Source organism: Nothoprocta perdicaria, unplaced genomic scaffold, assembly GCF_003342845.1.
Source record: "Nothoprocta perdicaria isolate Ctin4 unplaced genomic scaffold, notPer1 scaffold_17, whole genome shotgun sequence".
Taxonomy (NCBI): domain Eukaryota; kingdom Metazoa; phylum Chordata; class Aves; order Tinamiformes; family Tinamidae; genus Nothoprocta; species Nothoprocta perdicaria.
Genome location: NW_020454871.1, coordinates 3,138,928 through 3,211,016, shown reverse-complemented (window position 1 = coordinate 3,211,016; position 72,089 = coordinate 3,138,928).

Here is a 72,089-nt window from a genome sequence, read left to right as displayed (position 1 = left end):
TAGGACTCAAAAGGCTACACTCAAAACTCAGGTAAGATGCAAAAAGTCATATTTTAAGTGAAATTTATATAAATATTATATGATCAAACTTATGTTAAATATGTGTCATACGATATTCACTATGCATTTCATCCCCCCAAGTGTTCTTAAGTGATAGGTCACCTATAGTTCTTAAGTGATAGGTCATCTATATCCTATAATATGTAAACATTTATAGCACACAAAAAAGGAACTCTTTTTGGTGGGTTTTATAAGTTTATCCCTCTTCTTAATTCAAAATAACTGGCAGCAGATAGGAAAAATACAGCTATTATTTGTGTCAGAGCTAATGGAAGAAGTAGAAAAATAATAATCCTAAAATTGCTATAGACTTAACATGAAAGGAACCCCAAAGAGAGGAATAAAATCATAAATAACCTTAGATATGTGGATTTAGCGCAAGATTTAATCAGAGAAAAATAAAACCACAGTTGGCGTATGGCTTATTCATTAAATCTCATTAAAAGCCAGATGTTGACTAACAGAAAAGCAGCCCTGAGAGCACTGAGGCCAGGGCCGAGCSCCTTCCTCCTCTCCACCACCAGCTTCTCTTGGGCTGTGACAGCAACTACGTTTTAGATGTGAAATTGGATGCTTACAAATCTATTTCTATCAAATCATAATTGATATAGTAAGCACCAATCAGATGTAGAACCCCAATTAGGTATAAAGTAACTGTCTTGATCCAGAATAGCCTCCTAGTGTCCTCCCTGCTGCTAGACAAGCTGGTGAGCAGGGAATGAAGCGTGGGCCTGAAGACCATGGCACAACAGAACCCAAGGGGCTACCAGGCAGCGTCGTTCCACGCACTACGCCCTTCCAATCAGATATTTGTATTTTGTTCTTTTTGAGCGTTATCTGAGCATAAATGAATCAATCGCAGATGGACATGATGAGCTATTACAGTCCATAGAGTTAATTGTCTGYAAATGAAGCTATAGTAGACCCAAAATAAGTCTCCATGCTAAGCTGCTAAGGCCTTCTCTGTCAATAACCTGCACCTGCATTAATATGAAATCTCTAATTATACCTCAGAACAAACTGTAATGACTACAAATTACAGCACTAATTGTATTATACAGCAAAGTGATTTGATTCATTGCTTACAAGGCATACGTAATAAGCTCAAGTTTATTTCTATATTCCATCTTTAGAATCTATTTTTCTGAACTATAACTTGGTAGGGTTTCTTTTTCTTTTACTCAACATCACACTGTTTTACCTGTCACAAATTATTTAATGCATACTTTTTTGTAAAAACCTTGAGCATCTTTTTAAGTTACTGAGGTAAGCCTGGTAGAACCTGTAAAACATCACGAGTTATCGCTGCCCTGGGAAGGTAAAYGAAGGCAGCCAATCTCCCCATGGCAAAGAACTCTCTATAGGTATCTGGTGATGAGCAAGGGCAAGAAACCAAATAAACCAGCTTGAGTTCCCATTTCTATTRAGTGACAGGTTTGAGGGACACCTCATTGTCTCAGCTTACTGAAAACACAGAGCTTTCAGGTTTGGGAGAAAGGCARCTAGGTTTTCTCTCTTAATTTTGGAAGAATTCTTTCTTTTCCCATGACATGCTTATCTTAAAAATGTATTATAGCTGCTGGTCATGTTCTTATGCAAATAAAAGGAGTTTTGCATAAAACCCACTTCCTATTTAGAGATATGGTTTTGTTAATTATGATTTAATTGATCTCTTGGACAGACGTTTCTCATGCATCTAGAGTTTAGGAGAAAAAATCCTTGTCTAGTGAATTTGATTATAGCTGTTGAATAGCAGGAGACAGAGATATTCACCTATCATAGGTCTTTTCTCATTTTAATAAAAAAGTACATAAGGAGGAAATATTATTTAAAACTATTTTTGCAGCTCTTCCCAAGAAGCAGTTTTCCTCCCATTCAGTAAACCAAARGAGTAATGTGCAATCACACACACGAGAAAGAGTAAAGATAACAGTCTGTGATGAGAAATTAAGTGTTTTCAAGTCATGAAAATGAGCATTATTATAAAAGCTGGCATTATAAGGAAGCATGCAAGTTTTAGAGATCATTTCCTCTCATTTAATACATTTTCAAACCCATTTATCTTAGGGTATGTTTTTATCATGCATAGAGAAATCAGATCCTACAATGATTACGCATAAAAATTTGTACCGAGTAATTGATATCACTTTGTTCAAAATTTTTAGTTTATTCTTCTCAACACAGTCATGTTTCCAAACACCAAACATAAAGTTTTAAAGTATGCGATGACTTTAAATATGAACATAATTAAGCATCTTTGTGATGTAGAAGAGTACGTCCCAATACAGTAAATCAGTGATTTAGACCCCTTTTAAAAACAACCTTGTTGGTACTGAAAATTTTTAAATGCAAATTTGCTTTACAGTTTATTAAAATTATTGATTATATAAAATTGCAGGGAAACTGGAATGTGTTCTCATCAGGAAAACCATGTCTTAAAAGACTGTAAAGCAGAGCCAGATCCCTAATGCTTATATATATTCTATATATATAACTGCTGATAAATGACAAGTACAGTCCAATTACTGATTTAGTGGTGCAAGCTGGAACACGTTAGTGGCATTGAAATAGGTGAAACAAACAACAACGATAAAGAGAATGAAAGGGGAAAAATGCAAGTCTTGAAATAAAATTGTTAAAAAGAACAGAAAAAACCTTCAAGTTGGCCCTTCTTTCAGCAACTCTGCTTAGTAGCAATTGGCATGGGAATGATTCTCCCACATGAAAGCTGCTTCCTTCATGAAATAGAGATGATGATCTCTCTGTACATAATTCAAATAATTGACTGTCTGTGCCTATTTTTGTTGATACATGTCAACCTTGCAAAACTAGCAGTGCTATTACTTAGCTGAAGCAATTTTACAGTGTCAAAAAGGACTATCCAAAGCAATAAGTGTATGCAATACTTGCTTTTATGCTTAAGTTACCAAAAGGTACTTTGCTTTCTTTAAAAGCAGTGCATGCAATCTACAAATCCAAAAGGAAATCCATGCACGAGTTAAGCTGCTGAGACACTGTAACATATGACTCTAGGGGTTACTACTTTCTGGCTTTAATTTTGGAACTATGTCAATAGRAACCTGTTGAATCACAGCATACAGACATCTTCTAAACTGAAACRGCTTCTAAGCTGAAATCTAGCTAAAGAAACCACAATGGAGAGTTTTCTCAGAGCTGCCAAGAAGGCAGCATAACCAACCACATGCAGAAATACTAAAATATTTAATTTACATTTAACACAAGTCTGATTCACAGCCCTGCATCCCTGCTATACTGTGATCTTATTTTCTTGTAAATATACATGACTCACAAAAAATAAGGATGTATTTTGGTATGAAAGCCCTAATATTTATTGTTTTTYCAAGTGAAGTCAGTGATGGATAAAATACACTCATTAACTCAATGAGATGTTGTCTATGTTGGATTTTCACACCCAGTGAAGAATATACTGTAACTATATCCTTTACTGCTTCTTGATTTCCCTTTTTCATATTAAATTCTCGAAATCTCAGATAACGTTATAGCTCCTTTTAATTCATTTTGTTTTTAATATTTAAACCCAGAATGTTTCTTTTGTGACTGGAAGGGCTGTTCCTAAATCTCAGTTAACGCTTGCTTGTTCTGCTATTTCAGGGACAGTTGGCTAATGCAACATAGAAAGAATGAGGGAAACAAAACGCAGAGAAGTCATCACAACCGTATAGTCCTCTCTAGAGGCAGGTAAGGTCCACAGTTTATCCGTCCTTCCGTGTCAATGTGCCATCACGGGAGCAAAGCATTGCACTTTTATGTCATTATCCCCATCTTTGCCATATGCTTCTGCCTCTTTCAAATCAACAGCTGGATTAAGTGTTGCTCAGCACAATAAGCTGCTCATCCAAATGACGCTACTGTACAAAGTTTAATTCGGAAAAAAAATGGTGTAGGGTATCAGTTGAAAATAGGCATTTCCAATAGATTCCACAGATCCCAGTATTTTCCAAGCCCGTTATTCCTGGCAATGTTTGCAGTGCAGTGCACTGAGTCCAGCACGGGCAGTGCTCCAGCAGCCTCTCACTTTTGTGGGAATTGGCTGCCGCAGTCCGTTGGACTCTGCCCCATTTCCCTGCCCGACGCTCCCGATGCTGACAGTACCTCACATGCTAGCCAGTATTTGTATTTACTGTGCTGGCAGCGCYTGGGTGGTGATGATTATGTGTCCGTGATTATTTTTTCATACCATTGCTTTCCCTTTTTTTTCACTGTTTTAATGAAAAATGAAAGGGGCAGGATAGGGGAGGCTGAAACAGCTTTTACATTTTTATAGTTAATGCATCAAGGTGTCTGCATAAGTACAACCTTGATGAATTATTTCTAAAAATAGTATCGATCCGGGTAATCAATCTTACAGATTTAGTCAAAAAGGCGCCCACCCTCCAACCATATATCGATTGCTTACAACAGGGCTATGTTTAAGAATGATAAAAGGCATTACACTCAATGCAAGCTGTGGTCATCAACATCTTAAGATACATGAACACTAAATAAAAAACTCAAATTTTATTTTTGTTTTGATATATTTCTTATTTTTCTTCTTCTTTAAGTGTTGCCAGTTACTCAGCTCCCTTCTCCTCATTCTCTGATRACAGTTTGTGGAATAATAGGGGTTAATTTTTGCAACAGCAACATCTCACAAGCACGTACAAAGTTAAAAAAAGGCGAGAACAGAGAATGATGTGCCTGCTATGAAATAAATGATTTTTCTACTGGTTCTAACGCTGATATGACAGCTATATTAGGAAGAGAGCAGACAGATTCTTTTATATTAATTGCATGCTGTCATTTAAAAGTTAACTAGCATTTCAAATCACGAGATGACTTCAACACTATTCACGCAGAATTGCCAGCAATATTGTGCCAGAAGCCTGACAGGAATTGATGCAGTTTTGAACCTCTGACAGGGCATCCACTGAGAACTCAGTTACTTGAGCAGTGCAACTAGTACTTACCTAAAACAAATTCAGAAACTCAAATAAAAGTATGTATCTGGTGTCTCATTTAAGCTGAACTTGTAATAAAGAAGGGGTGTCAAGGTTGACAAAACGTAATGCATTCTTTCTTTGCAGGAACAATCTTTGCAGATTTCACTTTCTTTTTTTTTTAAATAAYGCTACAACAGTGATGCCATGCACATACACAAGTTATAGCATCTCCAAATGTATAGAAACTATAAGATATAGAGAAGAACATTTGCTACGTCATACGTTTGCATGCCCAGTTTTGTATTTGACCTTTAGAAGTCATTTACTTGTTAGATACTAAGTAAATGAAAGATGAAGATACTAAGGCAATGAAAGATGAAGTTCCAAATATTGTTTCTTCTCCTCTGAAGCACAACCACCTCTTCAGATAGTGGCAAATGCTAAATATTTCAAGAGTTTAGTGATACAGGCTACCCCGGGGCAGGGACAAACTCCAGCTATGGAGCCCAGTTACTACCGTGTAATTTAATAAGAGTACTTAGAAAAACAAATAGCAATGAAGTAACCCCAGAGCCTCTTCTGAAAATAAGCAGATCACACATTAGCTAAAACACTCAGATGCAAATACACACTGGTAAGAGAAGCKTATAGTGGAAGTAGGTGGAAGATAATGGTAATTGTGGGCTTACAGTCGTGTTTTCCAGGAAGAAGAGCCTCTTCTCCCCACCTGATGCCAAGTAAAACACCCACCGACGAGCCAGAAAAACCTCATCAAGATTTTGCCCTCTTTTTGCCATCTTTTGCCATTCTATTCCTGGTGAGTTTTAATTCATGTTAAACCTCAGGCTAAGATCCTGAACCCCAGCCCAACCTTTTCAAGTATGACTATACCTAGGTTAATTTGTCAATATGGTCCTTGATATATAAGCAAACATCACCAAGAGTAACCAGTAACATTTTCAAAGACAACACTAAAGGTTTTCAAGAGAAAAATTTAATTTCCTATCTCATGATCTATTCCATTTTGMTATGTATTTAACTGGGGAGAGACATACATAGACCCAATCCAGCAAATCTCTCATTTGCAGTTTTGGATGTTTTTGGTAGATTTAAGCCCATAACATTTATTGCTGAGCTAGGTGACTTAAGTCTATCATGACAACAGTTTAATTTGGGGTGGGATTCAATATTCGTAGCGTGTAAGAACCTATCATAAGTGCCAGGTAAAGCTGTTCATGTATTCAGACTGTTAGAACAGAYGGATTAATTAGCAGAGATGTATTTTTTTTAATTCAAGATTTTAAAATGTGTAGAAATATATGAATATTACTTATACTGTGAAAAAAGAGATTTTGAAAATTATTCAGAGTCCTGTCAGACTACCTGCATAATGCCAGACAAACTGCTAACATTTTCAGTCTGCATCTCCCCTCTAAAGTAATGGAAATAAAAATAGTGCCTTCTATCACAYTGTTTTCAAAAGCAAAAAAAGGGAGAGATGATATCTCTGCATCAGTGATTTTACAGCATGTGCTATTTACTACAATAGAGATTTTTTATTATTATTTTTTATTTTTTACATCCTTGTGTCCATGCTAAAATACAAATAATGTAAAACTTAATGGATATATTTTGTCGTGGACATTGAATTCACAGCAGCCAGGCTCCCACCTGAGAGCAGGCCTGCGCTGCACGTTTCTCAGTTTCCCTTCCATACGTTTCCTTGTTCCATTTCRTGGCATTTTCTGGAATATCATTATAATAGATTATGCATGTTTTATATGTTGCCTCAGAGAACTGCATATTTTAGTACACACACATCTCATCAAGAAATACTCGATCTGCCAGTTTTACTTTATCTGCCCTAAATAGTTACACTTGCCTTCTGAACAGAACTGAAAAGAGATTTTAGGTGATTTTAATATAGGGAGAAATCCAGCAACTGGAGCCAGCTGTTAAAAAAATTGAAGTCCTATTAATTTTTTATCTCGCACCCAAAAGGCCACTCTTTGTGCGGATGATATGGCATATTCAACTAAGCTTAGGGAAGTAGCTTCAGACATTGTCCTCAGAATAATTTTAAGTAATGGATAATGATGCCCATGCAAAGATGAGTGWGAAAAAAAATGCTAAGAAAAATCTATTTTCATCAGCCCACCGACTCTACAAGCGTGTCAAACACATGCATTTCCATTTCTCTCAGAACAGGTTCAACGAAGCATTAAAGAACATATTACCACAGAGACAGCTCTATTCTGGCATACCAAATCAGGAGACGTACAGGTTACTTTCCTGATTTATGTATCCCGTAGCATCTTCCTGCCAAGGCTGACTCCCAGGACACAAGCAGCAGACTCTTTCTCAAGGCATATGCTATACTTCATCTTTGCACAAAATCTCCAGCCATTACCATTGCGGTGCAGGCTGACACAGAAACTGAAAGATTTATCGTGGCGAGCCTTGCAGAGCTTGCAAAGTTGGCCAAAGCTGCATTTATTTCACACACTTACTAATAGGATCATTAAAGACAGATCAGGCTGCATCTCCGGTGATGAAATCCCGCAAAAGTTAAATGGCAAAGGTCCTCATTGGAGCTTTTTGACCCTTCTCTTTAAATTCTTAACACATATGACATCGGATATAAATTTTTTATGTTCCCCTGTTGTTGGGATTTTTTCCCTTCTTTTAAAGGTTGGTGAGTCAAACAGCTAACACTATTTACTAACTGCACAGTCTTACTTAGCATTGATCATCAAAACTTGAACYGCATCTCAGAAAATGTCATGGCTAAATAGCAAAATTTGTAACAGTATCCCCTACTATCTTGTTAAAGAACCCTGAAGTGAGAAATGGTAGCTYGAGATCCCTTGTTACCTGAACAAAAAGCACTGATAAGAGAGAAATAAAACAAAGTGATAGTTAAAAGTGATGCTAGAAGTTCAAGCAATAATGGTCATAGTCAGGCTGAAAGCAAATTTAATATTTCAGTAGTCTAGTCTGTCACTAAAGAGCAACACAAATCTAGGCAAGAAAGCAAACTGCTGGAGCCCTTACTTTGAGAAGGTGTCCACTCATAAAGCAAAAACATCCTTTAATCCCCAAAAATCCATATAAGAGAAAATGGGTGGTTTCAATCATCACTTGTACAAAATGGCTGTATGTAACTAAGATCTACATGGAACTAAATGGCAAGGAGAGTGACCTGGACCAYTAAGTTGGTGAAAACCCTGTTTATACCCTTACTACAGAGTCTCTTATTTATCCCTCCCTACTCCATGAAGAGGATCAGATCTTTCTTCACAAGTGAGCAGGAAAAGGTTGAGTTCAATGCAGAAAACAGGACAATTTCCTTGGGACGACCAAGTGTGGCCAGCACCTTCCCTGGAGCACGTTGTTATTCGGTACCTTATTTACAGTCAGCGATGCTCTRAGAATAGGAAGGAGGCTGAGCAATGGAGCAGGCTGCCATGGGTAATTACAAAGCCAGCTTCCCTAGAAACATTCTAGGGAATGTTTCTTATGACCGTGACTTTGGAATAATTATATCAAGCTGGCCATCATGCGGAGCGATGGGATAGAGGATGCATTGGAAATACCTTTTAGTCTAAATAACACTGTGAAGGAGGACTCYGCTACATTTCTCTGGGTGAGGCTCATTTATTTTCTGAATGCAAATACACACTTCTTGGTTCAGCAAAATTACTCAGCTCCTTTAGATGAATGTGAAATTATATTTTTTCCACTGATATTGAGCTCTCACTCAATGTAGTCACTCTATGGAAGAGCTTAGGCAAGCCAGATGGATTCCTTTTACTCCCTGTAGCTCTAATAAATGAAATATGTCATTCATGGACACGCAGGGCTTTCTCCTTTGTTTTCATGGTCGATTTACGTGGACGGTTACAAAAAGAAGAATTTTACATTTAGCAGAGGTCCCGGCTGTCTCGCAGTTGACCGGCATTTCACAGGCTGCTCACAAGATCAGGTAACAAAAATGCAATGCCCGTGATTCATTGCCATGTTCGTGTCGTTCAGGGCAGTGAACTGGCTTTACAAGCCTTAGCGCAGGCTCCCACTCACTTCAATATTCGCAGTTGTCATTTCCTAATGCTGGCTGGATCAAGACAAAGCTCTCAATGTAGCCGGAACCCTGGAGACTGCAGGTTTCCTCTTTCCCTTAAGTAGTGGTTTGTTGCTATGTATGAGAATTGAGCTTCCTTCCTCTCTATTCAGTGCTTCTGAGACTGCATTTTGTCCAGTTTTAGGTCCCCCAAAACTGGAGTTTCGTTGACAAAATTGGATGGAGTTGGATGGAATTGGATGGAAGGAACACGAAGATCATAAGGGTCCTGAAGCAAACGAGGTATAAAGGCATAAAGGCTGAAGGCATTGGGTGTTCCTAGGCTGGAAAGCAGAAGAGCAGACAGAAGAAGAATTTAATTTCTGGTTTTTTTTTTTTTTTTTTTAACCATATACAGGCATTTTTATTTTTTAAGGTACTATTTTTCATTTTTATTTAATCTTCCAGGAGTAAATGAACTCTGTTCTCTGCACATTTGTCARAATCACATTAGTGATTTTTCATAATCAGCCTGTCACTTCTGTTGCTCGCAGTGAAATGACATCCCGAAAGGGACGGGGAGACTTTCTTGTGTTTGGAAGTGTCAGAAACTCTAACTCTTGCTGTGATCCCTGTAAGTGAAGTTTCAGCTTTTGTGCGCACAAACACCAATCTCTCCCAAATTTGCTACTGCTTAAGTACCTCCAGAAGAGAGATGGAAATGGTCACTGCAGTTTTATTCATTTTCAGCTATCTCAGTGCCTGGTAAAATGTTCTCCACCATTAGCTGCCTTTTCCAGCAATAGGCAAGTTCATACGGATTTAAGAAAAGACTTGATAAGGACTTGATAAGGCAAATAAATAAATAAAAACACCTGAGGAACACTGTACTTTGTAGCTTAGGATTTAATGGAATAAAAAATCCTCAAATATAGCCAAAACAAACTCAAAGCAACAACAACGAAAACCCTGCCAGAGCTTTTACAGAAAGGCCCACAAAGCTTCTCTATACACATATATACACATGCTCTGCATGCTAGTTGCATAAATAGTTACCTTAAAAAACGAATTGCTTTTCTCATGTAGAAAATCYTTCTATTGTGATAAATCAGTTTAGAGTGAAAGAAGAAGCTCAGAGCGAGAGATTGTGCTGATTTGAAGAGGAATTTTGAAGCTATCTGGACAAATGGATGACTGGGGACCGAGGCAAAGGACTAACAGCCTGAGATCATCTGAGTTCACATCATGATTARAGTAAGAATAGCAGTTAAATAAAATAATCACATTTTATTTTTATTTTTTTGAGAAGGGAACAGTTGAAGGACAGCAGTGTTGTATGAGAAAATGAAAACTAAATAAAGAAACAGTATTTTTGCTGTGATTCTGAAAATACTAGCTTTTTATATTCTATAAAAAGAATTAGCTGAGCTGWGGACTTCCTTGAAACAAAACAACATTGCTTTGATTTTGCAATTTACCACATTCCCAGCTAATGCCAACTTGCACCTCACAGAAAATTCTGCCTGGAAAATTAGAATATTCTGTTTGTGAAGGAACATTTATTTCTTCTTTGCTTTCTCTAGGAATCAGATGTTCCAGTTTTCTGTGGTTCTTCTAAGCCTGTGTACTATTATAAATTGAATTCTACGCTTAAAACCTTTATCCAAGGTTTAATTGCCRGGGAAACTCATGTGATTGTGTTTAATCTTAATTTCTCAGGCTGGTCCTTTTTTTTTGACAAGAAGGAATGAAAAATGGCAGAATCATTCCAGTCAGAGAACCCTTCAGGTATCACAAATACTACATGATCAAGTTCATCTTGGAAGGGATTAGAGAAATAGACTAAATAGACTAGAAGAGATTGGAGTCTTTGTGCTCCAGGGTTCAGAACGTCCACACGGGTGAGAGGGAGGTTTAACCCTTCTGAGCTTGGACAGGTTCCTTAGGTCATTGCAGCCTCTTTTGTCAAGGCAAGCGAAACATGGCAAGGAACTAAATGGGCAAGTTGAATCTTATATAACAAAGACAATGTACATAAACAATCCCACCAGAATGAGTAATCAATGAAGTACAGCTGGATGTGGGTAAGACCCACATACCTAGTTCTGCTACAGAGAAAGTAATACTATTTTTGGCCCTTTAATCTGGCCTTGAAACATGAACATGAACTCATAAAGAAACACATAATATTACGGAGATTTGACATTTATGGAAGAATATCATATTATATTTGGGCATCCAAAATAGATTCAATATCTCTATAAAATACCTTTATAAATTTTATCACTCATGCTAGGTCCAGGATGTCTATATGAACAATTCGGTAAGTGTTCAGGACTAGCACTGCATTCTTTGGCTAGTGAGATGTAGCAGCCACTGCTGCACCAGTGATTTGCCTGACTGTTGAGCGCTCTATCTCCTTGGTTCTCGGGTGACTCCTGTGCCCTTCCCTGACTTTCTTCTAGCCCTTCCTTCTCCTGGAATCAGTACCAGGCCGTGTCCTCAGTGCTGCTTGTTTTGCATTGCACCTGCTCCACTAAAGGACTGCTAAATCTCACATTTAACATCCCAGTTTGGACCAGCTTCTTGGTGCCTCATCTACRTCATGGTGATGTATGGCTCAAAAGTCAGACTTTGAGGACACATCAGGAACATCCAACAAGTCTAGAGTTCCCCTGATAAACTCCATGTGCTGCACTGCTTACTAAGTTTGCTGTATTTTTTAACTGTCTTGGTTTAAGGCAATTTGTTAGCTCTGAAATACGAGGTTTAAAAACTGATCAATATACTAGTTGATGTTGAACAATTCTGTGCATCTTATAATGAGAGAAGTGTTTGATTTTCAACTGAGCAATTCTTTTAAATTCTTTTCTTTTTCCCAAGTAATTTGACTGACACATTTCCTGTATTAGATATTTTTTCGCTGCAGGAGCCTTACACTGCTACTTACACTCTCAAGGCACATGATGATAAAAATCCATCATCTGCCTGTTCTTGGTCTAGGTCAAGTTAACCTGTTCATCTCAATCAGGCAGTGCAGCTTTGAAATCAGAACACTCTGTAAACAACAAGCTCTGCTCTGACTTAGTGTTTCTCTTTTATTCATATAGTACTCAGGAAACCTCTTCTGATCAATATTTCATTGACAAATTTGCAAGCAAAGCTTCCAGGAAAGATACTTTTTAGTTAAAGATGTACCAGCCATTTGTAAAAGTTGTTAGCCTGTTACTTCCTCACGTAAGCAAAAAAGCATTAAAACAAGAAGGAGAGGCATTTGTGACAATAAAATGTGTAAAACAAGACAAGTACCTGCCCAAGTGACAAGTGGGAGTAAAGCTTAACTTGTAGTGGAAGGTCAGTACCTTGGGGGCATCAAGTAGCAGGCTAAGTAATAAAGAATAACCCCCCTGACACACTCAAAGCAGTTGTGCATTCAGTCTGTTGCTGTGTGATGTACCAGTTTCCTTTCTTCTGTTTTGTAGGGTAAACACCTTGCATSTAACAATAAAATATGGCACAAACTGTCAGTACCTGTGCAAATGGGCTAATAATGAAATCAGTAGTGGCAAAATTCACTCCAGCTGTAAATTTAGGGTATGTCTACTGATTTGGTAAGACAAATTACTGTGTTTAATCGAAGATGACTTATTATGAAGTTCATGCTTCTTGAACAATTGTGAGCAGCTGAGATGTTAAAATGGCTCACATCAAAAAAAAATGAGATATCTGAGGTTTTCTTCTGACTTATTTACCAGTGCTCTAACTTTTATTCACTGGTGCTAACGAAGGCATCCAGCATGCAAGTACCTCTTCTTAAGGACTGTACTACTGTATAATATTTCATTCGAACTATGATTTTGAAATTGAATACTTCTACATAAATTACGATCTTGCTTTTGGACAAATCTTTTTATTCCTTTTTTTTTTCCCCCACCACAATGAGGTAATGGCTTTAGGAGGGCCATGTTTGAGAATGATATGTTTCTTGACCCCTAATACTCAGTGGAAGTTATACTTTAACTTTATTTCCTTGCAAACAGGGGCAAGATGACAGAGAAGTGTGTGTCATGGCAGCTCAAATGGGAGCTAAGTTTAACCAGCCCTATCTTTTTATAGAAAAAAAATCACAACCAACCCTCACCCTCTCCAACTTCTTTTTTCTTTGTAATTTTTTCTTCATCTCTAAGTCAGATCAATTCCCACAGTTTAAAAAGATGGAGATTGGATGACAGGGTCCCTAAGKTTCAGGATTTTTGTTTTGTTTTCTGCAAAGCAGATGTGACTATGGAATAAAGATTCTTCTTGTAGGACCTATAAATTATGGCCATTGCATTTGTGATTCTGGTATTAAGGTTGCTGCATCTTTCCTCTGAAGTGACTTTGTAGCAAGAATCCTAAAGACTTAAACTTTTTGTCATTATAATGGAGGATTTTTTTCAGAGGGTTTTTTAAAATGTGCTGTGCACAGAATTCCTACTTATATCAAGGTGAAATATATATGTAAGCTGTATGTGAAAATATATTCATTAATTGTACTTGAGAACCTTTTTTTACATCTCAGTTCTGTTACTTCTTTATTACTGCAATATATAAAATCACAGATTTGCCAGTTATTTTAAAATTTGTATGATATTTCATAAAGACATTATATAATGTACAGGTAATGAGAAAATAATTAGTGTCCCATAAGCTGTTTACTTTTAATCATCTTTGTCGAGGACAAAGAAGTCCTAGGTAACAGTGAATTTTATGAGTACAGTTAAATGCTGATTATTCCTTTTCTGGTACCCACGGCATCAACAGAACAGTAATCCAAGCACCATTAAGTTAAGTCCCTAATGCTACTATAAAGTGTTATTGGCACACAAAATTATATATGCTCTTTGTTTACCAGCAGGGTTTGCTCTCAAAATTGCTGTGTACAGAAGTGATGCTTCCAATAGACCAGCTCATGAAGATACAGTACTGTGTCAGGGAAGTTCCTCTCCATTTGCTACAGGGTACTCTTAGCTACATATCTTGTTTCACTTTAGCAAGGTACTGTGTTTTGTTTCATGTGCCCTTTAGAAAAATAACCTTCCAGGAGCAAACAATACACTACTGGTGTGTTGGTGGAGTAATAAAAATGACATCTTGATAGTATGATAAAAACTCTCCAAGAATGTACTCTGCAAGCTTTGTGAGTGTTTGGCTCACAGCTCATGTGTGCTCGCTGTCTGCTTTGATACCAAATCTGAAAATCAGACTGTGCTGATTAACAAATGTCATTGACCTTTGGCTTTYCCTTGGCTTCAAAGCCCTAAGAGTCACACTGCTTTATTCCCTCACTTGGGTTCCAGAATGAATTCTTAACTCCTCCTGCTCAGGTCCTGCTTTGTGGTGTTGGTGCTGTGCTGTGGGTCGTAGTGGCAAGATGATGACGCCAGTGTTAGCTCTGAAAATAATATRAAATATTATTATGACTTTTTTTTTWAATAAAATTATTATATATTTGGGGAGGTGGATTCTAATTTACTGCTTTGTGGTGGTGTATGTGCTACTGCCTTTCAGTAGCCCACCTCAGAGTCGGTGTTGTACCAAGCAAGACTGACAAAATTTATTCTGGCCGTCGGCTGAGAGAAATGCAGAAGATGACAACTCTTTAAAGCACCAAAGTTAGTCGACATGAAATCTGTTGATAATAGCTAGCCTCTTGGTGTGTAACAGCCACAGGCAGATTGCTAATTATCTTGGCTGAATTACCTGATTAAAGTAACAAGATTTTATAGTGCTTTTATTTCCTAATGTGTTTCACCAAATGAAGTTTAATGTGGCACAGTTTCTTCCAGAGTTAATAGCTGTCCAAATCTGGGGTGGCAAGGAAGCTAACGTAGACAACTGTCATCAACAACTAATTTTCAAGATGTTTTGAAAGTACATTTGTATTATATGTTGTTACCTGTTTGTAGAGCATCTTGGAAAGAAGTTTGATAATGGAATTTTGAATTTTCAAACACTCGTAGCAAATTTTGAGTTCAATATCTTCTGATTAAGATTAGTTCTGATATTTTCTGATTAAGATTAGGYCAGTGAAGGGTATTTGAAAATATTTATATAGAACTGTTCAAAGCTGACAACATTTTAGGGCAAACAGCCGCTAATTAATATAGTACATTTTAAAACTTCCCTGCTTTTCTTTATATTGTACCCCTTTTTCTCCCCCAGGTTTTTCCAAACTTTGTACAGTGCTTGTGATACTGTGAAGTACAGACCATGTCCTAATCCAGACTCCTAGGGACTTTTGCTGAAGACCACAGCTGTCTTCCTCTGAAACTGTTTTCAATTAATAGGTTGAACAAATAAAGTTGCTGCTATTGTAAATATCTAGGCAGGGATCCAGTAAGTACTGAAACTGGTATAAAAACCCAAGAGATGTAGCATCCATATCCCTGTTTAAATATCAGACTTCATTCCCTTATATCAGCAACTAGAATAGTAGGTGATAGCAGTGTATATAACTGCTATGATAAATCAATAAAACAGTATCCATTGACCTGGTTCTCATGTGACCCTGTAAAGGTAACTGGAATCCTTTTGGTGTTATGATCCCTCCTGTTCTGGTCTTCAAGTGTTTTAACCATAAAATTCAGCTTGCCAGCAATGATTTAGGAAATGAGTGAAAATAGATGCTATGATGTGTGAATAGGCTGCAAAGGATGAGGTCCTGTGCAGCCTTATTTTATATGCATTATAGTTGTGTATGCACTGCARAATCTTCAGAGCTGGCTGGATAAAATGGGATGGTGCTGAAAGACTAGGATGGTTTTCCCTTGGACCCGAATTGTGTAAAGAACACAATGCTTGGGAAAAAGGACCGATCTTCCCTCGGATAAGTTCTTCCCTGCTGCTTGGTAATGAGTGTGTAGCTTTAATGAGGAACCGTCTAGTGTAAGGGATATTACAGCTATTATAAGTTCTTTCTGATTTTTTCTTTTTTAAACTGAAGCAATAAAATTTAGTCTTTGTATTCCGTTGACTCTATGCCAGGAAGGATCTGCAAGAAAAATAAGGGTGTCTAGGCTTTCTAGCAGCCTTTGAATGAAATACCTGGTGCAAAAAGTTTAATGAAACATCATCCATCTCTCTACCTCGCCCCAATAATGCAAATAGACATAAAGAGCATGCAGTTTAATTAAGCAGCARTCTGTTGTACCAATGCATTGAGTTGTTATTTTTAAACCAATTCTTGGTGTGACCTATAAAAGTACTTACAGTTTTAGTCTGAAAACTGCCTGTTTGTATAAAAAGGCTTGGATTGCACAATTGAGTGTGCAGCATGAGCTAAAAAATATATAATCGTTGGTCAGTAGACTCGTAATTTTGGTTCTCAGCTTATGCCTGTCTCCCATTATATGGTGAGAGAGAATTGGAATCCAAATTGGACACTGGGTTATATGACAAAATTAAGTGGTCTGAATAAGATTTGTTCTAAAGCKTCTAAATTTGTTCTAATTTCATGGTTGGTGCTGCTATTGTTAACTCGCCAAAATACTGCTCTGTATCTGTAGTCATCTACCCATTGCAGAGAAGTAATGCTGATCATAAGGCATGTCTGCAGTTTGGGCTGAGCGCTGTGTGGGGTGTGTTAGGTGACTGCCTACTACCTAGAGAGCATTTTAATAGCCAGACTTTTTTTTGTTTTGGTCTATAAATACTAAAAAAAAAAAAAATGCTTTTTGCTAAAGTGCCTGAACTTTAAAAGAACAGTTTCTTTAGTTGTGGCTAGAGGTCGTGTGTGCAAACAAGCTTGAGAACTTCATGATCAAGCAATGGTCAGATACCTAAATGCAGTGTGATATTCGTGAGCTTCTGCTGCCATGAGATCCCATATAAAACTSTTCCCCGAAATGCTGATGGGGTAAAAAATGTCATACGTGTCTGTGTGTTCTAATTGTGTTTTTTCACATCATCTAAAATAGCTAAACGAACTGGCTAATGAATAATTGTCTCCTGTGTTTTCTTTATGTTTGCCAGTGAATTGACATTTCATGTCTTTGCATCCATGGATCGAGACATGTGATTTGATAWACTTAGAGTATAAGTCTTTAAGAGAATCTGTAGGTCTGTTTTTAAAGTTGATGGTAAAGTGCATAGGGAGTCTGTCATTCCACTTTTAACGGTCTGTGAAATGTAGATAGTRTTGCTAGTAATAGCATTTCTAATAGTTTTGTGTATTGTCATAGCCTGTTAGATATGTCCTTTAAACGTAAAGAAGTGCATTGGTTGGTTACTTTTTCTATGTAAAATAGATTTCCAGGATTTTTTCTTGATTYCTTGACTATATTTCCACTTACGCTTGGTATAATTTAATTTTTATCTCTTTCTTCTTGTGGATGATGTACAAAGAAATTCACTTTTCATCTAGTTAAGGATAAAGAAGGTTTATTCTACCTTTCAATTCCTAGAGAGATTAGGGAAATCAAAACAACTGTTGTCTGCTTAAGGGAGGAGAAGTACACRAGAGAGGAAAGAATTGATACTTCCCAGCAAATTATTGCAATATGAAGATTCAGAGCTTTGATTTAGGTTTCCTACAAGAAGAGCACTCTGTGTTTAGTTACATTCTGTTTGGTATCAATTCTCTGCTGCATATTTAGCTTCCCTTTTAGGGCACAGAGACCTGCCTGGAGGCTGCACAGTGACGTGGCGCTCCATGGAGCTGCTTCGGGGACGGGCCCAGAACCCAGGGTGCTCCCTCACACTGCCCCATGGACCAGTCTCCGGCCGCAGGCCCACCTGGGTCAGGTGGGGCTCGTGACACTGGTGCTGCTGCTCAGGTGGAACCTCATGGTTACTGGTAGGAGGTTCCTACATCACCTGCAGGTCATTACTTTAATAATGTAGGGCACTGGTAACCAAAGAATGGGGGAAGAAGGTTTGCTAGAGGAGCTGGCTCGGCCTGAGCTAGGGCCTAATGAGAAGTATGAAGAGTGATGGGAGTGGGAGGCCTTCTATAGGCTAATTTAAAAAACCTCCTGTGACAAGAAATCTGGGTTTTTGTTGGGATTTAGTTTCTAGGCTGTTGTGGAAACAGGCTAAGGCCTGTCCAGCTCTCAGGCCATTACCTTTGCCAGAAATAGCATGGCCAGAGAAGACTTGGAGACTAATGAAGGGTGACTGAGGGTCCAGAAGGTAGGGCTGAAAAACATGAGCTCTTCATCCTGCTGAACATGGGAGTTCTTCATCCGGCTGGCAAAGAGCAGATGCACTGAGAGGGAGGAAGCATCAGGARGCAGTGTGAAGGTGGAGATGCTCGTGCTTTCTGTGAGTAAGTGATGCAGCGGGGGGCCTGCCAAGTGCCCAAGCACAAAACCAATTGTGTGTGCAGTTCTGCTGCTGTGGAGGAGCTTAATTAATTATTTAAGACTGAAATATTAAATATCCTGTGTGCATTTGTTTTCATGATTTTAGCTTAATCTATTGTACTTCAGTTTGTTTATGCATAAATGTTTTATGTGTGTGACTCATAAAAGTTGTGAATATATACACAGGCATATATATATATATATATAAAAAAAATGCAAGAGCTTGTCTTTGTCATGGTCTTGGTCACATTTGCTCAGGCATCTGCACTTCCAGTTCCAGGAAATCAGGAAGTGGAATCAGCCACAGGGTTTGTCTTGTTGTTCAGGTACCTTCGTGTTGCCAGTCTGAGCAAGTAGCCTCAGCCTCAACTYTGTTTCCCGTTAAACACTAGAGCTTGCTCTCTTTGGCAAAACACATATATTGTATCCTTTTGTTTAGTCTATAACCACCTTTCCTTCCTCAAGTAATTACACGGGTCTCTAACGCTTGTTGCTACAGTACTAAAGACTGAGGAGCCTTTCCTGTTCTGGTCTTCTGGCCTTCAAATGCATGCTAGTTACTGGTATATTGTCTAGACTTTTTTTGACTGTACATTTGTGCTTAGGAAGCTTAACTAAAGCTGAGCTTCAGAATTCCTAGTTTGAAATCCAAGCTGTTTATATAAAGATGTAATCATACTTGCTGAAGCAATTTGTTTCTCTTAAAATTTTTAGATTTGATAAAACCCAGAAAAGCAGTAAAATGCTTCTAGACTGCACCTTTTTCCCCACTAAATAGCACCTTTTTTACCCACTTTGTGCTCCTCATTGACTTGCTGCAAGCAAAGGTGGGCTGGGACTCATTCACATTTCAGGAAGGGTTGAGTCAGCCYCTCCACGTCATCTTCAGCAGGGTTTTTTGAGGTTTGAGCAGTGCCTGGCCTGAAGCTCTTTAGTGGTAGATTTGAGCAATTAGCTGGGCTGAAGTTACTTTAATTAGCAGGAAGATGGGCAACCCTTTTGTGCTCTGCAGTGACTCTTTTATGTGGCTGAGGACAAGTTATGTAACAAATCCACAGTAGTGTTGACTGGCGGGTTACTCTCTTCTAGGACCTTTGCCTCTTCTAAGATCATTTCTTTATATAGACACCTACAAACCATAATACCTAGGTTGCCAATGCACATTTATTTATATGATAACTTACATTTTGAAATATTACAAATCATAAGCTCTTTGAGAGGAGGGAAGTTATTTTTGGTACAGCATCAGAAAACAGTGAGGATGGCCTTGAATTTTTAGGTGGAGAATATGAACCTTAAATTGCTTAAATCTACTAGCTCTGTGTCTAGGCCACCCACTTAAGATGCAGTTKCCTCTTAGAGAGCAGCAGCTTGCACCTGGTTTTCTCCCTTGGCATACAAATGACTTAAGACACATCTCTGTAGGGTTAATATTTGAGTTTGTTCTGTTAGAAAATGGCCTCTCAATAAATAATTCAAGTGGGCAGGAGCAGCCACTTGGATTTCTCTCCTACCCCATTGGGAGTGTGTCTCTTGCTTTCAGTGTGACCAGAAGTTAGATGCAAGTCCTCAGAAACGTTTCTTAAAGCACAGTCCTTAAAAGAATTCCTGATGTCTCTTCCAACATCTCATCTGTGATCTTTTCATTTGAAGCTGTAATGAATTTTTGTGCATTTTCATTTGGTTTTGTATTAAGTTGCACTCATGTCTACCAGGGATTTGCAAACTTATGCCTAAAGCTTAAAAAAAAAAAAAAGTGAAGATGCAGAAGAAAAATATTGTTGGTTCAAAAAATTCTGTATATTTTTAAAAATGTTTTGTATCAGTCCACTTAYTGTTTCTGTTCTCAATTTTAAGACTTTTTAGGGTGATGTGCACTTCCTCAAGGTTGGTTCCTGTCTTTATTCTCCATATTGAGATTCTCATTTATGTGTTTGTGTGATTGCATTATTAAGAGTGTTAGGCTCACTATGGCAGCTTTCATCAGAGGAGGGGATTCTGAGCTGCTTTAGAGATGGTTCTCTTGCTTTTTTTTTTTTTGTTTGTTTGTTACATCTTTAAATGAGATGTTGCATTTTGGCAGATGAGTGCAAAACTATTTATTACTAATTATTAACTAGGGTATCCAAGGTAGGGAGGTGGATGTGTACATGAGCTAAGCATCCTCTTTTTTTCTGCTGTATTAGTTAGTGTTTGGGGGTTTAGTGCTGCATTAGATGGCTGTTACTTCCACCTTTTCTGTCGCCTTTTATCTAACTAATAAAGCAAGGCAAGGGTGGGGTTATCATGAGAAAATACACTTCTGGGATGGTGTAATACATGAAGTCTTAATGGAGACTTGAAAACACTGATGATTTATGGCCTTACACAACAGTCATTAGGCATACACATCAATGTGTAACATCCCATAAATTATATTAAAGGCTGCAAAAAGCCATAAATTGTCATTTTCAGTGTGAGTTATTACCATTAAAGACTTTTATTCCCTGCTGCTCCTCTGAGTTTCTGCAGCTTCCTTGCCAATTCCCTTACTAATGATTTCAGCAGCTGCAGGAAGGAGCCTGAGAGATGCAGTGGCTGATTAGGTAGCACAATTGCCTTAAAGCTGTTAAGTCAGAGGTTAAACTACTTCCTAAGAGAAAATTTGATCGGCTCCCCTAGTAAAATCCTTTGCACCGAGCAATTCTGAAAATCATTCAGTCTAAAGGTGCTATTTTTTTTTTTTTTTTTAATACGTGCATTTTCAAAACAGGTGTGACTTTACAGTAGCGGTATCGGTTTGTGCTGAGCAGGGAGCTGCAGCAGAATCAAGATAGTTTTGATCCCAGAAAACAGTTCCGTGCCTGTCATTGATGCAGGTTGTTCGGCTGTATAATGCAGCATCTGTAGCAGTAGCCGGGAGGAAACGCTGATAAAATTACTAAATGGTAGGAATTACAGTGTAGAGTAATTTGTAATATTTTTAGGTGGTGAGTCTTCAGAATGGCAGGCTGTGTTTTGTTCTGTATTTGAAGTTGAATTTGAACAAAACCGAGTAACAGGGAAATGCAAGTAATTGTTTCTCTCCTTTTTGTGCAGCAGTGTTGTGATGTGCAGCTTCAGGGAAGGTGGTGCTTTCCTCCCAGTTGCTTTAGTTGTCATTTGCATCTCTGTTTAGGAGTACCTGCAGAGGGAAGACAAGATATAATATCAAAATTAAGCTGCATTATGTGACTTTTGGACACTTAAATTATTTTTTTTTTGAAATCCAAGTACTTTCTTCTGAGCTGGTGTCAATAAAGTATCATTACCGTTATGAAAAGTAAAGAACAAAATACCATACTGTGGTTCTTTCACGACGACCCTCCAAACAGGACTGTTCTATTTTTTTTGAGCTCTTGGGTTTCCTGTGAGTTTTGGAAGGATTAGTCTTTGCCACACCTTCATTTCCAACCATAATTAAACATTACGTTATGTTATCCGGACTCTTCCACATTAGTGTTTCAAAGGGATGCAGTGAAACCATCTTGATAATCCTGTTATTTTAGGTATGATGAAAATAACTATGCTGAAAATCAATGTTAACATTTTTTGTCGCATTCTAACAAAAGAGCTTTTTTATTCCTTTTTTCCCCCTTCTCTGACTAGAGCACATTCCTGGTCAAAACATGCCCCCTAGTGAGCCAGTTAGGCAGGCTTAACACTGCCAACATTTTGTGCAAATGGATTTTTTTTTCCTATTCTTTCTTCTAGCAGCTTGGAGAAGTATTCAAGTTTGTAAGAATTACTAATTGCTACTTTATTTCTTAGATAAAATCAGTGTTGTCACATTTTTAATGTGCAAATGCGGAAACTGTAGGAATAGGGTATCCTGCTGGAAAAGGAGCTTGTATTGTTTGTGCTTCCATTCCTATTTGTGAGTTACTGAAGAGTTACTGTTGCGTGAATAATCAAAATACCTATTTGAACGAGAACAGAGGACGTGAYTTATAGCTAAATGTGTTTGGAATGTTTCTTTAAAATGAATATAAAATGTATCTAATTCAGGTGGGAATGAAGCAAAGAGCGTTTGGGTGGGGAGGAGAAGTCCATTGAAGTAAGTGTTTAAAACTGAATAAATCAACTGTGGGAGTATCTCCCAAATATCTATATAAGTGTGGACACACAAATTGCTTTTTGCTGAATGAATTTGCATGATTGTTTGAATTCAACTTGGAGCCTGCAATGTATTGTGCTTTGATAACAGCCTCTGACATTTTAAAATGTTACTAATATAGTAACAATGCAATTTTATTTCAGATTTTATAAAAATGCAAAGACTTTTATAAACAGAATGTTTGGTATTGGGCAGTCTTGGCTATTGCTTGGATTCGTAGCTGGGGGTACCTTGTCCTAGCAGGCTCTCTCTCACCTTCCTCACGCACTAGTGAGGGGCTTTGGGGTCTCCAAGGCTCATCCCGGGTCTGCGTTGCTGTTTGCTCACAATTCCCGAGCGTTGAAGGGCGTAGATGGGGCATCTTACATTGGATAAATTATACCAAGGCCTTGAAGCATTTAATTCGATTCAATTATTTCAGCACCATTAAGAGACAGAATTTATTCATATACTGAAGCTTTTAGTGCTTCTAGATGCAACTTAGGCATGTGTGATTCCAGGAATATCATGAAAGAAAATAGTGCTGCTCTCTTGAAAGCTGCATCTCTGAAGTGTTTTGTCTTGCTTTTTCTGATGCTTGACTGGATTTGGGTTTTATCTGATTTGAAATGAAAACATGGAATTTTGAAATTTTGGTGAATGAAATATGTGATAAAACCAGTTTTTTTCAGAAACTTCAATTGACATTTCCAAAACACTAGTACACTTCATATTTTCTTTGGTGTTTCAGAACTTCTGAACTGTAACAAACAGTATATTTTGAGTTGAACTGTATGKTCTCGAATTGTCAGAGTAGAACATTCTGACTTTGTTCCCTTTTGGCAGCTTGAGGAGACCTTGGGCTGCACCTTGTGCTAGCGGAGGAGAGAGGGACGCGGGACTCGTGTAACCCTGAGTCGCTCCACGTGCTGCTTGCTGCATTTCTGCTGCCTCTTGTACYTGCTCCCGCAGTAGGCACCTGAGAACAGCACACTAGATGGTTCTGATAGTTTAGTTCAAATACACGTAGCTCAGGTTTTGAACTTGAATGTATTTAATTCTCACTGAGGTTTGATTCTGTTAGAAATGGACGTGAGAAATCYAGCCACAAAAACAACTAACCAGAATGCGTAAAAACACCTTTTTGAAACAGAAGATTGAGCAATGATGAGTTGAAGTTACAAAATCGGTGTGTTCTGTTAAACTTGGTCTTGGCATGGGCAAAAGGAAACATGCTGTGTGTATATATAGAGCTAGGAATATATTTCTACCAGGAATGCCTCAGCCAAAACCTGAGCAACATGACTTCAAAGCCTTCCATGCACTTCTTGCCAAGTCTCACATTTCAAGCCATTTCAATATGAAATATACATTAAAAAAAGACTTTGAAAATTGCTCCTGTCTTTCTGCAGTAAACACAGACCAATAGCCTTATATAGGGGATGCATCTAGTTGTTTAGGAATAGTCCAAGTGTTGTAACATTACAGAAATAAATGGTGATGTCAGCATATATAAAACTACAYGTTGCCTTTAGGTGATGGTTTTTATGTGCTGTAATATCTCTGCTGCTCACAGGTAGACTTATTTCTTTCCTATCTACTTGTCTTTGTAAGGCTCCATTTCTCTTAATGTAGCAGCTTTCTGTCTGAATATCTTGTGGGGTTATAGGCCAGACCCTGGGGCATAACTGGGGCACTGACCTCCCAAAAACCACTGCAAGTCAATGTCCCGTATTGCAGTGCTTTTTACTGTTGAAATTACCCTCAGATGAGATGTACTAAATATTATTTATTAACTTAACAGCCTGAAACAAGGTCAAAATGTTTCACTTTGAATAATACATTCCTGAGTCAGGCTTGAATTTTCTATTCAATAAAAAATGAATTTCCAGTCCTTCCAAACTCCAGTTGAAAAGATTGGAATCTCTCCAAATTCTGATCTAAACTTATTTATGACTGCTGTATGTTTGTCTGACTTTAGACCAACAGTGTCATTTATTGAAATACATGAAATTAAGTACAGCTAAGTGCATGTGAAGACCAATATTTGCTCTTTGGGAGTCTTTTTAAGAGCCCATTGAGAAGTCATCTACAGTGGGAAAGGTAGTAATAAGGTAAAGCTGGAAAAGGAGAGTCCTGTTTTGTAACAAAGTCCATTCTCTTTCCTGAAGAGGCAGGAGACATTTAATGGTAATTCCTGCTCACCAAAAGGAGAACTCTTTTTTTTCCAGCGTGTTGGGAGCTATCCAGTGTTCAGCACAGGTTATGCTGTCAATAAGATAACGTTGATCCGTATCGGCAAATCCCCCCAGGTGAATAATGGCTACTTATGTAAAGATAAAGAAGCCTGAGAGTTTATACAYGCCGTGGGCTTGCAAATGCACTGCTGTCTCCTTCACTAAAATTTTGTAGCCCTTTTAGCGGGCTCCTACTGCAGCAATTGTTCTGCTTTGGCAAATAGGCAGTTTTAAAGGATTAACATAGAACTAATATAAATGGCAGGAGCATCTTGAATAGAAATTGATATATTTTTTTTTTTTTACCCTTGAAAGAAATTACTGCCTTGTTAGCTGTTAAATTCCACTCAACTTTTGTAGTTCTTGAATTCAGATACTGGCAAATGAAGGAAATGCTACTGTGGCCCAATATGTGGCCATTTGGCATGAGGAAGTGACTTGATCCAGATGAATTCATTTCTTTTGGCCAGATTGCTCTATATTTTTTAAAATATAAGATAGATGAATGCAAGTGAACAGTAATGTAGTGAGTRCTTAACTGGCAAATATGGTAGACTGTCAGTGTTGTTTTCCACTGAGTAGAAATATTGTCTTTGTTCTGATGACTTCTTGAAAGCGGCAGCCTGGGTAATAAACCAACATATGTAGAACTTGGCAAAAGGACAAGTCTTCTCTCCAAACGTGAAAGAGGAAATTTCATCTTAACCAAAATAAGGTTGGGATAAAAACCCTCTCCATTTCCTGACTAGGATAGCAAACCCATTCWAAACATGTGCTTATTACTATTAATAAGCAGAACAGGCTAAGTTTAATGTTTATCCTATGTTTAAAGCTTTAGTTGGATTAAAAAAAAAAAAGCCTTACTATAGCACAAAATGATGCATTGCAGGATTGGGAGTGTCGGTCATGCTATTGCAGATATGCTTTATTTCTGACTAAATTATGTAATGCACATGTGAAAACACTGAACATATAGAGGAAAAAATCTCTCATTAACTTTKCAGAATTAAAGTTAAAATTTCTGAACAATTCTTTGTACATCTTTAAATATGGTGCATCCAGTAGAACTGATACCCTGATTTTCCGGGGGGCTGGGGTATCTTGTAAAGTAATTAAGGGATTAATCCTAAGGGATAGCTTTTAGCTAGAATTCTTTAAAACTTCCAGCCGAATACCATAGAGAGAATTGCTTTAAAGTTTGTCCACTTATTAACTGTTATAGCAGTTAATATGAATTATTGTGTGGTCTTCCGTCCTCCCCCACAACAACTTCTTGAGTGTGGCATCTTTATCCTCTTCCTTAAACCCTTCTAGAACAGATTCTTGGCAGYGACCTGAGGCCATATGTCATGTGCAGAAAGTATGTTTCTGGTGGGAGGTTTTTCTTTGACAGTATTTTAGTCCAAATTAACCGAGCCCAAACTATTACATATTTATATTAAACCAGTTCCACATTTTCAGGGCAAGAGGTGCAATAAGTTACAGGAATGTTCTGTCACTGTTGCAGAAATTGGTGTTTCCCTTTTTTTCTTTCGCTTTACATCAATCAGTGGTGCAGTGCAAGAGTATGGAATAGGAGGAGCCTGGAAAGGGAAATTTCATTCTCTGCCAGCTGTAGGTGATACGTCCTGAAGCAGTCCTGGCTTTTTCTTTGCCAATTGGCTTTTAATTTGCTCCTCTCTGAAAAGTAATTGACACTAGCTTTTCACGCTGCATTTCTTGGCAGTTTAAAGGCCTTGAAATAAAGCTATAAATGTGATTTCAGGTTTAAACGTTGCTCTCATTCTGCTTGCAAGCTTTAAAGGTTGATTATGGATGTCATTTTTGTCCTTGAGAATCTCTCCTCAATTAGAAGCCGTTGCTGCCAAGGCTCCTCAGAAGCCTGAGCTGCTCCAATTGCCATTCTGCTGCTTGACAGAAGATGTCATTGCCAAGGCCAATGGTGCTGTTATCACTCGCTGGGTAACAAGCATTTTCATCTGGGAGCTCCGTGGAAAGAAGSTGCTGCTGCTGTGGTGCAGGTGTGGATTTTCCAGGTTTCATGACAAAAACCGCAGCCTGGTGTGAAAGCTCTGCTGCTAAATGTAGGAAACATTTACTGATGTCCCCATGYGTCTTGTGAAGCTGCTAGTGTTGAACGTTATCAAGGTTACCTAGAATAGTATTTTAGTAGAAATTCTTGAAGTTTCTCTGGCTCCCTAGCAGCAAGCAGAAGTTAAAAACAGGCATCATGTAGTGCAAATACATTGCTACGGCAGCAGGCAACAAAATTTTGTGCTGAGAAAATGATTGAACTTTAAAAACAAGGCTACAATATTGCTGATATTGAAGGAAATATTTTTAAGAAAGGAAACTGATGACAGGGAGAAAATAAAAAGAAACAATCAATGTATGACTGCAGAGAGATGGCTAAGAGAACAGTGAATCTTTACCATGCAGAGATGAACTCTGTGACTTCTGTGCAACTACTTTCTTGCTCCTGGTCCCCCTCTGCCCGGTAGCACTTGCACTGTTTTAACTTCTCCTGCAGAAATTTGTTCCCCTTTCTGCCTCTACTTGCAGCTTTTGAARCTGTCCTGCCATGTGGCTCCCTGATGGGGACACAGGCGACCTGATAACATCTTGTGCCCCGAGTTGGGCCGTGTCACTTCTGCTCCAGTGGAGCAGGGGTGATGGGAATGGCTCCTGGGCTGCTTCTCCTTTGGGTTATTATTACTGGTTTTTCTCCATTGCTGCCTTTTTTTGGCTTRCCTTAATGTGTGTGTATGTTCTTCTAAAGACGACTTGTTAGTCCTCCTTATAATGTGTAGTTTTTATCAGTACTTAAAATGCTAAACTCATGCAAAACTACCTGTATTCTTTTTCTGCAATTTCTGCCTAACTGTGGTAGTTAAAATTCCCAGCAGATAGCCTAATGGAACTTTTAATACTGAATTCTGTGACTAGAATGACTTTTATGATCAACACTCTTATGAGAAAAAAATAAAATAAAAACAAAAACAACAAGAGCTGTAAAGCTGTATAATTATTGGAGCTCCCTGGCTGGCAATCAGCAAGTAATTTAAAAAAAAAGAGTTGCTGGACATACTTAAAGTAAATAACAAGGCTGACAAATTGGCATTGTTTGCCTTCAGCAAGGTTATTTGCAAATAGCATCATGCTAGAATTTTGATTATTCCTTTGACCTCTATGTGAAAGGTTTGGATGAAGGAAAATAAATCACAGGGCAATAATTAGAGATGAAAAAAACAATCATATGAACCCAGAGACCAAATGCTGAAAGCGACGACAATTACTCGGAAGAGAAACAAAGCGCAGATATTTTGGACTTTCTGGAAATGGTGTTGATAGAATAGTTCCCACTGGCCAGAAGTAATTGGCATTTTGACTGTAATGTAAAAAAAAAAAATACCAAAATGAAACTTGCTTCTTCTGAACGAATATTTTACAGTGGATAATGTATTCAGTGGAAATAGAGGGTTTGTGTTTTGTTTCTTTTTGATTTTCTGTTAATCAACTGGTAGATTACACTTACCTCAAATGTATTTTAAGTGATTAGCAGAATAATTTTGAAGATGAGAAACGGTTTTCCATTATTTGCTGTTGAGAATACACGGTTTTCACAGAGATGTCGTTCTTTGTGGTGGGGGTACTTGGTGTCCTCGGCCTCCGGGGTGGAGTGATTAAGGAAAAGTGAAAAATAAGGTGGTGACGTCTTTTAGTCAGTGGGTGTTTCCATCAGTGCTCCAACCCAACAAGATTTTGCACACAGATATTCTGGACGCTCAGAGAAGACATAGGAAGTAAACCATGCAGATTCAAAGGTTATTGATCAATATATAACATTTAACCTATCTTCATGTAAATAAAGCATAGATGTTTTTATTGACACCGTTTGGAATAATTCTAGGKAAATGTCAGACCACATTTATCATGTTTATCAGTTGTATCATGGTGTCTTCTCTGCGTTGGCTTCCCCTCATGGGAGCTCTTCTGCAGCAGGTCTAATGTGCTTGGTAAAACACAAGGAAATAATTTCCAATTAGTTATCCAATTGGTGGGTTCTTTCTAGCAACGTCATCTASAGTATTAAAACTGATTTTATTAATGCCTTTTAGAAATAAGTATGAATTCCAGTACTTCATAGGCAGCTGGTTGCTGTAGCAGCAACACCATAATGTTTTAGAACCACCAGGCTCTGTAAATGGGGACGGTCAGTGGTTTGTAAGACAGGTGATGAGTGATGGCCCTGGCCTTGCTGTCCTGCTGCGGGTGACATTAGCAGTGGTGCCTGGGACAGGCTGCGTGTCGGTGATGACCTCTGTGCTCACGGCAGTTTTAGTGCTGGAGGAGCTGGCAGTTTGGCCCTGGCTGATGGACTCCTAGTAGGGCCAAGAGCTTGACTTGTGTCAGTGTTGTTGAACTCCGTGTAGGTCAGGAAAGTCCACCTTAAACCCTGTGGCCTTGTCAATAACCACTGGCAGCGGAAAACAAGCAGTATTAAATGAAAAGCCAGCACTAAGTACTCCATGATGGTTCTGCACTTGGACTTTCCTTCTTGGTGTCCAGGCTTTGCCATGCCAATAAACAGAGTTTTTGTAGTTTTGCTCTTACAAAAGGATTTTAAAAGTGAGATCAAGTTGACACTGTGGCCTTCCACCTTGGAAGGTGTTGATGGCTCTGAGGAACTGCAGGGAGTTCTCCAGCTGTGGCAGAGACATGGAGGAGGAATGAGTTTTGCTTGAGTACCACTGTAAGTGAACCTGCCTTCGAGTTTTTTCTTGAGCTTTCCTGGAGCAGCATTTAAGAGATTTGTCTAAWAGATGCTCCCTGAGTTTGGGCTCAAAACTTAATATTTGCTGTGGAAAATGTCAAATTCTGAAGCAGTGTTTACTTTCAGGTAGGTCAGTGACCTGAACATTCAATTTCTGCCAATGACTAGGTTATTAGAAATGTTGTTGACCACCACATCCAACAGCCTGACAGCATCGGCTGCCATAGACCGCAGCTTCAGGAAGTGTTTTGCAGTTCTTTTATAACRAAAGCTGTGAACATCACTAATAATTGGATTTGTTGAAATAGGTTCTTCTTTATGTTATATTTGCATAAAGAAATTTGTGAAGTAATTTCAGATCAATACTTCAGTCTACCACAAAGTTCAAAAAATGTCCATTATGTGTCAGAAAAAATGTACTACTATGTCTATTAAATGTCTATTAAAAATGTGGTCTGAATCTGCTGGGTGGAGGAGGCAGGGGAGTAGRCTGCAGTGGACAGCAAAACTTTGCCAAAGCTGTCAAACGATAGTGACTGTTTCTGTCTGGCAGTTTTGCGAATTTCCGCTCAACAGAACATGTTGCAGCAGTGCAAATCATCACGATTTAACTTTTAATTAAAGCTATGCTAATGAAATCTCTTACTTATCTACAGAGTAGAAGCATTTAGGAGACAGAACCACCTTTCTCTAGGAAGAAGGCAGCTTGTTCAGTTCCACCTGCTCTGCTTATCTGGCTCAGTTTTGTGAGMTCAGAAATGATAGTGCATTTACTGTAAATGAAGCATTTGCAGGTGTCTGCTAATTTGTTTGGTGTGATATTTTATCACTTCATCTCCATTGTGTTTTTCGTTCATGTTTGGATATGCTTTGAGTTATTAAGTTAATACATGGCAAATTGATACTTTTTGTACTGGTGTAGAGTAATTAAAGTTACACAAAGTATGGCTTATGTACAATAGAGTAATAGGTTTATTGCTCCATTTTCATGATTCCCCAGCTTTAATTGGACTCTTAATGCAGATAATTTTTAATTCCTTAATTTTTCTGCCACCTTCTCTGATGGATCTGACTCAGCATATGCACTGAGCCAGTGCTGCTCATAAGTGGAAAAAATAAGAAAAACGAGAACTAAACATCAAAAACTCATGCGTTGTCTGGTGTCATCTTAACTGTGAATCATTTTAGCCCTTTGACCTCAGTTTAAAGTCATCCTTGTTGCCACAAAATGATCTGTCATGTTTTTCCCTGCTTTTTATTGTGCATATTTTACTATAAAAATCTAGTGTAAAATTAGCCTCTGAAAACCTGAGGTTGTCCATGAGCATTCAGGGTTTTAATGAATCCTTGTGCTTGTGTTTACGCTGAGGGCATYGCCACGCGTTGGCCTTGGAGGAGCTTTCGTGGAGCTCCTTGGAGGTTCAGTACGTAGGTAAATTTGGGTAGGAGCACGAAGCCCTGGGCTGTGCTGAGCCCAGCACCACTGTTCTGTGTTCTTGTCGTGTTTCCTTGTAGCTTCAAATGTACTAATGGTGTTTGACATGTGTTCTGTGTTCTGAGGACTGCAAAAACTTTTCGATTAGATCATAAATAGTTCATATATCCTCCTTTTTGTTTTCATCTGCCACTGCTAGTGAAGATTTGTACTAAGTGCCTTCAAGCAGCAGACAAAATAAATGCCGGTTGTGGTTCCAAACACAGACCTGTTGCTGACGCCACCCCACCTCGAAAGCGATGCTGCTTGTGGCAAACCCTCCTTTGGCCGTTTTCTTTATTATTGCTGTCACAGCGCCCRCACTCCTGAGACACGTTGCCTATAGAGACCCCCAAGCATGTTCTGGTCTTCCCTGTAAACCAATTGCTCAGAAAGGAGCCTCATGGCACTGACTGCTGCCCGAGAGTGGGATGCAGCCCTGGAAAAATAAGTGAAGTGCTCGTGTACAGGAGTAGGAGTGGAGAACTCCTGTATTCCAGAACCTCTGGGAGTATTTGGAGGGCTCAGCTCTTCTCCAGGCTGAGTCGGATACTGCTGGATCAGACACAGAACAAGCAGCTGTATGTCTTGTTTTATGCTTTTGTTCTTCCCTAGCACAATGGAATTTCCCTACCCCTTTTTAATAGTCTCGTTGAAAGTGGAAGCCTTCATATTATTAAAACAGATTTTAGAAGTTGAAGACTTTTAAGATACTGAAGTTTTTAGAATCTGCTTTGAAAAGGATGAATCTCTATGCAGCACAAGGGACCCAAAAGAGTTCTGCACATTGCATAGTGCTGCATGTCAAGGGCACCGAGGTTTTATTTCCACTAATGCTGAGCTTTATATAAAGAGGCATCTTAGCAGTTTTGTTTCCAATGTGGTATTTTTTTAGCCAAGAAAACATACCAGGTATTTTCCTGAAATTGTACTTATTTGGGTGCAGTGAGGGAAGTGTTAGTACTTTAAGCATCAAAAGGGAGGCTGATAGTCTGGGCTGGCAAAATCTTAGTTGCTCACTCAGGAGGTCAGTCAGAATGAACAGTAACACAGAAAAAAATTATCATCAGTGACCATGGTGATAAATCTGCCTAGGGAATATTAAGATTTCTTCTGTATTGTTCTGCCTTTTAAAATTTCTGAACACTGTAACATTAAAACCCACTAGAATCCACTTTTTTCCGAATAAGTCATATTAAGTTTTAATAAGAYTTCATTGTGACTTTAAACTGAACAACTGACAAATACAAACCATGATAAAAAGCAGAATATATTTAAACACCAGGTCTTTTTATTATGCTTATCAGAATGACCCACAACTGTTCAAATGAATGGCATGCATCAAAAGTTTTCATTAGTGCTTCAGTTCACATGGTAGAATSCATTTCTGATTAGTCAGATTATATATACAATTTAAATACTGATGAAGTAGAAAAAATACATTTAAAAAATCACAGCAAACGGCTCCTACCACTTCAGGATCATTGTGATCTTGTCTCTGCCTGTGATACCAATGCTCCTGAAAATTGGCTAATAATGTGCTGGGATGGAGCGGGGGGGAATTGAAGTTTCGGTGAATTGAGTTTTTGCAAAGGAAAACTTAGTTAAAAAAAATTGCTGAAGTAGTTGTTGGGCTGTTATTCACATGAAAAGGTCTTATGTGTCTGAATTTAAAGCCTCCATGTGGCGCAAAACATGCATAGAGCAGGTATCTTTGTATGTTTTTTGGAATGTTTTCTGATTAGAGTTGTAAAAGTTGCAAGTAACTCATCTTGTTGCTTAAAAGCTGCTACAAAGCCTTCACCAGGATGAGATGCTGCATCCTTCCCTAAGGAGTAGTATCTTGTAGAAGATGCTCTGCAGCCATACATCTATGTGAGCATAGACACGAGCGGGCGAGTCTGAGCATCCATCTGGAGCGTGGATAAATGTGACCAAGAAAGTTTTTTGTCCCTTTGAAATCATTAACTCTTAGGTYTTTCTGCGTCGTGCAAAGTGGGATGTTTCTGTTAATGGGCCCGTGAAGCTCAGTGCTTCAGCAGATCACTCAGAATTTCACGTCTTTGGCAGCCACGTGGGGTTATGCAACGCGGAGCTATGCCCACACTCCGGGCTGTTCTTATGCCGCATAGCAAGTTGTGCGGCTGAGACGTCGCAGTGCATCCCTTCGTGTTGCATTAGCAATAAAAGTGTGAACTAGGAGTATCGGGATCAGCTTTATTCAAGAAAAGGGAGTAAAGGAAAAACTGAGGCATTAAATTTGCATGTGTAAAATGTATCAAAAATGAACTGTCTTCACTCTCACTTTGTAGGTTGTCTTCTGCTTTCTGTGAAAGAGGTCAGAAGGAGATGGTCACCATGCTTCAGGGAACGATATCGTCAGATTTTACTTTGTATTTGTAAGATTTTGAGCAATCTGTCCATGATGCTTGCACAGAGAGGGTTGGTTCTTCAAGCTTTTAGATGGGAGTGGTAAACAGAGCCTGCTATAAATAGTCCATAGGGTGTAAGTGGACTCTATTTGAGATTACAGTGTGGTTATACATGTTTTCCTGTCCTAAACAGGAAGGTATCTATTAGAAACATAGAAGCATTCAAATTTTGTGGTAGTTCCTAATGAGGAACTGAAGGCTTTTTACTTTTTGAGCAGACAGTTTTTTRGTTCATTGTTGCCACTCAAGGCAAATATTAATCTTTTTAAGACACAAATGCTGCTGGTAGTTCTTGCCTAATAATTTTGCTTCTCTTATACATATGATTTTATCTTTTTTCCCATGCATATGTGAGGAAAGCTTGAAAACAGAAAATTTTAAGGGGTTTATTTTGTTGGGTATAGTGTTGGGGACTTTTTTGGCTGTTTGCTTTGGTTTTCTTTCTTCCCTTCTCCATTCTCTCCAGCTTAGGCTTTGATCCTGGAATGATTCCCAGCCAAATAAAAATAAATAATTTAAGAACTGTTTATTGAAAACATACTTTCAGCAAATGCCAAGTAGGGAATTAGCAAGTTAGGAAAACCCTTTGCTTAGTAAAAATAGAGCATCTAAATTGGGAGGCTCCTTGCATTGTAGATCATTTGCGGTGTGGCCTCACCAAGAGYTACACAAGATTTTAAAGGGATTTCTTAGGTATCAGTCATTTTCAGTCTATCCATAGGTTAATCTGGTGTAATTTAGAAATGTCTGGATTACAAAGCACATTTTGGGTTAGCTTCCAGCCCTCACCCACAGCTCTCCTTTGTGCAGTTCTACAGTTAAGTCAAAGCTATGATGCATAAGATGATAAAAGGGCCTGGGAAGAGAATACTTACGATACTACTATATCATAAGAGGTTTTCATTGGCCTTAATTGACTAAAATGTACTGTGTAATACTGGACATGTTGTTACGAGGCCATCTATTTCTCTTATCTCTTGTGCCTCTGAGCTGGAAGAGTTTCCTTTACTGCAGGAAAGGCCACGAGGGTGGGATTAAGCAGGTTGGTTTTCCTCAGGCACAATGAAAACCCTTCATTTGGTACCGTGGAGCACGAGGCGCTGGGTCTCTCCTCTCGACACCTACTTAGATACTGTTCAGAGAGGGCTTTGGAAAAGCCCAAAACTTCAGCTTAACAGGCTGGTGTGTGAAAGCCCTGACGAGAAACCAGGAATGAGCCTAGTCCTGGAGGACCTGAACAAAGTGATGTGACTTGAGGCTTGGGCTAAAGCTCTCAGTGAATGTGATGTCCACTCTTGAGCACAGCAGGTAAAAGACTTCCAGGGATCAGAACCTCCAAGTAGGTTCATTCTTTCTAGAAATGTTTCCTCTACAGGAAAAAAATCTACCTTACACAGGCAAAGGGTTATTTGGGTCTGCTGGAAGGTTTGTCTCTGGGACGGATCAGCAATGCGGGCAGGAAACGGGAGCACATTGGGAGCCTTTTCCAGGTTATTCTTATCAGGAAGCCATCAGTCTGCACAACAGAGTGCATTTTGTATTTTTGCCTGGCGTGTGATTCATGAGTGTGCCGTGCACCTGTGAACCTGTGTGCAGCYTTGGGAGCTGGATGTCACTTGTGCGTCCAAAAACCAGGCATAACTTAACCCCCCCAAGCCATTAGGAGGCCCCTAAAACTTTGACCATTTTCATGAGTTATGAGCTGAGGACTGGGGGTCCCCCAGCCTGCGCTGCCACTTGGGGAGACCACAGAGCGAATCATCCTCTGCGGGCAGCACTTGGTTCTTGTCAGCCCTGTGCTCCAGGGAGAGAGGCTGTTTGTGGCCATGGGTGACATGGGACAGTCTCCTAGGAACAGGCTGACGTGGAGCCTTGGTCTCCTTTCACTTTTAAAAAGCTATGCTTTTCACTCGGCATTTATTATTGTCCCTTTTAGGCAGCTCTGTTCAAAATATTTTCCCCCTGCGCTTTTTTTTTTTTTTTTTTTTTTTTTTTATTTCAGAATTCTGAAGCTGATCTCATTTTCCTGGGCATTTTGTGCTATGTTTGTTTTTAACAATAATTGCAGTTGTTGCTGCCAGTGATCTCTTGGGAATCTGTTAACCTATCCAAACCTTTATCTGGCTATTTGTAAATATTTTATTATGCTGACAATCTTCACAGGCAGATAAACTACCTGAAAGACCAGGGACAAGTGTGGGTATCTTGACAGCCACTCCATTCATCCTATTACCTCCTCCTAACTCCGCGACTGCTAGAAGCTATTGCAGCTTCACTGTGAGACAAGCTGTTAACACAGCCTTTGTCGTTTCGATTTTTCACACGTTTTTTCCTTTGTAACAGGCTTTGCCATTTCAATTTTTCGCACATTCATCCGGATGTGTGTGCGCGCCTGTCTCTATATGGTGTGTGCGCCATAACTCACGGCAGGCCCGTGTTGGCAGCCAGCTGCCACGGGCCGCTCGTTGCTACAAACACACTCGTTTAGAAAATGCCAAACAAAGCGAAATGGGGGGAAAAGCACAAAACAAAAAGCTGGCCGCGGTCAGGCCTGTAGTTTGTGCTCATGCTGGGCCGGGTTGTTGCAATTCAGGCGGACTGAAGTTGGAGGGAAGRGTTGGGTGTCGCTGGGAAGCAGTGGTTGGAAGGCGGCTGCTGGTGACAGTCACAGCACGAGCTCCCAGTGTCACTGGAGGAGGCTGAGGAGGGAAGGAGGCTCTGTGGGAAAGGTAACTGAGGGGGAACTCGCTGCAGGTGTTACGGGAAGGTATCTGTGCATTATTGCAACACCTGTGACTGTTTTGCAGCTGCTAAAATAATCTCTCACCYGCTGCCAGAAAATTGGATGGGAAGTAGTGAGCATTATTCAGTTGGATTTGGGGAGCTGAATACCAAACGTCAGGCTCACCGGGAAGGATGAGGAGTGTGACGGTGACTGCAGGCACAGCAGCCAGGGGTGATCTCTGAGGCTGCCTTCTGCAGGAGAGCTTACAAACACGAACTTAACCAGGGCTGCTCCAGATGTGCTCGGCTTTGTTAGCGCTGCAGCTGGAAGGCAGTCACAGGTAAAGAGGAGGGTGAATTTGAGAACAAAWTTCTACAGCCTGCTTCTAAGTTTTAATCTAAATCTGAGGAAATGGAATATCTTTGGATACCTTTTACCTGTAGAACATGTTACACTGGAGTTGGAGTAGAACTTCTGCATGCTGCCCCTGGAGATGCCTGAGTTGTTAAAAGCTGGCTATCAGACAGTGAAACACCAAGCAATGGGTYGTAAATGTTCTTTGATTGGGAAGAGAATGTTCAATTGGAAAGAATCCTTGGCACGTGGGGCCTGTTCACATTGGGCCTAGGTTCACAGAGGACACACTGTTCTGGGGGTAATAATTGGGATGTGCAGATCAAAAAAAAAGAAGTGAAGGACCTAGCTGTAGACTTAGAACTTTTGAACTGGGGAATAATGTAAATGGAGTGAGTTTTCTACAAAATCTTAAGGGATTTGCTTGCTCTGAAGGACAAAATTAGGCAGCTTAAACACTGCAGACTGAACGTGTTATTTCCAAGATTTGCTCCCTTAACAAGGGGWTATTGAATTATTACTATTTTTAGCCAAGATGCTTGAACGTAGAATTAAATGCTGATAAGTAGCTGTTGTAAATGGCACAGAGAGACTGTTTTTTTCTGAGTCCCACCTGGATGTGATAGTGGCACTTTGCAACCTTTGAGGATGGCACTGAGGAACACTTAAGAGATGGGTGAAATCAGTCAGTCTTGATGTGCTGTAGACTTTGGAATATGCAGGATTTATCCTGTTGGGTCGTTTCATCTTGAAGAGTTTCCACTGTGGCTCAAAAGCTCATCATACTGAAGTAGGCTACTCAGTGGATGGAGATGGGGGCCAAGCCAAATTCATAGATAAGTAAAACGACCCTGATGGGGCCCTGGGAGTTGGTTCCTTTTGTTTTATAGTAGTTCTTAATCTCGTCTGCGTTCTCGGAGCCTCAGTAATTGTAAAACCCTGCAGTGCCATCTGGTGGGTGACTTCTAATAATACTAAGCTATGTTAATTRGCTGTTTGAAGTAAAGCTACTAATCCCCCCCCCCAAAACAACAGCAATGATGACAAAAAAGTATATATTTTTGATAGATTTTGAGTTAGAAACCATTCAGTAGTACTGCAATATAGAGAGGGATTTGAGTTCTTCCTGTATTTCATGTCCTTCTCAAATTTACTCTCAACTGCTTGGAAATCAATTTTACATTGTTTTCTAATGACTCCATGGATTTCTGTACCGAGATAACCTTCAGCTGCTGTTAAATGCCTGGTCTGCATGGATGTTGAGTCAGCTTTCCAGAAATAGCRTCAGCCATTGTCTGTTTGCAGGCTTTTCATGGAAGGCCCTTAAATTTCAGTTCGGGGCACATTAAAAAGCACCTGAAATGAGAGTAGTTTGGATCCCAAGTTAGATCCATAAAGCAACTTGTGAAAATCAGGAAGGTTTAAAACTTGGCCCAAGACAGTTCTGTTCTAGGATAGCTGCTCCTAAGTTATAGARCACAGAATAATAAGATTTACATAAACGTTTTCTTTCTCATGCAAGTCTCTCTGTCTTTTCTATTTATTATTTTCCAAGGGGAGCTTTGGTTATGTTCCCTTTCCGAGCATCTTTGGACAGTAGATTAATCATTTAGTTCTTCTGCATTGCTCATGGACAGAAGTGCAAACAGGCAACCACTTGACTCTTTAGAACAGTGCACTTAATCTGGTGCTGGTACTAAATGGTTTTTACCTTTAAGCAGGCAGTCAGCAGATAAAACACAGCAGTTTTCAGGTTTTGTGGCCTTCTCAGTTGTCTATTKTGAAGGAAGGCAAATATGGAAATAAAATGAAATATGCTTCAATATATTCTATCTTTGAACCCATTAAAATATTTGTGCGCTGAAGAAGATTACTTAATGAATTCAGTTATCACATTTGATTTCCACTGTAATTTTTCTCAATTTAGAGGTTGCTTATTGTATTAGAAGAAAAGAGTTGAGCTAATGGTGATTGGTGATCTGCTCTACYGACTCTTTTAACTGATTGAAATCAAATTCAGTTGTGCCATTGGGGATATTAATTAGTATCTATCAGTTCATTTATCCAGTTAAGACGTGGAAATGGTTTTGCAGTGTGTGCTCTCAGTTATACTCGGACAACCGAGGACAAAAGATGTAAATCACAAGAGCTGAAAAAAAATATATATATATATTTTATATATATATATATAGGTATATAGATGTATGTATGGCTGTAGATGCACCCGCTGATGTACTGAGCAGCTGGGTGTTGCTCCAAGACCCTGGGCCCTCAGCGGGCACCGTCCCAGCTCATTCCAAGCACTGAACTCCGGGAACGGATCCCGGCTGCTTTTGGGGCATGCAGCTTCCCGCAGCGGGCAAGGCCCAGCTCTGTTCCATGTCCCAGTGTGTCCATGCGCCAAACCAGGGAAATGGCTTCATCTTGGTTTATTCCTCAAGCATTTGGGGCTTGAAGCACTAGAGGGTCTTTTAACTACCACGTTGAAGGGGTCTCAACTTGAAAAATTGGACAGATATTTCACCAGGGATTACAGCAGAGTAACTGGCTGGTTGTTGCCACATCCACACAACGTTGTTCCTATTTCAGCTTGATTGTGATGAAGATTATCTGCTGATTTCTTCCACCACCTGGATTTTTTTTCTAAATTAGCTCCGTACTAAGCTACTCGTAGAGACTCTACCATGTAATTTTTGTTTGCATAAGTAAAATTGTAATTTTTCAAGCTGTGAATTATTAAAGTCTGTTTTACTCAGATATGTTTGAGATACAGAACAATAGTATTTACTTTCATTTGCTAAGCGACAAGAACAAAATAATTGTCACAGCTTACTTTTAAAATGTAATTATATACTTCCCCATCAGAATAACTATCAGAATACTTAAAAAAAAAAAAAAAAAAATCCTAAAGATATGTGACAATTTTTCAGTAGTTCATTACTTAATGTTTTCCCCACTTCAGCTATACCCAGCTATAGCATACATTTTGGTACAGCACTGTGAGGAAAAAAAATGATAGCAAGATGGTCCTGAATGGGTCCAGCTCAGAGCTTCCTAGTACCTTTTTTGGTGATACTTCATGATATTATTTGCTGATTATTCGTTGTGAGTGATGAAAATGGAATGTGCAGCCTGATATTCAGCATTAGTATTTATGCAACTGGATAATGAAGCTCTGGAGCAGGTTTCTCAAGAGACGTTATGGACCCTCTGTGCTCAGAGGGTTTCAGTACCTGCCTGGATGAAGCAGAGAGCAGCATGGAGCCTGCCTGGGGTAGAAGGTTGGGCTAGAGGTCTCCGGAGACCCCTTCCGACTAGAGCTGTTACCATTCCTCTTTGTGATGCCAACACAACCTTCACAAAATCACGGGCTTGCAAAGGTGAGTAATTGTTTTCTTGTTTCTTCATGAAGAAATGCTTTTCCTGGTTGTAGGTACTCAGGAAGATGCTGTTTACAGGCTGAGATTACTYGCAAAGTTCAGTCTTTTTCATTTCAACAAAAAAGTCTTTGAAAATGAATCACAGAAATCTGTTTCAGTCAAATATTCTGATGGCCAGAGGCTTTTATGTGCRTTACGTGGATGCACTTACTGGTGCCGATTTTGAGCTGACAGTAGGTCATATTGGAATCCATTATACAATGTTATTATAGACTCAGCTATATCTGGGAGAACCAAAACATTATTATAGTAATCATAATCTGTGATTTATTTCAGTCACCACAGGACTATAAGAGGTGTGACACACACATTTTGTTGCGATGCCAGCGTAATATCAGTCTAGAGGAAAGCTAGAAAACTAACTGAAATGATAAACTTAGCTGCGTTGACGTGATGGAGAAGACAACTTCTAAAAACCCTCTCCGTTTTCCTAGGAGGGTGTCAGACAGCCACACATGCAGCCTGTGAACCCTCAGTCCCTGTTAAATTGCTCCAAATATCTGCAAGGGCTGACATGACTTCTGGGTACTCTGGTAGATGCTGGATGCGCTGGTCGCGCTYCACCCTTCCTCCCTCCAAACTGGTGGAGAAAATTTGTCGTAAATGCWGATGCTCCTTTTTATGTTACAAATCCACATTCCCAAAACAAAGTATTTCGTAGGAAGCAACTAAACATTTGGATAGAGAGAAATGCTTAGAAACGTGGGAAATTATTTCCGTAGTGTTTTGTACAAGCCGTCACGAGTGTCATGGTGGATTGGCACTGAAGTGTTTTCTGCCCTTTCTTCACACGGTCGCACGGGAAGGAAGTCAGTTCAGACGTTATTGTAAGTTCTCAGAGGGGTTATAGCATTTCAGACMGCACACAGGGGTTTAGCCATGTGACACTCATTAACGTTAATGGAACTCACACAGATAAATCACTCTTCACTTCTATGAATAAAGTGTCCTAGAGAGTTTACGTAAAGACAGAGTTGTCTCCCACAGCTGAGCTATAAATCATTGCTGTTACGTGCGCAAGTAACATAGCGGGAGAGATGAACAATTTAGGGCAGTTTGTGGGAAAAGGATTTTTTTGTACTCAAAAGTCATAATTTCCTAATGCTTTTTGGTCGCCAGCAGTGTGAGCAGATTAATGGTTCACCATAGATATGCCGCTCTTCTYGTGGCAGCAAGAGCTGCGGTTGTCCCGCATTCCGGCGGTGCCTTTGGCCGCCTGTTCCCGGACAACCTGCGTGGAGCGTCAGCCGCCGCCGTCCCCTCCGCTGCTGGCCCCTTGCTCGAGCACYGCCACCTGTCCAGGTGTACTCTGTTCCCACCAACTATCATTGGGAGAAAGGTGCGTGATCACAARCAGTGAGGATGAAATTTTGTCCTTAATACAAACTGTTTCCCCCTTTTTCTTTCTTGAAGCAAGATTCCCAAACAAAACTTTTGTTGAAGAAATTATCTTTTTTCCCTTGTTTTTCTTTTGTTTGAGAAAGTCTTTTAATGGCTTTTCTATTCCTAACAGAAGCATATCTCCCTTTGGTACTTCATTTTGTGTGTGTGTGTCTATATATATATATATATATATATATATATGTTTATTTTTACAGTAAAAGGATGTACTCAAGGAAAGGGATCTTGAGTAAGACCAAGGAGATAGCTATGACGAGACGTCGCAGCCCGTGCTGCCAGGTCTGATCAGCCTGTTGTCCCCATGAGCCCTAAGCTTCTGAAGTTCCAGTAGAGCCCCAGATGATCTCCTGGTCTGTCAGCACCCCCTAACCCGGGTGCCGGACGGCAGGAACTCTCCTCTTGCCGTGTGCCTTATGCCTGGAGCTGCGGTGTTCAGACCTGTGCTGAGAGCGTTTCCAGGCTTTCCGTGGTGTTCAGAGCTGTGCTGTTCCTTAGGAGAGCGTTTCCAAGCTTTCYGCCTCCGAGGCAGGTGCCGCTCCCTGAGGAGGTTGGTGGATTCMTTAATGCACCTTAATGCCTCTGGGTGGTGTCTCCCGGAGCTGACCCTTCCAACAGTCACATTTTAGGGAATTAACCTGGCACCCACGCGACCCAGTCTGACCCAATAATTGTTATTTAATTACGGATTAGCACATACCATCTTTATTGCTGTTRTTTATTTTTGTAGTGGAATAGCTCAGGGACTGGTATTATGGGTAAATTCAGAGTTAAAATATGAGAGATGGAGATGGAAAAACTCCCCAGCTAGAAAGTTCATATATAAAAAGGAATAATTAAATGATGCCAAGAATTCACGGGAGATTGGGGAAAGTATTGGCATTTTTAATTAAGAAAAACAAGGGAAACCATACTAACCAATAAGATTATCGGTAGTTTTTTTTTTTTACAGGAGAGTTGTATGATAATCTCTTTGGAGTCATAATATTAATTAATACTTTATTTATCTAGCCAGCAGCTTGTGCATAAATTATTTAATTTGAGAAACTAAGCGTAGTGCTTAATTTTGACAGAAATAATGACTAGAGGTAAGAGGGGAACTGTGCAAAATTAAAGATTAGATATATCCTAGTTCTAGTTTTAATGTAACTTGGATATTAGTTCAGCAGTGTTCTAAAAACATACATTAAATGTGTAAGGTGAATAGTCTGAGTCTCCCCTAACCTGTTCTAATCTTTCTCCCGTTGCCACATTGTACTTGGTGATTGATTGATGCTCTGGAGCTGCCTGTTCTCGTTCCAAAAGGCAGTTTCCCCAGCAGCATCCCGGCAGCCCTGGGAAGCGCTGGCGCATTTCTTGGAGCCTCTGCTCTCTTTTCTTTCCATTTGCAGTTTTTAGCTTCACCCTCAATCTGTACAGACGAATTTGGTTTTAGTGGAAACMAGGCCAGACTCACTCCGAGTGTAAATCCTCATAGTGTCCACTGATTAGTTCGTGGATCTATTTTAGCCTCTTTTTATTCAGAACATGTTTTTCCTTATTGAAGATGTGTGTTTGCTAATGCACGAGCTATTGATGGAGYTTAATTGGCACAAAACAATGTGAGTGAGAGAACGCTCTGATATCTTTATATTTTTTTCTGAAAACAAGCCATGATATTTGGCTGAAAGAAAATTCACTGCTGAGAGATGATTAGGAGTATTACATGATATATGATGTACTTGCTAATTCTGAATTTTAAAGGGGATATCTTTGTAATATTTTATTTTGATAGATAATTCTGAAACTATATTTTTATGGAGCTACCATCTTAGTTTCTAAGTGTGTGTGTGTTATGTTTTTGCCTGTTTGTTGATATGTACCTACRTATATAAAATAGCAGAGAGATTCTTACTGCTCTGTTTCCAAGACCTGGAACAGAAATTCTTGGATAGTCCTGAGCCACGTAGCTGTTGGTCTTGCCCTTGGCTGGTTAATACATCCTCCCTGTGCTGTTGAAACTCTGCTGAAGTGAATTGAGGAGCTTCTGGAAGCAAATGAAGGGAGGGGAAATCAAATGAGGGGGTTGAGGTTTTGACTGGAGGTATAATATATATAACATATATATATATAATATATGCATTATCATTATATAGATTGTTATATACTTATATATGTTATATAACATAAGTTACATATTATATGTAATGCAGCTGTTAGTACAGTGATTTTTGCAATTATTGCAATCATAGATAACCCTAATTTAATTTCTCAATAAACTGTACAGTATATTGACTTAGATTTCTGCCAACTAATACTGACATGARGCTAGATTGTCAGATAAATACTTTGTCTTGGTAAAGGAAAAATGTCTGTTTGCCCGTGAAAGGGATATTGCCAGGTAGGAAAGCTGGGGTATGCGGTAGACTTGCCTAAAGCTGCTTGATATGTAGGTCTGGTAAATGTTCTGGGAAGATGTAGTTATCTCAGCTATTTTAAAATAAATTTTTTCGTGGTGGGCGAAGCCTAATAACAGCTGATGGTTTAGTTTAAACTGTGTGAAGGCAGCAAATGGGTGGGTAAGATCGAAGATGTACTGGCACTGAAATAAAACAAGGGAAAATACGCGCTGCTCAGAAGGACAGTGTGTCGGTGCTGTCAGTAAAATCTTCCTTGAAGGTAAGGACAGGAGGCTGCTTTAAACCTGTGATGTCTTCTTTTAAGAAGAAACTACCGTCCTTTTCAATGTGTACAAGGAAATCATCTAGCTGGATGGTCTGTGGTTGGGTGGTGCTGTGGCTGGACCCGGTGAGGACAAGGGAGCAGCCAGGAGCTGCAGGTTTGGCTAGAGCAGTGTGCCCGTTGCTCGTGTCCAGCAGTAGTGGTGGCCCGAGGATGGAGGGGAGATCCAGAGGGAGGATGGAATGGCCCTTAAAAAGTGATGCCCTGTGTGGGAGAGAAGGAGGCGGGAGAGAAAGGACCAACTTTGTGGGTTGGTTTGAGTGAACCTGTGTGGTGGTTGGTGGTGGATTAAAGGAAAAAAAAAGGTTAATTTCAAAATATTACTCTAATACTGATCTACAGGTCACCGCAGAAATACGTGGGTGAGAGCACTAGATCATATTTATCCTTTTGATTGTAGCTACATAGGATATAAGGCAGCTTTGACAAGATGCTGCCTGCAGCATGGTGTGACCTGAGACACGTCACAGCCTCCTGGATAGTTCTTATTGCTTCTGCTGGTTGTTGCTGGGCTTCAGACGCACAGACCTAATTAGGAGGGGTATGAAGGGAAGCGCCTCGCAGGGAGCTGCCCTGCTGTGTGCGATACAGCACCCCGGGCAGGTTGCTTGTGTTAATGTAATCTTCTTAAAATTGAGAATGACTCTTACAGTAGTGTATATTGTAATTCACAGACTGTATCTCTGATATAGCTTAACTCAGTGTGTAAATTCTCCCTTTAGAGACAAGTAAATGAATAGTAAATACATTTCTCAGCAGATGAACTCCAGACCTTTTGTCAATTCCTGGTATTTTTTTTTTTTCTCTAGGGTATCATTCTGCTCAGTTTTACAATGTTATGTTTAGGCACAAACTACAGCAGAAATGAYTTCTACCCTGTTATCTCTGCTATCATTGGTTTTCAAAAATAATTGTTTTCAAGAGAAGTTTTAGCAGGAATTTGAGGAAGGACGTGCTTTGAAAGAAAAGGTATAAATCCTCATTTGAGGATCTGAGTTTGGGTTCTGCTGTTTCAAGACCCACCTGCACAAAGGCTGAAAACCTCAAAGGACTGAGAAGCCCCTGCCTTTCTGACCAATTTGCAGAGCTATCCTCATTTCTGTCCARCATCTTGCAGAATCATCTATTCTCTTTTTTCTTTCTTTATTTTTTTTTCCCATGTAGGAACATATTCTTTTGTGTACGTCTAACTTCTCTAGACCCAAATGATTTTATTTTTCTCTAGTTTGAACTTAAGCTTCTGGGTTTGCTCTTCTCAAATTGAAAGAAAACTCGATGGGAAAGTGTTCTTGTCGGGAAAGACTGTTCGGATAGGAGGAGGGAGAGAAGAACGGCACATCACCTGAGTGAGCTGTGGTGCAGCCACGCACAGAGCCGTCTTGGCCAGGCAGTTGTGCAGGATATGGAAAACTGGCATTAACTGCATTTTTTGAAACTTTCTGGCTGTATCGTTATGGATGTAAAGCTTTAGAGTAGTATAAACTGCTAGATGAACCTTCTCTGAGAAGTCTTCATGTTCTCTGAAGTGTTCTCTGATTCCTGCCCTAGTTTTTCGAACAGTGTAAAAGCAAAATTATTGACTTTTCAGTGGGATAAAATAAGTGGCAGTAAGAGTGATGTATTAGTAATCCTACTGACTGTGTTGCAGGGATGCTGTGGTTGATGTGTAGGAAATAAGGGCTATGTTTACAATACATAGGTAAAAGTAACTATGATGATTCTGAGTATCCACCCAGTCCTCTTTATTACAGTAACCAGAAATATAATGTATATTCTGTGGAAATTAGTTGAAGCTGGACAGATTGTAATACAAAGCATGGAACACACTTTCAACAGAAAAGGTTATTTAACTGCTGAATCAGCTTAGTGAGGGTTGAGATAAATTTGTTATAAAGAACAATCTTAAGATTAAGAAATAGCATGTTGAMAAACTGTAATTTTAATCAGAGATTGATTTTTTTCCCATCATTTTAAATAGATACATACTTCATTATCATGATACCAGTTTTTGTTATTTTACAATTTTAAAATGTAAGTTAACTCCAAATTTTACTTAATGAAGCAAAGAATCTGAAGAACCTAGTTACTTTTCAATAATTTTAATTCCTTTTTGTTTCTTTGCGTGGCAGAGTCTGCTCTGAAGCTCACGGCTGTGCCTGGCCACGTCTCTTCAGTGACTCTCTTGCACAGTCAGTGTAAGTGTCGGTGTCCCTCACCCCGACCCCTCTGCAGTATTTACATTTCTRCCTAATGCAGCAGTCATATCCAGTGTAACGTTCTGTACATGAAGGTTGGTATTTTAAGAAACGGAGGTAGATGCCTGCACACCTAGCTGGCCTTCTGAAAAACAGGATTTCTCTCGAATGAATGCCTCTATTTTCAGACTTATCTCAGTTTATAAGCTTTCTGAAAAAAGATTTTTTTGAAGTAATGTCCCTGGATGATACTGTTGTTGATACTGTGTCACTACCAAAATCAGAAGMCACTCTACTTATTACCTCTGTTTTTCTAATAAAAATTCTGCTGTGTTTTTATGAGAAATGATTTATTGCATTTTACATTACAAGGTTAGAGCTTCAAGTGCAGTGTGTGTAGTAAATAGAGTTTAAAACTATGCCTGATAGTACTGCATTTACAAAAAAAAAAAAGAATGTTTTTTCCTTTGAGGACTAGGACATCATTTATCATAATTATTTTTGATGCATTTCCTATTTGAGTTGAGATGGTTTTTTCCCTGAGAATTGTTTTTTTGCTAGTGTGGATATAAATTTTAAAGGAAGACTATCCTGCAATTATCTTTGTCAGAAGAAGAGGCTTCTTATGTACTGTCAGCAATCACTAAAAGAAATGTTTTATGTATAGACTAGCATCCTGAAAGAAGTATAAAKAAATATTTATTTACTTGCTAATAATTTGCAGCAGAAGCTGAGTAAATTTCACTATTAACTTTCAAAGTCAAAATGACCTGTGTCAAATTTGCATTATGGGGTATGCAAAGAATAGTCTAGAATCTTCTGTCTAGATTTCACAGGAAAGCACATTTTTGGGGTAAGAAGTGGCTGAAAAAATTCATAGAACTTTTGATCTATTTTTGTGTCCAAGTGCCAACTGAAAAATTGGTTACAGTTATATATGCCAAAAACTATACAATATGCTGTGCRTGTTTGTGTGTAATGTTGGCATAGGTCAACCAAGTATATCATGAGACTTTTATCATCTTGTGACACTTTGCTGAGATTAAATTAATTTTGATCATGATTCATAAGATTCTGTTGAATTATATTTATGTTTAACTTGCTCTACAGTGGTACATCTGTGGTCAGTGCTGTGGAAATGGAAATAAATATGTATATTCTTGGGTTTTTCTGGTTAATCTAGTGGCTTTGCTCTCTTTCTAGTTACATAAACTTTAAAGGCATTTTAAAAATAAGAATGTATTGATGTTCCCTTTTATGATTCCTTTTTATTGGTTTATAACGCAGAAACTTAACTATGCATGTAACAAAGTCTGCAGTAAAAGGACAGATGCATACATATACATATATGTATGTATAAAAGAATTATATGTCTACTATAACTTTTTTATATGTAACTGGGACTTTTTGATTTCTGCAGTTCTTTTGAACTGTATCATTTTGAAGACTGTAAGTGAAAATGTGTATGCATGCAGGTGTAGGAGGTATACTTGGTAGATAAAAATGGCATTTGAAAAGGTATGTATTGCTTGAAATTGTAGGAAACCATATTTTGCAATGAAGAAAGGGCATGAACTGCTACAAGGTACTCTGCAACTTTGATTTCAGTCCTCTGCTCTCGCTGCCCCACTCTTTCTCAAAGCATTTCTGCTACCAGCTTTGGGCTTTACTAGAAATGAAAGAATTTCTGAGCATGTTTCTGCCTCAGTGTTTGCTCAACACAGAAAAAATGTCAGACCATAAAAACTGTTTATACTTAAGAACACATTTGTTCTTAAGTGAACACRTTTGTTATAAATATAGTATATTTATAAGTATAAATACTGAATTGTTCACATTGTTAAGTATTTATTTTCCTTATTTTTTTAATAAAGGAGTTTTTGCATTCTCTTTGCTGCTGTTAAAGGTGAGTTGTTACATCTAGTATACGTGTAAAGAGCTCTCCTGATAACTGAGTAGCTTCTGAAAACTCCCCAACATGGGGAACTTGTTATTATTCTATTTTATATTCAGTTGTGTAAATCTCACTTCTCTTCCTCCCTCACCCCCAAGGTGAAATTTTAATTAGCATGCAGTTATTTTTCTCCAAATAGTGAAAGCATGAAGCTTAAGCTGCCAAGGACACTAGGAATTACACTTCTGAGCCCTTTTTTTCTAGTTAAATACCAGCTCTGGGAGGAAATTTACCCATAAATATGTTGGTTGTAATACAGCTTAATGTGGTGATGCATTGAAAAAATTGAAGGAAGTTGTTCAGCTGATTGATCTTCAGAGACTGACTGACTTCAGTGCTGAAAATCTGCTCCCCTCCTGCTTTCCACTATGAAGGAAAATAAAGCTGTCCAAAATTATAAAGTTATGATGCTAGTTATTGGAAAAGAAAGGTTAGGAAAGGTTAAAGCTATTTTAAAAGATTTTGAATTGTCAGTAATTTGATTGTTTCTAATAATAATTTAATAACTGATAAAAGTTTAAAAGAAGCTTCTGTTCAGTTATTGGGAAACAAATGCTAGCTTTAACGTTGGAAGTAAGTCCTTTCTGCTTGCATTTGCTGTAAAACCATTCAAACCCAAACATCAGAACGGATGGGCAGAGTTATTTCAGGTGTTTTTTCACATGACTGGAATTGTCCAAGCTGGTGCTGAAGACGGAAACCATCAATACACAGTTCTTCATGAGATGCAGTACAAGACGGAGGCCTAGATGAGGTAGGAGGCCAGCTGCTCATCTCTTCTGTGGTTTTGACACTTAGCTGCTATGCAGCCTTGAAGTATCAGCGTAAGAATGACTGTAGTGAATGCTCCGAGGGTTTCCTCTGCAGCCACCTCCTCCTGAGGTGCCTTTGCTGCTTTGCTGGGGCAGGTGGCAGTCAAGAGGGAATCATCACGTTGTCAAGCATCTCTGAGGCAGTATGGCCTGTAATCAAACAAACAAAACTCCCCAAACTTAATATTGAATTATTATTTCAAATGGCTACTATTTATGCATGGTGCTAACYGATGTTCTCCAGGCTTCTGCAACCTTTGAGGCAAACTTGACCCACTCCGGCCTGGTGCAGAGGCTGGTGGACGGCCGGGAAGGCCTGTCCCAGGCCTCGCGCTCTGCAGTCCCCTCACACACGGTGCAGAGGAGTTTGCAGAGCACAGAGGAGGAGGAAACAAAATGTTTGGGAGTGTTTCCAAGTCGTAATGATTATCTACCATATGAAAGTGTTGCTGAGATTTAGTGTTTGCCATKTATGAGGAACCCTTCATGAGATGGAAAAGCACAGACTGCCCAAAGCCAGTTAGTTTCCAATTGATAGGGAATAGGAAAGAGAAGGAGAGATAGACAGAAAGGTCTAAYATGAGAAGACCACAGTTACTAGACTTTTCACTATGTTGTGGTAGCTAAACTTGCATGAGGCACCACATCAGCAAACTTGGAGATGCCCCAAGGAAGCTACTTAACAGTTCATGGAAAGTTCCCTGTGACAGATGGGCTGATTTTAAGAGAATTAAACATACCAGTGGTAAAGACAGTAAAGACAAAGTGGATTTGCTGTCAAATTCTTGTGTTGTGTAGCAGGCTGTTCAGAAGGACATTGTGTGATGGCACAAAGCATGGTAAGTTTTCTTTGCTTCAGAGATGCAAAGATGCCTGTAAGACTATGCTGAAAAATGTACAATCTCTACAGCTGCATGAAATCAAAGCTTGTGAGAGGGAAAGGAAAATAGGCAGAAAATGTTTTTTAGCCAAAAATGTTGTTTACATTTAATTGTACTTGAGGTAATTGTAAGACCAAACCTGAAGAAACCTCAACATAACTGTGGGAAAACAAAGCCCTTCAGGCTATTTGCAGTTTTGCATGGAAAAAAAAAAAGTATTTTTAAATGATTTTGTAGGCTTATGGTAACTTAAAAAGAATAAGGAAGAGAATGTGACTCCTATTCAGCTGTGATAGCCAACCCTTGTAGATGGTATAACACCTCATAGTAGCTGTAACTTAATCATTTTAAATTAATAACATTTGTAGGAAGTACCCAAGTTACTAGTCTCTAGTCCCTAGTGTACTGACTTTTGGGTCACTTAGGACTGATCAAAAGGAAGCAGAACTGGTGTTTTACAGACTCTCAGTAAGCCCATCGTGTCTTTAAAAGCTGATACAGAGGCATTCACTGTCTGAGGCTTATACCGATTTTCTCAGCTGGTAATTATAGATAGCGTATAACAGAAAGGAAAGAGAGAAGCCATCACTCCCAAAGGCAGTAATATTGTAAAAGATGAACAAGAATTACCCTGTCCTTAAATAGATTGATTTTTCTTTTACTGTGAAGTCATTTGGAGCTTTTCTAGTTGAGTGATTTTTCTTTTGTAACTTGTCCAATTGCTCCCACTCTGGTTCTGGAGCCTCAACATTAGTATAAGTGACTGGACACAGTGAGGGGCAATTAAGACTCTTCTTATGTCTGCTATGAGATTGGCATGTGTGTGACTTGCTTCCAAAACACAGTGGCTCCCTAAAAATAGTGCAGTTATGTGACAGTATTGAAAAATGAAACATCCTCATTGTAATGTACAATTGACAATAAGAAAAGACTAATGGCAGAATAGTTGGTTCTTATTTTCATATTTAGAATAAGGTACATTAAGAAAGAAAAAGCACATCAAAATTCAAATACTGAACACACGGTAGTTGTTTCTAATCCTGCAGTTTTASTTATTGCAAGTGTCATTCTGACATTTAAAAATGCTATTAGCTTAAATTTCTGGAGTCTCTTGTCATCTCAGGTAGGAAGGAGAAATAAATATAAGCTGTTCAGGTAATGGAGCTTGTGTATCAGCATCCAAACTTGAACGTATGGGGAGGAATTTCCACTTGCCTTGAAGTAAGGCTTTGGTGCAAGGTCCTGAAGGAGAAAGTTCAATAAATGCAAGCTTGGATTCAGTGCATATAACCCTGAATTACCATCATGAATCCAAGTAAATCTGGTTACTGATTACAAGTGAAAGGACAATATGTTTTGCTGCATGCATAGAGCAGGACAGTTGCATTTATTTTTAAATAAGAATCAAGCTTAAGTGAACAACATCTAATATCTTTAGAAACATTAAGCTTTTGATCCTCTGTCTTAAGAGTTCTCTTTAGTATTTAATTAAGCCTTTTAATGTGTTTTACTACATGATTAATGCTGATGACATTGATGAATGTGGAGATTATTATTTGCCTTTTATCACTTAGTAATCAAGTTCTGTGGTGGTAATTTACTACTCCACCTTGTATTGTAAAATAGATTAAAGAAAGTTCCCATTAATCTTGCTCTCCTGGCTCTAGTCTGCTTGTTCAGAGTGAACAGCCATTGGGAGAGACTGCGTTGAAGGRGGAGAGCCCTGACGTGGGTAACTGAATTGCACCAGCAGCCTGTTTGCAAGCGTAGTGCTCAACGTAGTGAAGAGGCCACTTCTGCTCTGCCAGCCTGCCATTTAACAGTTGTCTGATGTGTAGTTGTGTGACTGGTGGTACGTGCGGTTTGGATTCTGCCCCTTGGTTTGCTCTTTTCCTCTCTCTTTGCAGTTACTATGTCATGAATCTTCATGCACGGCATGGCACGGGCAAGGAATGCTCAGCAGCCAGCGGGTGAATTTACCCATCGCACAAACTGGGATTCCTAATGACTTAGATCTAAAAAAGGGATGCAGCGGCCCAGAACGTCTCGTTCATTTGTTGGCTGGGGGCAGAAGTGTCCTATGGCTCTACAGATGTTTTAATTGCCAGGTTTGCATTTTCCTACMATCTTGGATATCTAATTTCATATTTACCAGCATATTTAATAAAATAAACTCTGTTTAAGCAAAGTCAGTGTAGTAGAGTTAGTTTCCTGTTTTTCTGGTTTTAAGGATCTTCTGGCATACATTTGAAACTCCCAAATACAATTTCATGGCTTTTTTAAAAAAAGATACTAGTTAAACAATGTTGAGCATAATATTTTTATATTCAATTTATTCAATTAGAAAATTCCCAAATTTTATATATGTTTAGCTGAAATTAGTGCTAGATCTCCAATTTTTGGCACTTGAAATCTCTTCAGCTGCAGCTGCAGGAGATTAATCTATTTTAGGATTTTTCAGACATTTACAAGTAAGATTTGGGCAGCAATAATATTTAATACATCTAGCATTGTATCAGCAAAACAGAAAATAAGTAGAGCTCATGGACTGGAACGAACCGCATTGAAAGACAGAGAAACTTTAAGCTTGAAGCATTAATGGATTGAATATCACATTGCTGTGGGCCATTAAGCTGAGTTGTTTCATGTTACCTGAAAAATCAAAATTGATTGTGTGTTTTTGTATGAAATTCTAGCGGAGGATTGGTTTTAGCATAGGTGGTCGGAGAGGTATACCTGGATTTAAAATCAAATTGCTTAGTATGTTATATGTACTAATATACTTTATCCGAGTTCTCTGTGCTGTGTCCTCAAAGTCRGTGCTCAGGTTTCACACGAGCAGCAATAAAACACGTTTGGGAAGGTACTGGGGAAAAAAGCTAGCTATTTTCTAGGCCTTCATAAAAAGACATACAGACTGTTAAACCCTTGGAGGTAACCTGGATTTAAGAACGTGCCCAATGAGGTAGGAAATGCATGGAGTCAATATAGAGGTGTATGTGGAATGAGAGCCTGAGAGCTTGCACTAACYGTGTATGAGTTATTTAACCTTAATGTTTAATGAAGAGTTGCTCTGTTTTTATTTCTCTAATTTTCAAATATTTTACTTTATACTTGTACACACACTCCTGCACCTGAGATGCATATACTTTGTCGTTGAACATCTGTTCTTTGGAAAGAGTATTTCTTTTTTCCTGCCCTGCATGTTTTAAGAGCATTAGAACACATCAGCAGCTTCTGATTTATAAAGCTCTAGAAGACTTGAKGTCTTGTATTCCTGAAGCTTTAAATAACTTAGGACTTGTAAAACTACTGGATTACATGGCACCCTGTTGAGCTAGCTGGGAAATTGAATTCTAGACTTGTGTGAATTAGAGGAAACATCTGGAAAGAAGTTGCTTATGGTTTGTCTTGGCCCAGGGGGGTGATGAGGAAGGCAGTGGGAAAGTAAAGCCAACTTCTCCCAAGAAGCCTCAACCATTTCATCCTTTGAAACCTCTCAGTACTGGTGCAAAGACTTGCCAAGCTAAAATACCTGGGTCAGGGTAGTCACTGCACTGAGCAGGATGCCCCCAACCCCRGCGGAGCGATGGGACAGAAATAGGAGTCTTTCCACATGTGCCAGTCTCTAAGATTTGTCTGCTTTTCTCCTGGCTGCCCAGCAAGGCTCAGGCAGGCGCCAGCTGTGGTCTGTGTGTGTCCCCCCTCTGGAAGGCCCTTCCAGGCCCTTGGAAGAAGTGATCCAGGGATTAAGTCTTTGGCTTCCTGCTGCAAGGAGCAAAGCTCTGGCAAGGTAATTCTGCTGCCCTCCTGCATAAACTGGAGGGAAAAAAGGAAAAAAGGTATTTCCCTAAATTGCATTTGCTGGGGGGGGGGGGGGGAGTAGAATTGATGAGTTGTTATTTTTACTGGTCTCTCTCTCACTTGTTAAATATTTCAAGCTCTAGCAATTACATGTCTTGAAATGTTGTCATCTCCAAAGCAGTACTAATRATAGCAGTGAATCTCTATCTTTCTGTCTGTGGTGGGACTGGCTGCCCTTAGGATACCCTGTTACTCTTGTTTTCTTCCTTGAAATGATGTGTGCACAAGTGAATCTGCAATTAAGATTGTGTCTAAACAATCATTGTACTACTGACAGGTATGGTAACGTAAAGAATGGCTATACTGACAAAAAAAAAAAAATACTGTGCTAAATTGATAATGCAAGTACTTCCAAAGGGATTGGGACTGTAGTCTTTTCTGTGCAGTTAAGGAAATGTCCAGTAGTTCTCTCAGCACTTGTCACATTGTCTTCCTTTATTGAATTCTGAATTATACTGAATAAATTATAGAAACTGCATAGATTTTATCAAAATTTGTTATAGAAACATGTACTATGGAAATGCTGGGATAAAATGGTTCTAAGGCAGACTAAAAGTAGATCCAAAGCAGTCCTTGCATTGCATATCGTTGAAGAGAGATGTGAATCTCAGCTTTACCGCAGAGTTAGCTCTGTGGGTAGCTGTGCCCACGGAGGCTATTTGCTCCCTAGAATATAATGGCTTTCATGCGCCTTGGTTCCTAACGCTATACTGAGATTAGGAAAAGCACTTCAGTAAACAGTGCGTAATTATAATGAGCACTTCTTGCTTCTTGATTTCTGCTTGGAGAAGCTTGTTTTTGTCATCATTATTAACTTAATGCCAATTATGATCGTARTTATGGCTGCAGTCCCGAAGTACTTCATCCTCTGTGAACACCTTTATTAAAACATTGCTACTGCCTTGACAGTGGGCACAAATTGTGCTCTGGATTACGCAGACGTGAGTGCCTAAAAATAATTTAGAAACCTTTAATCAGAATATTCTTTAAGTTACAGAAAATAACTTCCTCTGTTGTTATAAGCTGCTTAGAGTCTCAGTCTCTTTACAGAAATGCTTAGTGCCTCTCATTTCACATAGCAAACTTTGGACAAATAACCCAGTTTTCTGCAAACAGTGAAGGATGAAGGAAAGAGAATTCAGCCACGGGCCCTTATCTTCTAAAGCCATCTGGAAGCAGGAGGGTCTTATTCCTCCAAGGTTGTATTAACCTGAAGGCAAGTCCATATCAGAGAAGAGAAAAAGACTTTCCAAATACATGATTTGGGGTGTTTGAAAACATTCAGGAGAGGGGAGAAAAAGGGGGGGGGGGGGGGGGGGGAAGCAAACAGCTTTAGCAAACATCTTCCTAGTCTTTCTTGTTTGAAAATACTTAAATTAGGAGTACACATCTTTCACCAACTAAATGGCTTTGAAATCATCCTTTTAGCAATAGGGTGACCTTCCTTCCTGAACATTGTAACTACAGTTCCTGGTAAACCTGGTAGTTCTTTCTTGCTCCTCATTTCACAGTACAATGAATTAACCACAGTCTGTGATCAGTGAAAAGAAGACAGTAAAAGTTCACTTTTAAAGCCCGTCAATAATTTTTCCAAAAATATATATAACTATGTATGTATATACAGAACATATATGGTTTATATTAAAAACTTTCAAGGCAGTGGGAATCTAGGAAGRCTGTTAATAGCTTCCAAGAAACAAAATATTTTTTATCCAGACAGCTTGAAGTTAGGAGTCTGAAAATCCCAGGAAATGAAAGTTACAGATTGACTTATGTTGTCTTCTAATGGGGTGGACTCTCCCTGCACACCCTGAAGCAGGTTGTAGCAAAAGGCCTTGCTATGGAGAGGAAAGTATGACAGAAGCTTCTTAGGCACTGCTTATGTGAGAACATTCCTATTGTTAATATGTAAGTTTACAGGACACTGAAAAGTGAATTTGGATTCTTATGTTCATGACGAAATGCATTCATGATATTTGTGGACAAGGAAGGGGCATTAGAAAAACGCTTCATGCAGCAGTGCCCGTGTGAACGTGTCAATGAAAGTGCCCAGCTGAACATGTAGGAAAGTGTTCAAAGGAGCAGCAAAACTTGGACTCTGGCCTCACCTTTCTGCCCACCCAGGCTGCGAACAGCCTTGGCCCGGCTCCATCCCCTTGTGTTCCAGTCTGTGTCCCCCCTGACTCACTGTAGAGGTACCTAAGGGTTCCTGCTGTCCCTGACACTGGCCAAGGGGATGGGAGAACACAAGACAAGAGAATATGCAGCCAAATAACCCTTAGGTGGAGCTGTTTCTCTTTGCATGATGTGACGGTTGCAAATATTTAGTGTAGCTAATCAGAAAAATACGACTGGAATGATCCCTGCTCTCCTCCAGTAATAGATTTTTTAAAAGTGYGTGTTTATCACAGCCAAAGAAAAGGAAAATGTATCCTGTTCAAACCTGCTCCAATATCTCTTAAGAGAACGAAGTATTGATAAGTAGAAGGAGGTATATAATAATATTCTGGAAAATATACAAGTGTATTTTGTATAACTCACCAACTTCTTCCTATGGAAAAAAAATGCAGACACTTCATATGTGATAATGCCACAAACACAGATAAAAGGATGTGGCTTCTTAGCATTTAAATGTGTCCCATTGGATATGGGAAAGGGATGATTTTTACCCTGCTATGAGCAGCAGTGTGTTGGTGGGAGCCATCCTAAAAATCAGAAGGGCTGTTTGTTTGTTCCCTGCCATGATTRACACAGGCCTCTTTGATTATCCGGCCTTTCCTGGTCTATCAGCGTTAACTCCGCCATTCCCAAGGCGCTTGTGCTGGCRGGGCTGCTGTCTCCCCGCCCTTTCCACGGAGTGGCCCTGGAGCAGGGCCTGCTCTTGGCCACCATCTCATGGGTGTTTGGCCCTCGCACGGGGTATCTGCTGGCTCCTCCAAGCTTAGCCTGGAGTTCCTCTGCTGCCGAGAAATGGGCTTGCCTGGGGCTCCTGGTGATCCTTCAGACGTCTGCCTTGCGTGTCCCTGCCGTTACAGGATGGGGCACGCAGGCCCTCRGGAGGGAGAAGAATTGTGACTTCCCACAGGGAAGGAGCAGCTGGAGCTCATTGCAGGCAGATGAACAATATTTAGCCCAAAGACAGCTTTTTTATTATTACTATTGTTTGTTTATTTTCCCATTCCCATCAGTGAGGCTTCTTGGAACAGATCTGGCAGGGCCAGGCATGGCCACGTAGGCTCAATATTCAATATCCCATGCACCATTAGTCGGTTCTGTGTGAACCTCATCACTTTGGGTTTTGTCACCCCTTACTGGCTCTGTCCCCACCACATTCTCACAGTGTATCAGGGATGTTAGAGGGTACATTCCCATCTATTCCCTTTACTGTGTGATCATGGAGCAGACCTTCAGGAGTTTTTCTCATCCTTTACTGAACCTGCTAGCACTGTCTGCCTGTGCAAGCCCTGCAGCAGCCTATTCTCTGAGGTCACTGTCTCCATTGTAAAGAAGAATCTTCTTTTATCTTTCTTGAACTAACCACTTATTAGGTTCATCAAGTGATCCCTAGTTAAAATGTAGGAATGCTACAAATAGCAGTTCTCTATTCAGATGATATAGCATCTTCATTATTTTATAAATCATCTGTCCCTCTCAACCATTTTCTCCACAGATAGAAGAGGCCTGGCCTTGTGATCCTTCCTGTTAAAACAAATGTGCTCCATCTGCTTGGATTGATTTATATGCCCATRGTATCTTCTTGAAGTGCAGAGACCAAAACTCTACACCTAGTACTCAAGACGTGGTAAAGCTCAGCAAAGAGGATTTTGCCATTAATAGTAGGTGGCCGCAGGCTCTGTATTGACCTGCCAGTCACGTTCTTGGGGCTCTTTGGACTTTGCTGGGGCCTAAGCAGCATTTGGCTGGTTCTAGTAATTGTTAAATTGTCTGACCTAGYGTACCTTTGTGAATAACATGTATGTTAAAGGCCTAGCACAACTTGATGTTCAATAAACAACAGCTRTTTATAATAGTTGAGGTTAGGCGGAGGCTATTGTACTAGAAATTAATATTTTTGTTAAAATTGTCTAGATGTCCCAGAAAGCATTTTATGCTCTGTGCTTAAGCTGTTGCATTTATCTTCTTAGGATATATTGACCATCACTCTTTTTCTGATTAGATGATGGAAAGTATTATTATCTTTATAGTATTGTCCACTATGTATTCCTGGTTTTGCAATAATTGTAAAGAATATTCTGTGGGTAGAATCCAGAGCAGTAGAAAGTAGACAGAGAAAGCAGCAGGCAACTTAAAGACACCAAGYTTATCTATTAAAACCAATGCAAAGAATGTGATTATTCAACAGGAAATAAGAAATGGTTTGGCTGAAGCGTTTTCCTCAGCTCAGTTGTATCTTTGCATGTCAAGGGTTATTGAAGAGCAAAGACAGGGAGGAGCTGGAGATGTGCTATGGTAGTGGTGGTTCAGCCTTGTTACAGAGCAGAGGGAGCCCAACTCGTGTTTCTCCTTGTGGTTATGGAGATGTCAAAGTTTTATCTTTCCCCATTTCCCAAATGGTTTAGACCTGCAGGAGCAGGAACTGAGTTGTATTGGCATGGGAACCACCCCAGGGACAAGTGCTTGGTTTTGTCCCATTAGAGCTGGGGACATACGTGACACTGCGTGGGTTCATTCATTACAGACACTGTCACTTAGAGGACAGCAAAGGGTCCCTACCTTCTCTGGCAGGTGTGATGTCAATTCTATAAAGCAACTGCAAATGCTACTGGATGTGTTTGTGTCTAAGCTGTGGTATACTAAATACTAGATCAACCACTAAGAATGCAAAGAAGAATTCTGATATTTTAGTTATTTGGCATTTTTATAGAGGTAGCTATTAATATTTGTGCATCTTTCTGCAATATGCAACTCCATTCATTGAGTATGTACAAGTCTTCACAGCATTCCTTAGAAAATGAACAGTTTTGGAAATACTTAATCTTCATATAACGTATTACCTCAGAGTTGGAATTGCTGAATTCCTATGAATTTGTGTCCAAGTTATGTGTAAACCCTGTAATATTCTGAAAGTGCTCCTGAACAYGCTTCCAGCAATGGATTTCTAATACATTTTCTATTTTCTGAACTCCAGCTACTCTATCCCACTAGACARTAGGTGGAACGCTGGCCAATTTTGCCTTCTAAATACAGCCCCATTAAAGGAACTAAATTACTTTTAAAACAGGATTGGCTGCAGTTTGCTGATTCACTTTTTGAAGGCTCCAGGACTGGGTTACTCACCATGTTTCCTTTCCTGGGCTGGATTACATCACCATATCCAAAGCTAAAAATGCCTTAATGCTTTCCATTGGGGCATGCTATGCCTTTCTAATTCCAGACAGGCAAATACAAGCAGTTGGCAGTCTCTGTCCATATAGGAGACAGCACAAGACAAATCATCTTATTTAGTCATTCTTCTTCCAGCATTTGGAAGTGTACTTCCTTTGGCATATATAGCTTACCTATTAATTGTTTAAATTGTCTTAAATTCTTTTMTTGCTTATTAATACTGCATATAATATACAGTTAATAGTAAATATACTATTTTCCCCTGAGAAGAAAGAGCCTCATTCAAAGGCAACAGTACAGCGTGGAAACTGAGAAGTTTCAGTTTRGAAACCTTCCTACGGGAGTTACTTCTAGCAGCTCAGGGTACCCTAAGCCAAACAACACTGGCATAAATACTGTTTTCTGCTTAACTCCGTGTATGGTTTAGTATCATACATCATTGCCTGTGTGTAACCCAGTCTCATTCATTAGTGTCTGCTCCTCTTATATTTTCTGGAAACTTCCTACTGCCTCATTCAGCTGCTCTATCTGTCTTGCTTCTGGTAAGATCCCTGCAGGTTGTGATGAAGCTTTATTAGTTTCACTTGTGTTTCATTACAGGATAATCAGAATCACACTAACAAATTCTCTTGTTATGGCTCTGTAAATCTTGTAGCAGAGCTGCTTGTTTCTTAGCAGTGGGAAGCCCAATGTTCTGCAAACGCAAGAAGTAAATAAATCTATGCAGAGCAAAAGGTTTCTGTGTATTTCCAAACCATCCTGAAGCTTTTAGTCAAGCCTTTACTCACRTTTATCTTTCCTGCCTGAAGCAACTGAGTAACTGTTTTACTTGTTGTCTAGCAGCATCCCGTGAAGCAGCCAGYAACTAGAACAGATGATGTAGGAAGCAGTGCTGCCCTATAAATCCCAAGCTCTGGGCAATAGATCGGGCTTGAGCTTCTCTTTTTAGTTCCTCATCATTTTTACTATGAAGAGAACATGCAGAGTTATTTTACATAGTTACTTCCCAGCCTGTCTGCTCCCTTGTTTTGTAATTAAAGAAATTACTGAGTGGCTTTTCAGCTCCTAAGGTAGTTTATATTTTGATCTGATAGCAGTTTAGAACTATTTGAGAGAGGTGTTTTTATTTGGAGAAAAAGTGGAGAATAAGGTTTAGACTGAGGCAACCTAACTTAGAGTTATAAGTATTCCTAATAATCTCTTCTCTCTTCGTATAAATGTGTAATTTCAAGAACTTGGCATTTTGTGTGTACCAATGATCTCCRTGTGATTCATAATCTTGCGATGTGTTAACTACTGTGAATTCAATCACATTTTGTAATTTGCTTCCACATCCTTGTGTTCTAATTGGCATCCCTGAGGACTACTTCTAATGGATCTTTTTTAATTTTTTTTTTCTTATGGTTCTAAAAATGCTTGCCAGGTAATTTAGTACTTTGGGTTGGTGTTAAATGTGAATATGGATTTAGCTCCACACCTGTGCTCCAGTTCTGATAGCTTAGTTATGAAGCACAGACCTGGATGAAAGCACGTCCTCTTCAATATGCTGCTCTTACCAGCACGGCTGCTGTTCTTAACCGTTTTCCAAACTCCCTCTTTGGGCTGCTTTTAGAGGGTATTCAATGCGCACAGGTCACTGTGTGCCTGACGCTGCTTTCCTGGCGTTATATTACTTAGCTCATAYGTTCCTTTCTGCCACTTCAATTTGGGCTTTTTGCTATCAAGGAAAACTATTTACTRTTCTGCTGTGATTGAGCCTGTATCGAAGAGGATGAGCTCCTCTGTAAAAAGTAACTGATCGCCTGCTGGCTGTGGACATCCCACTTCTAAGAGGTTTTGGAATGATTTTCATTAGCAAAGTGGTTTTGTTGAATGTCATTCCCAGCTGCTGCATAAACTGCCCAGGGATCAGGTAGCTTTTTTGGGGGGACAGCTTGATGTGATCTAATGTACGTCCTGTCAGTTGGTCTGCATCTTCTGGGCGGAGATGAAAACTGAGGCTTCTTCTAAGGCTCATTTGTGGCAGGGTTTGTTTGTTTGTTTGTTTTTAATTATTTGCAAAATCTGCTTTATCTTGCGTTACCTTTACCTGTGATAAATTAGAGGAATTAACAACTATCAGGTCTTAAAAGTAAATTAGCAGGTCCATGTTTTTTTTATAATTTTTGAACTACTGAAGTGTGAACTCAGGTTGTTTTTGTATTTGGATCTCGCTCATTTGAAGCAAGTCATTTGAGTGATGCCTATGTTGATCACCATGAAGAGCATGGGCTAACGTTCTGCTCTCCATCGCATACATAATCCCGTCAGGCTGCGCTCGGCCTGCAGCTGGTTTCTCACAAGCCTCACTAGCAGATGTCCCTTGTTTTCCGGCACCCCTATAGACAYGGATAACATTACTGCACCTCAATAACTTGTGCCTTTCCTCAGAAGGCCGGAGCGGGGCCAAGCGCGGCACGGGGAGGCCCAACGTGGCGGAGGCCTCGCACGAGGCAGCCCCTGCTCCTTGGCTCCCTGGGRCTGCCCTTGGCATCCAGAGCAGCCTTCCTGCCCTCGCAGCGGGTGTCCGAGCACTCACAGGGCTCTCGTGAAGGCCCAGGGTGGCAGCACGGGCAGCTCCGCCAACCCCTGCACATGGGAAGGCCTAAAAGGCCTCATGTTTTCCAGTGGACGTCAGGAGGAGACTGACACAGAAATAAAATGTACCAGACCTTGTACCAGTGAGGATGCCAACATTTACGCAGATGGTGTTGATTTAATATGCCAAAYTTTCACTCTTCTGTTTACAGCAGATATCTCAGCTTTCGTATGCATATATCTATATGCATGCRTATGTATATTCTCTTAAATTACAGTTTATTCTCGGGTAAGAATATTCTTGGATGTTGTTTGAGTGCATTTAAAGGAAAGCTCAAGATCACTTAAGAGAGGAGAACCCACTGCTGCATCAGGAGAGGCAGGTTTTTAGTGGTGGCATTAACACATCTTTTATATTAGGTGCAGACATCAGTTAACCTTTTTGGATAGTTAGTGKTTCCTGGAAGAATTATTTTTTAGTATGTCAGTTTGCTTGATATGCAACAGCTTTTCTTTCCCATTTCACYATTTGCCATTGCAATGATCCATCTTACTATAAAAGTGTACACAGGTAGAAAGCTAAACCAGGGGCTCGCTGCCCCTGTTTGCAAGTTTGTCATAAATATAAATCTTAACGAAAAAAAGCATAGGGGATAGGGAATTTAGGGTCTAATAACCCCACATTACAATATTTTTTCTCATAAAGGTCATGCTTGGGAAAGATGATCATGTGTCTATTTTTCTAAACCTGTGTGTGTGTTTTAAGTGTTTGATACCTTTGAGGTTGCCAAGTTTTTTTCTCTTGCTTTTAAGAAGGGATACATGCATAGAACACAAAGAAATGTAGTTTTCCAAAGAAAACAGGACTATAGTGAAAAAGTACAGTGCTTAAAAAAAACCATGTTGCTTGTTTTTCCTTTTTGTAAGCAAATAGCATTGTTTATTTTGGGACATGTGTTTCTCTGTTTAGTAATATTTACTTTAAATTAAATTGAAATGTTTTGAGGGGAAAAAAAATTAACATTCCTCCTTCCTATCCCATAAGTCTTCATTGAATTTTAGACTTGAATAGTGACTCAGGCTTTTAGAAACCAAGAGTTCGGCAATATTTTATTTGATTGTTTGCATTTCTTATTTGAACTATGGTTGAGGTAGGAAAAATCTTTGCTAGGAATATGAAGAAGTATTTTAAATCCTCATTCAGCATGTTCCCACAACTCTAGGTTTTTCCTGCATAATCTTTTAGGGGTCTCTTAGAGGAGACTAGTGCAAAACTAGTGATTGGCCAAATGCTTGAAATTATGGCCCATTAATCATTTCCTTTTTCATATAATGAAACAAAAGCTACGAAAGGAAATCTTTATTTATGAAGAAAGGAAAATCTTTATTTAGCATTAGAGAGAGCTCTTTTCCCAGCTTTGCTCAGCAAAATATTTGCCTTGTTGTCTTTAAGGGCATCTTGCCTTTAGATTTTTTTTGAGGTTCAACACGAGATGCATTCAGGACCCAGGGCAATTTTTTGAGTATCTGCCAAACTTACTAAATGACTATGGTGCTCACAACAGAAGATGACATTATGGCAGCTTTTGGAGAATCAGCTGGAGAAGAGTCTGTTGCTGCAATYTTTTCCTGTGGGATGCCAAGATGATGGAGTGTTCCTTGCCACCATGTAGAGCAATAAGCAGTTTGTAGCCTAATAATTACAGTGCAGAATACTGAATGCACAAAGACATGTCATTTTACAAAGTCAAAACAGAACAAGTTCAATCTGGAAGGTTTTGCTGCAGCATTCACTGTATTTTGAGCTTATACTAAAACATAAACGCACAGTATGATGCACTTGTTTTTACATTTCAAATATTGATAAAGCTGTATGAAAAGCAATGATGGTAGTTATTAAAATTGGGAGAGCAGATGGAGTCTGAGGAAAGAAATGGTCCCAGGCTTGATCAGAACTTTCTCCATAACTGAGACCTTGCTTCATGGCTTTTCCCTAAACCCTTTCTAGYCCTGTCATCAGTGCTGATCCTGTGCCAGACAGTGGCCCTTTGGGACTAAGGCAACATGCTCCTTCCCTCGCTTCTGCATGTTCCTATCCAGGTCTAATGAATGGCAGCCACTTTCATAGCTGCTATAAAGCAGAAAATTGAAAGCAGGAAATATAATTGTATTTCCTGATAAAATACAGTGCTTATTTGAGCTTTCTCATGTGAGCTATTAAGCCAGACCTGAGTGGAGCTTCTCCCTGTGGCCAGGGCTGAGCGTGGAGCTCTGTGGACCATACAGCGCTAGTGCTGGGCTGACTGGACTCACAGAGCCCAGGGCAGGACCAGGCAATAAYAGTCTATTTTGGCCAATTTGGTAGCTTGAAGATTAATGCTGAACTTGGGAGCAGGGCTATTGCTTTAGAGAGTAAAAGGACAAAGAGGTGGACAGAAAGTCAAAAGTGATGCTGTTTTGCTTAGGGTTGCCAATGGGCGTAAGTCATCCTGGTTGGTTTGAAGCAATTGAGTGAGCACTCCAGTGAGTGCTGTACTCATCCTGGAATGGGGCAACAAGATAAAACAAAAGATTAGAAAATGGCACTGCTTTTTCCAGCAGCAGTCTGACTGACTGAAATGGTTGGTGATACTATGATTTTGTTGTATATGTATGTATTTGTTTTTAACTGTGCAGATCAAAGGCTCTTTCTGCAGTTGAGAAGGGTAGTGTTTCTGGAAGAACATACAAGAACTAAAGATTCTGCCTCCAAGAGCAGGTAGCTGCAGCTCTGGTTGCTTCTTTTTCACATTTTTATTTCACTGTGCATGGAACTCTCCAAATTCACTTTCCAATGAAAAATAAGGATTTGACTGTATCACCTCTTTCCTTGATTATTAAGAAGAAATACAGAATTACTGATGCTCTTCACCTTCAATACGCACCGTATTTTCATCTCTCTCTCATTGACCAATTCGAAATCTTTGTAAATCCGGAACTTCTCTTGTTTACTAATAGGCCTGTACTCATATTTCTCTGCCTCCCTCCAATATTGGTGTACCTCCTTCCTTCTTAGTTTTATCTCCCATGAACAGTTATTTCTTCTGCTATGGTGCAATCATACAGAAAAGAGCATAGAATCCTTCTTGTTTTAAAGCTTTGTAGAATTCTGTTCTTGCCACAAAGCAGAGTTCTTTCTTGCTTGAAACAGTTTTTGTGACAAGAGTTGGATGAGGTTCCCTTTTAATCACACTTTTCCTTGATTGAAAATTCCCCTGCCTTATAGTAGAGACCCAGATAAGGCACAACTTGTAAAACAAGATAGCTGAGAAGGGGATTTTTCTCCACTTATGTAGAGAAACCGAAGTGTATTGCAAGAGTTTCCCTGGTTAATTTTATGGCTCAAGAAAATGTTGGAAAGAAGAAATGAAAATGGCGATTGTTTTTAGTTTCTAAAAAAGCAAAAAGCTTTTTTTTTTTTTTTTTGTAAATGAGTTGGAGGATTTATTCTTCTGTGTTTTTGAAGATTTTGAAAGCTCTATGTTTTGTTCATAACATTTCTTCAAAATACAATACTTTAACAACTTCTGCACACATGTTCTGCATGTAGATGTGAAGATTAAGGGTGGCTTAAGACTTGAGAAAATCCTCTTTCAAAAGAACCTGTGTGTCAGGTTGGGAGAATTCAGAGTGCTTCTATGACATCCAAGAGACTGGACTGCCTTCCTAATTAATGAGACGTGTTAGAACAAAATATTTGTACTGCTTTCATAGCTTTGAAGTCCTTTTTTCATTTCAAAAACGTCAACTTTTTTATTGTTTTCATCTTTTTGCACTTGGTTGTCTGCTTAATAATATTTGAGTCTTAAAACTCTATTTTACTCCATTTTTATTGTCTCCATGTTATAACTGAGGCTGTGAATGTAGCTGTTCTAATCAGACTGGACCAGATTATTCTGTTGGAGTCATCTTAAAGTTGCAATTTTAGGCATGATCAGGTAGCATAATAGAAATATTCATATGTTCATGAAGCCTAAAGTAATTACTTAAATCTTTAATGTAAAGTTACTAATCTCCATGAATAGCCAGATTGTGTGTATATCCAATATTCTGGGGAGTTTTGCTTGTTTTTTCTTATTACACTAGGCATTACTAATCATATCTTTTCTAGGAAAAGATGTTAGAATCAAATGTTTCAACAGACAGAGTCAGAAAGCTTAATAAGATATTAAGAGCAAAGGTGAAACAAGTCAACTCATTTAGAAACAATGTCAATGCAATTTATTATCATTAGAAGACACTATAGAGATTTATATCCCAGAGTATCAGTAATTTATAATGTTTGCATGTGAAATTTTAATTACACCCTTGTTGAACCAGATGCTACATTATTAAATATCAGRCAGCAATGGCTAGAATTTCATTAATAGCATAAGACAGCACTATTAAATTTATAGTGAAGATGTAAGGAAAGACAGTTRATACACATGACACAAATATCTGCTTTACTCAATTTTTATATTTCTTTTTCTTGGTTGAAAACATCCTTATTATATGCATGTATCATAGACAGCAACAGAAGTTCTGTAATATAATTGAGTTCAAACGCTGGAGATGAGGCAAGTTGCACTTTGCAGCTATTTGCACAATTTGAAAGATTCCTCAGAAATAGAGCTCTGATTTGTATATTCCATTGAGTTTACCCTCATTAGATATAAGATATTATATAGATATTAAGATTTCTATCCATCTGTCGATATAGACAATGTCATATCAACTTGATTTTCCCAGGACGTCCTGAATTCTCTGTCTCRTTTTCCCTTTCATTTGAATGGGAAGCACTGCAGACAGGCATTTCTGGTTTGACAAGTATGTCTTTAATAAACTTACAAATGAAGTGGCAGTTGGATGGGCTGGGTGATTGTTGTTGCTGATTTGCTTGTATTTGAGATATCCCAGCACAGCTCATGGACTAGGCTCTCCCAGGGAGGACACACAGACTTCAGAAGCAGTTCTGAAAGATGAAACAATGTCCACTTAAAATAGGTTTATCCAAAAAAGCTTACCAGAATTGATAATCAAGAGATAAATATATGCAGCCTTGTTRCACATTCATGTATGCCTGCCCTATATGAAAATAATTCAAAGCATATTTTCTGGTTATTGTCTCATAAGTTTCTGTGTTATTTTTTTTCAAAAGAGCAGAATAAGCCATTGTTGTTCTCAGTGGAACCTTCACGTCAGTGGCCTTAGAGCTGAAATGGTTCTCCTGGATCCCCAAGCAATGCAGATTTGCTCCAGATTGGCTGTGAATATGTGATCTTCTTCCAGTTAACCAGAGCATATGATTACAGTTCCTGCTGTTTTATGACCTCTGTGTTGGGTTTAGACAGGTAGATAAATGGGCTTAAGGTTAGATTACAGCAAACAGACTGTCCGTAAGGCTGATGCAATAAAGCAAATCTTCAAAATTTTTGAGCAAATTCAAAATGCACTAGGTTGGTGCTCCATATCATTTAGCTGGCATAATTTTAATGCATTCCTAAATCTTGATTTACTGTGTCATTATACCTTGGCATGGGTTACTTTCTAGCATATGTGTTCACCTCGACGTTTTCAGAACCTGAGATGCATCCATCCAGTGAGGCAACCYAGGCAGGTTCTCCTGAGCTCGAGGCACGTCTTTGCAGCAAAGGCAGTACAAAATACCTGCTGCACTCCAACTCCCCTGATCCTTTACCTCTGTGGTTTCCAGCTCTGTTCCACTTCCTYTGCCTTTCACCTCGCTGCCCTGCAGGTTCTCCCCACCTTTCATTATAATTCCTTCCTGCTACAGTTCTAAGGGCCCGTCTTGCTGTTGTGCCGCCGTTTTGCTCCTCTCTCGTGACCTCTATTTCTCCTGCTGCTAGAGCTAATGTTTCCCTTCGCTTCTCGCTGGTGGGGTTGGTGCCCCATCTCCCTGCTCCTCCTGTGGCTCCGTTCTTTCCCTGCTGCTGAGCACAAAAAAAAATTTTGAGTGGAAAGGTAAATCAGCAAGTAAACTGATCAATGATAATCTGATAACCTTCCTGCCAACCTGCAACTCCCAATCTATGAATTTGTCCCCAGTGTGCCCGCCAAGAGCGAATTCTAAGGAAGATTTTGAAAGGAATGCAATGAAAAGAGCAAAAGAAAGTAACCTTAAAAGGGAGCTTCTCCCATTGTATCTATTTCAACAGAACGTWCGGTCTTGGAAGCTCCACTTTAAAGCTTTCCTTGGAAAACAACTTCCCTTTATTCCCTCAAGAACTGGATGCCCTCAGGATAGAAGCCGGCGCGGCGGAGCGCGGGCACACGGCTGCATCCCGCGAGGGGTCAGCTCGGCTGCTCACACACCTGCAGCAGCAGCTACTGGCTGCGCTGTTTGGAAAATGAAGTAAAAAACTTAYGCAGCTGCTTTAAGAGCTGAAATTCTCTAAAGCAGCCAGTGTGATGGCTACTGTGATGATGCTACGGACGTGGGTTACGTGATGGCAGGAAAGTGGCGTTTTTAAACCTTTCAGCAGAATATGCATGGTGATTAAATCAGACTTTTGTCAGAATGTATTGGGAACGTATTGGGAATGTGTTGGGTTGGGTATGTTTCAGGACCCAAGGTCACTCTGAATGAATATTCCTGAGTCGATGAAGGACAAACAATTATTTATTGCCTTGTTTTACATGCTTAATAGCTCCCGTGCCCTCCATAGTGAGTCGTTAGGACTCATCAGAGCCTGAAACTGGCTGGAGAGAGCCAAGGCTGGGGGCTCGCTGTGCTTGCACATGCAGTATTATATCCAAGCTAGTGCTACGAGCAGGTCTCGGTTCAGAAGTGGTTAAGGAAAAATGGTTTAAACCTTSCTGGGCTCTTCCTCTGCTTTTCCTCTTCCAGTGCAAAGAGGATGAGCATGAGCTCATCATGCTCATCAGGCATGAGCTCATTTTGATGAGCAAAATGAATGTTTGAGATTTCAGAGAGAGACATTCTAAAAATATTTTCAAAATAAGCTTAAATGATATTTTTCCTTTASATGTTATTTACAATATAAATATTGTAACTCATAATATTACTCTTCTTCAAGCACTTCAGTACTGTGTTTTTTTTCCACGGTGTGAAATCGATGTGAGATTGTTTTGTTCTTCTCTTGGCATAGTTAAATAATTGTCAAAGATGACACCAAAACACTAACATATCGATTTAATAGCAAAAAGGAACATTGGGCAGCCTGAATATTGAATATCTTAGTATCTTTTTATGAAACATTAAGTAGCAAAAATTTTTCTARTCTTGATGATGTGAAAACTTTCAATGACTTAGTTTGGGACAGACTTCAGAGACCRGTAAGGGCTGGTAACAACAGTATCAAGTTTACCTTGTTAAATAAAGGCAGAGCTACTGCTTTCCAATTCGCTGTTCCTTAAGCAAAATTAGACCATTTATATCTCCATGGACTCGCACTCTGACTTAATTTGGTCATCATCCTTTTGGTRTTAAATCATCTCTTCAAAAGACACTATATATACATGGTCATTTCTGGATATGTGTTTGTATCTTGTTTTGTTCTTTTAATCGCTGATGTATTAAGTTAAATTCAATACTTTCCTTATAATACAAGAAGATAAAATATTTCTGTAATTTATTTTTTGCAAAACAACGTTTTCCTATTTCTACCACTCATTTTGATGTCTGGCTAGAAATACTCCTAGCTAACCTTAACCTTCTAGTGTTGTAGAGTAATTTGAATTGGAAACCTTACAGCTTTCTTGTAATATCCTGTCCTTGGAAATGCCAAGCAGGGTGGTAATAGAAGTACAAGAATTGAGAACCAAGTAGCTRCATAAAATAAAGTACATAACAGCCAGCCTTTTTTTTCCCTTTTTTTCTTTTTACCAATATATTTTTAATATACTTCCTTTGCTGATGTTCTTCCTGATGCTGTTTTTACCATAGAGGAGATGGTTTTGCATGTTCTTGCTGGGCTGCTGCCTTGTTCTCAGTTCTGAAGGCCAGGCCGTGCCTTGGAAGTGGCTGTATGTCTGAACCCTCGCTTAAAGATATTTCCCCTTCATAACATATGTATTCTGCACATAGTAAAATCTAGCTCTTTAAAGATGTTTCCAATTAGATATCTGCAATCACTGATAACCTCTGGAAATTCTGATTAATCCTAAACAACTTCCTTTTAATTATGTGTATTTTTAAACCTTTAAGGAGAGCTTTATGCAGACCTATGATGAAGAAATCGACCTTGTTCTTCCCAAGCATTCATCTGGTTTCACTAACATGTAAGATTCTGCATTATGAAGAAACAAATAGGAATATTCAAAGTGGAACCATTTTTCTTATTCTTAACCCTCTTTCTTATTTGTTCTTCTCATGCTGTAGCCTCGTTAAAATGGAGGGTAATTGGAACGCCCAAAGGGAGGAAATAATGATCTCAATGGGAAGTTTGCAGGGTTGGAGACACTGCTGTTACARAAATGTTCATCGGGTGGCTCTATAAATTTTTATGTCAATGGAAACTAAAGCTCTGCAGTTGGTTTTGCTTGATATTAATTCATTCTAGAGATGAGGAGTAACCACAGTAGAAACAGCAAATGATGAAGGAATGTGATTTTTAAGCAAATGTTTATTCATGAAGTTCCCAGTTTTCTGCCGGTTGTATCGGGCTGAGCACCCCATGGCTGAGGAGCAGGCAACGAGCAGCAGCAGGGGCACATCTGCTCTGCACTCAGAAAAGAACCTGAACTCAACTCTGCTGGGAGTAAAAAAATGAAAATTGTAGAGCGAAGACTTCATTCTTCATTTTTTTTTTCCAAGGGTTTCAATATAACCTGGAATAAACTTGCTTATTAATGACAAATTATTTTGGGCTGATGCCACAGGAATCTGCCTGCAAAAAGATTTGACAAAAATGTGTCTTACAGAAATATACTGTGGCAGAAGCTGGATGCAATACTGGGAGTATTGAGCAGCTTCCCACGCCAGTGCTCTTTGAAAAAAATGTTGCAGCTCTTTGTAAGATATGTTATACTTATCTTAGTGATACGTATCTTATCAGTACTTGATACTGGTATGATTTATGCATAACTATTTTAAGGTTATTTTGAGGATTGTTTTTTGTGAGGAAATGGCTCAAGAAAACCATTTTTAGGTTTTGGCAAAATTGGAAGGGGATGAAGGATCCTCTTCGGAAGTGAAAGTCCTAAAAGAATATCAGATTTGAGGGATGCATGTGCTGATTAGGTAGAAAATTAACAAATTAAACTTAGGGTGTCTTTAAGGTGTCTTTCTGCCTAAGGAAAGTTTGCTTCTGATTCCTTACTTTTGTTCGGGCTTGTTTTGACGTCTAGAGTTTTGGTGGACACATGTTGGATTATGTGAAAACTCCATGGCCTTGTCAGGCGCCACAACCACCGCCTTGGTGGCGACACCAGTGCGGTTATTTGGTCTTATAGCAGAGCTTCAAAGGAGATGGGTGCTCCCTTGGAGTTGGTTTGATGTACTCACATTTTCATGTCCAAAGAGCTTGTGTGAGCTTTAGCTATTTTAAACTTTTGGCTTTCCTACAGTTTTGCCAATTAGAAGCAGTTTTTTGCAGTGGCTTTTTAGAGTGTTTACTTGTTCTGAAAGGCTTAAAATCTTCTAATCACGTTGCTTCTGGTTTTTATTCTTTTAATTTTAATCTCTAATCCAAGTTACTTGCAGTTTAAAAAATAGAAGAAAAGAAATAGAAGAATTAAGCCTTCAGAAATTCTGGATTTGAACACGAGTATTCAGAGTGGCACCATGAACAAGTTCATTTTGTGAATATTCCATCTTTTTTATAATATAAATTAAGAGATAATGTCAGTGGAATACAAAACTCTCTCGGGTTAATAAGTGCTGCTGCTATTTAAATGTCAGGGCAAAGCTGAATATTTTATGGGTAATAGAAGCTGAGGATATTTCAAATCCGTTGAGTAGTGAGAAATGGTGGTCATTTGTGACGACCGCTCTTACCATTCRTCTGGCCACTTTACAGCAAGCCAACACCTGAACTCATTTAAATTCTTACCATACTATGATAAGAGATTAAAATATGTTGTCCATATCATTTTATAGTTAAAGGTTAAACGTGACATAGGATATCAAGGCCAGATTTCAGAAAGCATTGGTCACTCCTGAGATCTATGCTTGTGCAGTAATGATCTGTTGGGATCAGCCTGCACTAAAGCAGTTTATGAAGTCCAAAACAAAATATTTTACTCTGTCAAATAATACTCCTGGTCAGCACCTTCTGTGAGACCAAAAAGCTTCCAAACATGGTGAAGAGTTAAGCGTATACTCTGATTTTTAGCATTATGGATTGATTGCATTAGATCACCT